The sequence below is a fragment of the Aristolochia californica genome, unplaced genomic scaffold, assembly GCF_029961685.1.
Source record: "Aristolochia californica isolate CCGP_79_NKW_82.1479 unplaced genomic scaffold, dmAriCali1.0.hap1 SCAF_6, whole genome shotgun sequence".
In the NCBI taxonomy this organism is placed as follows: Eukaryota; Viridiplantae; Streptophyta; class Magnoliopsida; order Piperales; family Aristolochiaceae; genus Aristolochia; species Aristolochia californica.
The window spans coordinates 11684147-11756235 of NW_027182257.1; positions in this window are offsets into that span (position 1 = coordinate 11684147).

Genomic DNA, 72089 nt, shown 5'->3' on the forward strand with positions numbered 1-72089 from the left:
AATGCACAATGCACAAATGTAGAGCGAGATATTTCAAAAAACTGTCTGTAATTTTTATGGATTACAAACTCCATTTAGTTTTTATATATTACGTCTTGCAATTGTCGGTTGGTGGGGGATTTTTTAACTGAGTGTTGACTCCCAATCCGTAAGTCATTTATTACAAAAATATAGCCCGTTAGGCATGATAAATCCTTATAAAATCTTCTATGATTGTTAGGTCACATTTTTTTAAGTGGGCAAAATAATGGCTTGTTTGGATCCATAGGTCGTTTTCATCTTTAACATGTTTCAAGCATGCATATCCATTTTAAAACATGTGAAGAAATCTCTTTCTTATTAAATTCCAAGCTATGAGGGTTGAACTATTGGAATTTGCCAAACTTGGATAACAAAAAATTTGTGTTCATTTGTGGTGTGTAAATAAATTTTCTTTCATTACATTTGTTATTGTTTTAAACTTTTTCCATCCATGAACTTTAAAATTTGCATTTTGTGGTGATCTATTTGCATTTTCAAATCTTTTGTTGTTTACCACATGAAGGGGAAGTGGAAACTCAAGTTTTGTTTTAAGAAAAAAGAATACATCTAAAATGGAAATGCACAATGCACAAATGAAGAGGGAGATAATTCCAAAAAGTGTATGTAATTTTTAGTGTTTGTAAACTCTTTTTTAGTTTTTATTTATAAGAAACTCAATTTTTACACTGAGTGTTGACTCCCAATCCATAAGTCATTTCTTACAAACATATTGCCCGTTACGCATGATAAATCACTTTACAATCATCTTCGATTGTTAGGTCAGCTTTTTTAAAGTGGACAAAATAATGGCTTGTTTGACTAGGGTAAATATCCCAACGCACGTTCACTCAAGAATTTTATGAGCGTTTGTTAATCTCTTTAAAGGTTTGGATCCATTGGTCATTTGCATCTTTAACATATTTCAAGCATGCATATCCATTTTTAAAACATGTGTAGAAATCTCTTTCTTCTAAAATTTTAAGCTATTAGGGTTGAACTAGTGGAATTTCCTAAACTTGGATAAGAAAACTTTTGAGTTCATTTGTGGTGTGTGAAAATTTTATTTTCTTACATTTGTTATTTTTTTAAACTTTTTCCATCATAAACTCTTATATTTTCCTTTTCTTGTGATCAATTTGCATTTTCATCTCTTTTCTTGTTTACGAGATGAGGGGAAGTGAAAATCAAATTTTTATTTAAGAAAAAAGTATACATCTAAAATGGAAATGCACATTGGACAAATTTAGAGGGTGATAATTCCAAAAAGTGTCAGTAATTTTTAGGGATTGGAAACTCCTTTCAGTTTATATATATTAGGTTTTGCAATCGTCGACAGGCGGAGGATTTTAAAACTGAGTGTTGACCCCAAATCTGTATGTCAATTCTCACAAAAATATAGCCTGTTACTCTTGATAAATCATTTACAATCATATATGATTGTTAGGTCAGCTTTTTTAAGTGGGCAAAATAATTTTTTGTTGGCCTCGGGTAAATATCACACCATTCGTTCACTTGATAGTTTAAAGAGAGTTTGTTATTCTCTATAAAAGTTTTGGATCAATAAGTCATTTGCATCATTAACATGTTTCAAGTAGGCATATCCATTTTTAAAACATGTGTAGATATCTCTTTCTTTTAAAATTCCAAGCTCTTAGGGTTGCACAAGTAGAATTTCCCAAACTTGGATAACAAAACTTTTGTCTTCATTTGTCACGTGTGAATAAATTTTCTTTACTTACATTTGTAATTATTTTTAAATTTTTCTGTACATAAACTCTAAAATTTTCATTTTTTCGTCATCAATTTGCGTTTTCATCTTTTTTCTTGTTAAAGAGATGAAGGAGAAGTGGAAACTCAAGTTTTGATTTAAGAAAAAAGTATACATCTAAAATGGAAATGCACAATGCACAAATGTAGAGGGAGATAATTCCAAAAAGTGTTAGTAACTTTTAGTGATTGTAAACTCTTTTTAGTTTTAGGTTTTGCAATCATCGGGAAAAGGGGGATTTTTAAACTAAGTGTGGACACCAAATCTATAAGTCATTTCTTACAAAAATATAGCCTGTTACGCAAAAAAAAAAATCCCTTTACAATCATCTATGATTGTAAGGTCAGATTTTTGTAAGTGGGAAAAATAATGGCTTGTTTGACTCAGGTAAATATCCCACTGCACGTTCACTTGAGAATGTAATGACCATTTGATATTCTCTTTAAAAGGTTTGGATCCATAGGTCGTTTGCATCTTCAACATGTTTCGTGCATGCATGTCCATTTTTAAATCATGAGTAGAAATCTCTTTCTTATAAAATTCCAAGTTTTTAGGGTTTAACTAGTGGCATTTCCCAAACATGGATAACAAAACTTTTGGGTTCATTTGTGGTGTGTGAATAAATTTTATTTTCTTACATTTATTGTTGTTTTAAAATTTTTCCATATAAGAACTCTAAAATTTTCATTTTGTTGTGATATATTTGCGTGTTCAACTTTTTTCTTGTTAACAAGATGAAGGAGAAGTGGAAACTCAAGTTTTGATTTAAGAAAAAAGTATGCATCTAAAATGAAAATGCACAATGCACAAATGTAGAGGGAGATAATTCCAAAAGTGTCTGTAACTTTTAGGGATTGTAAACTCTTTTTCGGTTTTATATATTGTGTTTTTCAATCATTGGGAAAAGGGGGATTTTTAAACTGAGTGCTGACACCCAATCCATAAGTCATTTCTTACAAAACTATAGCCCGTTACGCAAGAAATATCAAGATGATTGTAAGGTCAGCTTTTTTTAAGTGGGTAAAATAATGGCTTGTTTGACTCGGGTAAATATCCCACCGTACGTTCACTTGAGAATTTAATTAGCGTTTGTTATTCTCTTTAAAAGGTTTGGATCCATATGTCATTTACATCTTTAACATGTTTCAAGAATGCATATCCATTTTTAAAACATGTGTAGAAATCTCTTTGTTATAAAATTCCAAGCTATTAGGGTTGAACTAGTCGAATTTGTCAAACTTGGATAACGATACTTTTGTGTTCATATGTGGTGTTAGAATAAATTTTCTTTATTTACATTTGTAGTTTTAAACTTTTTCCATTCATAAACTTTGAAATTTTCTTTTTGTTGTGATCTATTTGCGTTTTAATCTCTTTTGTTGTTTACGAGATGAAGCGAAAGTGGAAACACAAGTTTTGATGTAAGAAAAAAGTATAAGGCTAAAATTGAAATGCACTATGCACAAATATTGGGGTAGATAATTCCAAAAAGTGTGTAATTTTTAGGGATTGTTAACGTTTTTTAGTTTTTATATATTAGGTTTTGAAATCATCAGGAAAAGGGGGATTTTTAAATTGAGTGTTGACTCCAAATCCATAAGTCATTTCCTACAAAAATATAGCCCGTTACGCTTGATAAATTGCATTAGTGTCTTCAATAATTGTTAGGTCAGCTTTTTGTATGTGGGCAAAATAATGGCTTGTTTGACTCGGGTAAATATCCCACCATGCGTTCACCTGAGAATTTAATGTGCATTTTTTATTCTCTTTAAAAGGTTTGGATCCATAGGTCATTTGCAAGTGTGCATATCCATCTTTAAAACATGTGTAGCAATCTCTTTCTTATAAAATTCCATCCTATTAGAGTTGAATTAGTGGAATTTCCCAAACTTGGATAACAAAACTTTTGTGTTCATTTTTGTGTGTGAATAAATTTTATTTACTTACATTTTTTATTGTTTTAAACTTTTTCCATGCTTAAACTCTGAAATTTTCATTTTGTTGTGATATATTTGCGTTTCCATGTCTTTTCTTTTTTACTAGAAGAAGGGGAAGTGGAAACTCAAGTTTTGATTTAAGAAAAAGGTATCCATCTAAAATTGAAATGCACAATGCACAAATGAAGGGGGAGAAAATTCCAAAAAGTGTCTATAAGGTATAGGGATTATAAAGGGTTTTTAGTTTATATATATTAGGTTTTGAAATCGTCGGGAAAAAGAAGGATTTTTAAACTGAGTGTTGACTCCAAACCCGTACGCCATTTCTTACAAAAATATAGCCCGTTACGCATGATAAATCACTTTAGTTTCATCTATGATTGATAGGTCAGCTTTTTGTAAGTGGGCAAAATAACGGCTTGTTTAACTCGGGTAAATATCCCACCACACATTCACTTGAGAATTTAATGAGCATTTGTTATTCTCGTTACAAGGTTTGGATCCATAGGTCATTTGCATCTTTAACATATTTCAAGCATGCATATCCATTTTTAAAACATGTGTAGAAATCTCTTTCTTATAAAATTCCAAGATATTAGGGTTGAACATGTGGAATTTCCCAAACTTGGATAACAAAACTTTTGTGTTCATTTGAGGTGTGCGAATAAATTTTCTTTACTTACATTTGTTATTTTTTAACCTTTTTCCAGACATAAACTCTAAAATTTTCAATTTGTTGTAACCTATTTGCATTTTCATCTCTTTTCTTGTTTACGAGATGAAGGGGAAGTGAAAACTCATGTTTTGATTTAAGAAAAAAATATACATCTAAACTGGAAATGCACAATGGACAAATGTACAGGGAGATAATTCCAAAAAGTGTCAGTAATTTTTAGGAATTGGAAACTCTTTTCAGTTTATATATATTAGGTCTTGCAATCGTTAGGAGGCGGGGAATTTTTACACTGAGTGTTGACTCCCAATCCATAAGTCATTTCTTAAAAAAATATAGCCCGTTACACATGATAAATGACTTTACAACCATCTATGATTTTTAGGTCAGCTTTTTGAAAGTGGGCAAAATAATCGCTTGTTTGACTCGGGTAAATATCCCACCGCACGTTCAATTAAGAATTGAATGAGCGTTTTTTATTCTCTTTAAAAATTTTGGATCTGTAGGTCCTTTGCATCGATAACATGTTTCAAGTGTGCATATCCATATTTAAAACATGTGTAGAAATCTCTTTCTTAGAAAATTCCAAGCTATTAAAGTTGAAATAGTGGAATTTCCAAAACTTGGATAACAAAACTTTTGTGTTCATTTTTCGTGTGTGAATAAATTTTCTTTACTTACATTTGTTATTGATTTAAAATTTTTCCATACATAAAATTTAAAATTGTCATTTTGTTGGGATCTATTTGTGTTTTCATCTCTTTTCTTTTTTACGAGATGAAGGGGAAGTGGAAACTCAAGCTTTGATTTAAGAAAAAAGTATACATCTAAAATTGAAATGCACAGTGCACAAATATAGGGGGAGATAATACCAAAACGTGTCTGTAGTTTATAGGGATTGTAAACAGTTTTTTGGTTTTATATATTAGGTGTTCAAATCATCGGGATAAGTGGGATTTTTAAACTAAGTGTTGACTCCAAATCCATAAGTCATTTCTTAAAAAACTATAGCCCATTACACATGATAAATCACATTAGTGTCCTCAATGATTGTTAGGTCAGCTTTTTGTAAGTTGGAAAAATAATGGAATGTTTGACTCGAGTAAATATCCCACCATGCGTTCACCTGAGAATTTAATGAGTGTTTGTTATTCTCTTTGAAAGGTTTGGATCCATAGGTCATTTGCATCTTTAACATGTTTCAAGTGTGCATATCCATCTTTAAAACATGTGTAGCAATCTCTTTCTTATAAAATTCCAAGCTATTAGAGTTGAACTAGTGAAATTTCCCGAACTTAGATAACAAAACTTTTGTGTTCATTTTTCGTGTGTGAATAAATTTTCTTTACATTTATTTTTTATTGTTTAAAACTTTTTCCATACTTAAACTCTAAAATTTTCATTTGGTTGTGATATATTTGTGTTTTCAACTCTCTTCTTGTTTACGAGATGCAGGGGAAGTGGAAACTCAAGTTTTGATTTAAGAAAAAAGAATACATCTAAAATCGAAATGCACAATGCACAAATGTAGGGGGAGCTAATTCCAAAAAGTGTCTGTAAGTTTTAAGGATTGTAGAGGCTTTTTAGTTTTATATATAATGTTTTGAAATCGTCCAAAAAAAAGGGGGATTTTTAAATTGAGTGTGGACTCCAAATCCATAAGTCATTTCTTACAAAAATATAGCCCATTACCCTTGAGAAATCGCTTTAGTTTCATCTATGATTGATAGGTCAGCTTTTTTTAAATGGGCAAAATAATGGCTTGTTTGACTCGGGTTAATATCCCACCTCACGTTCACTTGAGAATTTATTGAGCATTTGTTATTATCTTTAAAAGGTTTGGATTCATAGGTCATTTGCATCTTGAACACGTTTCAAGCATGCATATCCATTTTTAAAATATGTGTAGAAATCTCTTTCTTTTAAAATTCCAAGCTATTAGGGTTGAGCTAGTGGAATTTCCCAAATTTGGATAATAAAACCTTTGCGTTCATTTGTGGTGTGGGAATAAATTTTCTTTACTTACATTTGTTATTGTTTTAAACTTTTTCCATACATAAACTCTAAAATTTTCATTTTGCTGTGACCTATTTGCATTATCATCTCTTTTCTTGTTTACAAGATGATGGGGAAGTGGAAACTCAAGTTTTGATTTAAGAAAAAGTATACATCTAAATTTGAAATGTCAACACACAAATGTAGGGGGAGATAATTTCAAAAAGTGTCTGCAATTTATAAGGATTTTAAATGCCTTTTTAGTTTTTATAAATATGGTTTTGAAATCAACGGTAAAAGAGGGACTTTTAAACTGAGTGTTGACTCCAAATCCAAAAGTTATTTCTTAAAAAAATATAGCACGTTATGCATGATAAATCACATTAGTGTCCTCAATGATTGTTAGGTCAGCTTTTTGTAAGTTGGAAAAATAATGGAATGTTTGAATCGAGTAAATATCCCACCATGCGTTCACCTGAGAATTTAATGAGTGTTTGTTATTCTCTTTAAAAGGTTTGGATCCATAAGTCATTTGCATCTTAAACATGTTTTAAGTGTACATATCCATCTTTAAAACATGTGTAGCAATCTCTTTCTTATAAAATTCCAACCTATTAGAGTTGAACTAGTGGAATTTCTCAAACTTGGATAACAAAAATTTTGTGTTCATTTTTTGTGTGTGAATAAATTTTCTTTTCTTACATTTTTTATTGTTTTAAAATTTTTCCATACTTAACCTCAGAATTTTCATTTTGTTGTGATATATTTGTGTTTTCATCTCTTTTCTTGTTTACGAGATGAAGGGGAAGAGGAAAATCAAGTTTTGATGTATGAAAAAAGTATACATATAAAATGGAAATGCACAATGAACAAATGTAGAGGGAGATAATTCCAAAAAGTGTGTACAACTTTTTGGGATTGTAAAGGCTTTTTAGTTTTTATATATTAGGTTTTGAAATCAATCTGAAAAAGGGGGATTTTTAAACTGAGTGTTGACTCCAAATCCATTAGTGATTTATTAAAAAATAAAGCCCGTTATGCACGATAAATCCCTTTAGTTTCATCTATGATTGATAGGTCAGTTTTCTGTAAGTGGGCAAAATAATTGCTTGTTTGACTCAGGTAATTATCCCACCGCACGTACACTTGAGAATCTAATGAGCATTTGTTATTCTCTTTACAAAGTTTGCATCCATAGGTCATTTACATCTTTAACATTTTGCAAGCATGTATATCCATTTTTAAAACATGTGCAAAAATATCTTTCTTATAAAATTCCAAGCTATTAGGGTTGAACTAGTGGAATTTTCCAAACTTGGATAACAAAACTTTTTTTTTCATTTGATGTGTGCGAATAAATTTTCTTTACCTACATTTGTTATTGTTTTAAACTTTTTCCATACATCACCTCTAAAATTTTCATTTTTTGTGACCTATTTGCATTTTCATCTCTTTTCGTGTTTACGAGATGAAGGGGAAGTGAAAACTCAAGTTTTGATTTAAGAAAAAAGTATATATCTAAAATGGAAATGCACAATGGACAAATATAAAGGAAGATAATTCCAAAAAGTGTTAGTAATTTTTAGGGATTGGAAACTCTTTTCAGTTTATATATTTTAGGTCTTACAATCGTCAGGAGGCGGGGGGTTTTTTCACTAAGTGTTGACTCCAAATCCATAAGTTATTTCTTACAAAAAATATAGCCCATTACGCATGATAAATCACGTTACAATCATCTATGTATGTTGGGTCAGCTTTTTGTAAGTGGGTAAAATAATGGCTTGTTTGACTTGGGTAAATATCCCACCGCACGTTCACTTAATAATTTAATGAGTGTTTGTTATTCTCTTTAAAACGTTTGGATCTATAGGTCCTTTGCATCGATAACATGTTTCAAGTGTGCATATCTATATTTAAAAGATGTGTAAAAATCTCTTTCTTATAAAATTCCAAGCTATTAGAGTTGAACTAGTGGAATTTCCCAAACTTGGATAACAAAACTTTTGTGTTCATTTTTCGTGTGTGAATAAATTTTCTTTACTTACATTTGTTATTGATTAAAACTTTTTCCATACTTAAACTCTAAAATTTTTATTTTGTTGTGATCTTTTTGCGTTTTCATCTCTTTTCTTATTTACGAGATGAAGGGTAAGTGGAAACTCAAGTTTTGATTTAAGAAAAAAGTATAGATCTAAAATTGAAATGCACAATGCACAAATGTAGGGGGAGAAAGTTACAAAAAATGTTTGTAATTTATGGGGATTGTAAACGCTTTTTAGTTTTTATATATTTGGTTTTGAAATCATCGAGAAAAGGGGGATTTTTAAACTAAGTGTTGACTCCAAATCCATAAGTCATTTCTAACGAAAATATAGCCCATTACGCATGATAAATTGCATTATTATCCTCAATGATTGTTAGGTCAGCATTTTTTAAGTGGGCAAAATAATGGCTTGTTTGACTCGGGTAAATATCCCACCATGCGTTCACTTGAGAATTTAATGAGCGTTTTGTTATTCTCTTTAAAAGGTTTGGATCCATAGGTCATTTGCATCTTTAAAATGTTTCAAGTGTTCATATCCATCTTTAAAACATGTGTAGCAATCGCTTTCTTATAAAATTCCAAGCTATTACAGTTGACCTAGTGCAATTTCCGAAACTTGGATAACAAAACTTTTGTGTTCATTTTTTGTGTGTGAATAAATTTTCTTTACATACAATTTTTATTGTTTTAAAATTTTTCCATACTTAAACTCTAAAATTTTCTTTTTGGTGTGACATATTTGCGTTTTCATCTCTTTTCTGGTTTACGAGATGAAGGGGAAGTGGAAACTCAAGTTTTGATTAAAGAAAAAAGATTACATCTAAAATGGAAATGCATAATGCACAAAGGTAGGGGGAGATAATTCCAAAAAGTGTCTGTAATTTTTAGTGATTGTAAACAAATTTGAGTTTTTATATATTGGGTTTTGAAATCATCAGGAAAAGGGGGATTTTTAACTAAGTGTTGACTCCAAATCCAGAAGTCTTTTCTTACAAAAATAAAGCCCGTTAAGCATGACAAATCGCATTAGTATCCTCTATGATTGTTAGGTCAGCTTTTTGTAAGTGGGAAAAATAATGGCTTGTTTGACTCGGGTAAATATCCCACCATGCGTTCACTTGAGAATATAATGAGCGTTTGTTATTCTCGTTAAAAGGTTTGGATCAATAGGTCATTTGCATATTTAACTTGTTTCAAGTGTGCATATCCATCTTTAAAACATGTGTACAAATCTCTTTCTTATAAAATTCCAAGTAATTAGAGTTGAACTAGTAGAATTTCCCAAACTTGGATAACAAAAATTTTTGTGTTCCTTTTTCTTGTGTGAATAAATTTCATTGACTTACATTTTTATTGTTTTAAAATTTTTCGATACTTAAACTCTAAAATTTTCATTTTGTTGTGATATATTTTCGTTTTCATCTCTTTTCTTGTTTACGAGAAGAAGGGGAAGTGGAAACTCAAGTTTTGATTGAAGAAAAAAGTATACATCTAAAATTGAAATGCATAATGTACAAATTTAGGGGGAGATAATTCCAAAAAGAGTCTGTAAGTTTTAGGGATTGTCAAGGCTATTTATTTTTTATATATTAGGTTTTTAAATCGTCCGGAACAAGGTGGGTTTTTAAACCGAGTGTTGACTCCAAATCCGTAAGTCATTTCTTACAAAAAAATATAGCCCGTTATGCTTGATAAATCACTTTAGTATCATCTATAATTGATAGGTCAGCTTTTTGTAAGTGGGCAAAATAATGGCTTGATTGACTCGGGTAAATATCCCACCACACGTTCACTTGAGAATTTAATGAGTATTTTTTATTATTTTTAAATGGTTTGGATCCATAGGTCATTTGCATCTTTAACTTGTTTCAAGAATGCATAAACAATTTTTAAAACATGTGTAGAAATCTCTTTCTTATAAAATTCCAAGCTATTAGGGTTGAACTAGTGGAATTTCCAAAACTTGGATAACAAAACCTTTGTGTTCATTTGTGGTGAGAGAATAAATTTTCTTTACTTACATTTGTTATTGTTTTAAAGTTTTTCCATACATAAACTCTAAAATTTTCATTTTGTTGTGAGCTATTTGCATTTTCATCTCTTTTCTAGTTTACGAGATGAAGGGGAAGTGAAAAAGAAAGTTTTGATTTAAGAAAAAAGTAAACATCTAAAATGGAAATGCACAATGGACAAACGTAGAGGAAGATAAGTCCAAAAAGTTTCAGTAATTTTTAGGGATTAGAAACTCTTTTCAGTTTATATATATTAGGTCTTGCAATCATTAGGAGGCGGGGGATTTTTACACTGAGTATTGACTCCCAATCTATAAGTCATTTCTTACATAAATATAACCCATTATGCATGATAAATCGCTTTACAATCATCTATTACATAAACTCTAAAATTTTCATTTGGTTGTTATCAATTTGCATTTTCATTTCTTTTCTTGTTCACCAGACGAAGGGGAAGTTGAAACTCAAGTTTGGATTTAAGAAAAAAGTATGTATGTAAAATGGAAATGCACAATGCAAAAATGTAGAGGGAGATTATTCCAAAAAAGTGTCTATAATTTTTTAGGATTGTAAACTCTTTTTAGTTTTTATTATTAGGTTTTGCAATCGTCGGGAAAAGGGGGATTTTTAAACTGAGTGTTGACTTCTAATCGATAAGTCATTTCTTACAAAAATATAGCCCGTTACGTATGCTAAATTGCATTACAATCATCTTTGATTGTTAGGTTGCCTTTTTGTAAGTGGGCAAAATAATGGCTTGTTTGACTCTAGTAAATATCCCACCGCACGTTCACTTCAGAATTTAATGAGCATTTGTTATTCTCTTTAAAATGTTTGGATCCATAGGTCATTTGCATCTTTAACATGTTTCAAGCATACACATCCATTTGTAAAACTTGAGTAGAAATATCATGTTTATAAATTTCAAAGCTATTTGCGCTTTAATCTCTTTTCTTCTTTACAAGATGAAGGGGGAGTGGAAATTCAAGTTTTTATGTAAGAAAAAAGTTTACATCTTAATTGGAAATGCACAATGGACAAATGTAAAGGGAGATAATTCCAAATAGTATCTGTAATTTTTAGGGATATTAAACTCTTTTTAGTTTTTATATATTAGGTTTTGCAATCGTCGAGAAATGGGCGATTTCTCCCAATCCATAAGTCATTCGTGGTGTGTGAATAAATTTTATTTACTTACGTTTGCTATTGTTTTAAACTTTTTCCATACATAAACTCTAAAATTTTCATCTTGTTGTGATCTATTTGCGTTTTAATCTCTTTTCTTGTTTACATGTTGAAGGGGGAGTTGAATACATAAAAAATGGAAATGCACAATGAACAAATGTAGCAGGAGATAATTCCAAAAAGTGTTTGTAATTTTTAGGGATTGTAAACTCTTTTTTGTTTTTATATATTAGGTTTTTCAATATTCGAAAAAAGGTGGAGGCGGGGGATTTTTAAACTGAGTGTTGACTCCCAATCCATAAGTCATTTCCACAAAAATAATAGCTCGTTATGTATAATAAATTGCTTTACAATGATATATGATTGTTAGGACAACTTTTTTTAAGTGGGCAAAATAATGGCTTGTTTGACTCAGGTAAATATCCCACCGCACGTTCACTTCAGAATTTAATGAGCATTTGTTATTCTCTTTAAAATGTTTGGATCCATAGGTCATTTGCATCTTTAACATGTTTCAAGCATACACATCCATTTGTAAAACTTGAGTAGAAATATCATGTTTATAAATTTCAAAGCTATTTGCGCTTTAATCTCTTTTCTTCTTTACAAGATGAAGGGGGAGTGGAAATTCAAGTTTTTATGTAAGAAAAAAGTTTACATCTAAATTGGAAATGCACAATGGTCAAATGTAAAGGGAGATAATTCCAAATAGTATCTGTAATTTTTAGGGATATTAAACTCTTTTTAGTTTTTATATATTAGGTTTTGCAATCGTCGAGAAATGGGCGATTTCTCCCAATCCATAAGTCATTTGTGGTGTGTGAATAAATTTTATTTACTTACGTTTGCTATTGTTTTAAACTTTTTCCATACATAAACTCTAAAATTTTCATCTTGTTGTGATCTATTTGCGTTTTAATCTCTTTTCTTGTTTACATGTTGAAGGGGGAGTTGAATACATAAAAAATGGAAATGCACAATGAACAAATGTAGCAGGAGATAATTCCAAAAAGTGTTTGTAATTTTTAGGGATTGTAAACTCTTTTTTGTTTTTATATATTAGGTTTTTCAATATTCGAAAAAAGGTGGAGGCGGGGGATTTTTAAACTGAGTGTTGACTCCCAATCCATAAGTCATTTCCACAAAAATAATAGCTCGTTATGTATAATAAATCGCTTTACAATGATATATGATTGTTAGGACAACTTTTTTTAAGTGGGCAAAATAATGGCTTGTTTGACTCAGGTAAATATCTTACCACACGTTCACTTGAGAATTTAATGAGTGTTTGTTATTTTCTTTAAAAGATTTGGATCCAAAGGTCATTTGCATCTTTAACATGTTTCAAACATGCATATCCATTTTTAAAACATGTGTAGAAATCTCTTTCTTATAAAATTCCAAGCAATTAGGGTTGAACTAGTGGAATTTCCAAAACTTGGATAAGAAAACTTTTGTGTTCATTTTTGGTGTGTAAATAAATTTTCTCTTCTTACATTTGCTATTGTTTTAAAAAATTTCTATACATTAGCTCTAAAATTTTCTTTTTGTTGTGATCTATTTGTGTTTTAATCTCTTTTTTTGTTTACGAGATGAAGGGGAAAGTGGAAGCTCAAGTTTTCATGTAAGAAAAAGTATACATCTAAATTGGAAATTCACGATGCACAAATATAGAGGGAAATAATTCCAAAAAGTGTTTGTAATTTTCAGGGATTGTAAAATCTTTTTAGTTTTTATAAATTAGGTTTCGCAATCGTCGAGAAAAGGGAAAGGCGGGGGATTTTTAAACTGATTGATGATTCCTAATCCATAAGTCATTTTTTACAAAAATATAGCCCGTTACGCAAGATAAATCATTTTACAATCATCTATTGTTGTTTGGTCAGCTTTTTGTAATTATGCAAAATAATGGATTGTTTGACTTAGGTAAATATCCCACTGCACATTTACTTGTGAGTTTAATGAGTGTTTGTTATTCTCTTTAAAAGGTTTTGATCCATAGGTCATTTTCATCTTTAACATGTTTCAAGCATACATATCCATTTTTAAAATGTGTGTAGAAATCTCTTTCTTATAAAATTCCAAGCTATTAGGGTTGAACTATTGGAATTTCCCAAACTTGGATAACAAAACTTTTGTTTACTTACATTTTTTATTGTTTTAAACTTTTTTTATACTTAAACTCTACAATTTTCATTTTGTTGTGATTTATGTCGGTTTTCATCTCTTTTCATTTTTACGAGATGAAGGTGTTGTGGACTCAGTAGCACACCGAGTCACACAACGAAGGAGGCAACAACAACTCACTCAATAAGACTTATTTCTTATATTACTTTGAGTAGGATTTATTTCTTATATTATTTTAAGAAGTTTTTTCTAATTACTTTTATATGTAGGGGTATTATGGGAATTATTGTAACCCTAACCCTAAACTCCATAACGTGATCTATTCAAAGGGAAAGAATGAATGAATGAGGCAAGCTTTGAGATTTTAGAATTACCTAGTGTAAACAAGCTGAGATCACCTCTTGATCTCGAGTTTAGGGTTTACTCCAAAAATCCAACCTATCCTTCACCCTCCATCCTCATCCATATTCGTCCATCTTCATCCTTCATAATCCATAGTTGGAAGAGGAGCTTCCTGCCCCTTTTCTGAGCCCAAAGAGAGGGTCTTCCCTCCTCATCAGCATCAACAACAATCAAGGTTTTCTAACCCTCTTGACGAGCAGAAAAGTAGGGAGCTTTCTGCTTCTTCACGTGAAGAAGGGGTTCTGGTGCTCCTAGCTTGGCGCCAGCAAGGAAGGAGAGAATAATTAATTCATTCATGTGGCCCAAGGCTTCTACGAGCCAGGCTAAGCATTCCAGCACGAGCAGCAATCAAAATCAGGGTTGAAACCCTGATTTTCGTGAGCAACCAAAATGTATCTCTTTAGTCTTTCTCTATGTGAATTATTTCCATTCTAGCTATAACTTTAGCACTAGAGTGGATTCATAAAAAGGGAGACTGATCACGTGTGGAAGATTGGTCAAAGAAGGGATCTTTAACCCTCCTTACCGAGTCCACCAACTTAGTACCAGTGCTGGATTCACAAATCCCATGCCGTGTTACTCGATCCATGACCCGGGAAGGTAACAACGTGCTATCGGAGTAGGGTAACATGGGGGATACTCTCAGCAATGAAGAAATCCAAATCAAGATACAAAAGATAGAAGATAGCCTTGAAATAGCACAACTAGTGTTAGGGAAGGTTTGTGGTTTGGAAAAAGAGATGAGCCGAGTCATCAACATGCTAACTGAGCTGAGGGCAGAGAGACATCAGAGTTCAAAGGCGAGAGAGGTTGCTCAACCATATCACAGAAGAGGGGAACAGTGGCCTGGGCGCACTGCTGTCCAAGGATGCCAGCATAGAGGCACAGTTCGAAGGTACACCAAGTTAGAGTCTCCCTCTTTCAATGGTTTAGTTGATCCCTTAATTTGATTGCATAGATGTGAATTTTTTTTTTAAAACCAAGGGACTACTGAATGGGATAAGGTGCAACTAGTCTCTTTCCATATGACAGATGAAGCCCTATTATGGATTACTCAAGTAGATAAGGAGAGACCAGGGATGAAATGGGGAGAGTTTAAAAATCTATGCACAGTTAGATTTGGCCCTCCCGCCAATAGCAACCCCCAGGGGGAGTTAGACCTATTGCGACAAATTGGTTATGTGGAACAATATCAAAAAATGTTCCAGGAAAAGTTAGTTCATGCTGGTGAGAGGGTATTGGTTGACCAACAGGTCTCCCAATTCACAGCGGGTCTCAGTGAGTATTTACAGCTAGAGGTGGATCTCCTTATGCCTACGGATTTAGCACATGCAATGAATATGGCCCGAGCAATGGAACAGCGACAATAGTTGCAACAATGTAAGCCAGGTTGGTCGGGTGAGAGGAACACTTCCTCCACTTGGAAAGGGCGTCGCTATACTTCATCTCAGGGAGCATCCCCAGCAGCACCATCCTCCAGACACACTCCGACTACGACTCAGGTAGCCAATCCCCGCCCTGGTAATCCCCAACCGAAATTTATCAAAAAATTAACGAGTGCCAAGATGGCAGAACGACGGTCCAAAAATTTATGTTATAACTGTGATGAGTAGTATCGTGTGGGACACCAATGTAAACGATTGTTTTGGCTTGAGGTGGTGGATTCAGAGGATCCAGAGGAGCCAGAGGATATTATCGAGGAGGAGCCACCAAAGATTTCCTTGCATGCTATTACTGGGTAGAAATCGCCTAACACAATGCAAGTCCGAGTTCATGTCATCGATCGAGAATTGGTGGGACTAGTCGACTTGGGGAGTACACACAATTTTTTGAGTTTGATAGCTGCACAACTCCTCCTACTCCAGATACACCCTCATTTGACAGCCACCGTCTCAGTGGCCAATGGCGAGAAGATCCCTAGCTATGGGATTAGTAATGCGGTACTTCATTTAATGCTGAATTTTTTGTTATTTCCCTGGATGGATTTGATACGGTATTAGGCATTATATGGTTACAAACTTTGGGACCCATTCTATGGGACTTTTTGGCTTTAACCATGAGCTTTGAATTGGTCGAGAGTCATGTGCTCTTATCGGGCTGTCAGGTGGACAAGGCCCACTGCATGCCCACTTTGCAGACATAGGAATAGCCTGACAATACTCATAATGGTCTAATTGAGGAGTTCTCTGACCTCTTCCAGGAACCTTCGGGATTGCCTCCCCTGAGGCACTGTGACCATAGGATCTGTCTGAAACCAGGATCTGAGGTAGTGGTCATGCAACCGTACCGTTACCCACACCTTCAGAAGGACGAGATAGAGCGTCAGTGCCCGGAGATGTTGAAACAAGGTCTTATTCGTCCCAGTCGCTCCCAGTTCTCTTCACCTGTCTTACTTGTGAAGAAACATGATGGGACATGAAGATTCTGCAAGGATTATCGGGAGTTGAACGTGCAGATAGTGAAAGACAATTTTTCAATTCCGGTAGTGGAAGAGCTCATGGATGATTTAACATGGGTCGTGGTTGTTCACTAAACTCGACCTCCATTCTGGATACCATCAAGTCAGGATGCACCCCTCTGATATCGAGAAGACGGCGTTCTCCACACATCATGGCCACTTTGAGTTCATCATCATGCCGTTCGGGTTATCCAATGCACCCTCCACTTTCAAGCTTTGATGAACGAGGTATTTAGCCCCAATCTTCGAAAATTCGTTCTTGTGTTTTTCGATGATATTCTTATATATTGTAAGTTGGTTGAGGAGCACTTGGCACACTTGCGGATTATTTTCGATTTGTTACAAGCACATCAACTCTATTTAAAACATTCCAAGTGTTCTTTTGCGGCTTCACATGTGGCTTATTGGGGACACATTATCTCATATGAGGGGGTTACGGTGGATCCCGAGAAGATCTGAGTTATTGATGAGTGGCCGAAGCCACAGTCTTGTTCTGCATTACGGGGTTTTTTGGGTCTTGTGGGCTACTACCGCAAATTTATTCAGAATTATGGTCCGGTGGCAGCACTATTGACCAGTCTGCTTAAGAAAAATTCCTTTATTTAGAATGAGAAGGCCACCCAATCATTTACAGCACTAAAATCTGCTCTCGCATCTGCACCAATATTACAGCTTCCCAACTTTGATGAATTATTTGTGGTCGAGTATGACGCTTCGGGCGTGGGTATTGGGGCCGTTTTACAACAATTGGGCCATCCTATTGCATATTTTAGCAGACAGTTGGCAGTCCGCCATCACATGCTGGCAGCCTATGAGCGAGAATTGATTGGGTTGGCCAAGGTGGTCCAACATTGGAGGCCTTATCTATGGGGCTAGGATTTTCTCATATGCACGAATCACTATAGCCTTAAATTCCAACTGGAACAACATTTGACGATGTCGCCACAGTAGCATTGGATCAGTAAGTTGTTGGGATTTGACTTCTCGGTGGAATATCATGCAGGGAGATTGAATAAGGTGACAAATGCCTTGTTATGGTGTTTTGAGGATCAGCAGTCGGTCTATTCGATCAGCCAGCCGAGATTTCTCATCATGGACATGGTGAGAGATGCACATGTGACTGACCCTGCACTGCATGAACTGCATCAGAAGATTTTAGAAGGGACAATGAATTTGAAGTGGTCCATCCAGGATTCACTTATTTATTACAACCGGCGGTTTTTCCTTCCACCTGAGTCCGAGTTGATTCCAGCTATTCTCTCGGCCTACCATGATAGTATACATGAGGGGATACAGAATACCTTGCACAAAATTCGAGCTGATTTTTATTGGCAAGCCATGAAGCCCTATATTGCGACTTATGAGGGCGACTGTCAAGTCTGCCACCGCAACAAAGCCGAGCACATGAGTCCAGGCAGTCTTCTCTAGCCTTTGGCCCTTTCTACGCAAGTTTGGGCCTACATTTCAATAAATTTTGTTGAAGGTCTACCCCTGTCCTCTAGCAAATCCGTACTTTTCTTGGTGGTTGATGGATTCTCCAAGTACGAGCATTTTATACCGCTGGCTCATCCTTATACAGCAACACGGGTTGCTCAGACTTTCCTGGAGCAGATAGTTCGCTTACATGGCATTCCAAAATCCCTTGTGAGTGACCGAGATGCAGTTTTCATGAGCACCTTTTGGCGGGAACTCTTTCGTTTGAGTGGGACTAAATTGAAGTTCTCCTCCGCCTATCATCCCCAGACAGACGGGCAGATAGAGGTGGTGAACCACACCATCGAGATGTATCTACGGTGCTTGGTGGGTGATCGTCCGCGACAATGGGTTCAATGGCTTCCGTGGGGCGAATACTATTACAACACTTCGTTCCACTTTGCCTTGCAATCAACTCCTTTTCGGGTTATATATGGCCGGGATCCACCTCGACTTCTCTTGTACAACCCAGGGTCCACCCGCGTGGACGCTATTGATCAGGCACTCATGGACCTGGATCTGCTACAACAGAATATCATAGAATAGCTATGACGTGCCCAAGTTCGGGAGGATGTCTATGACAAAGGCCACCGTGAGGTCTCTTTTGAGCTTGGGGATTATGTGTGGCTACTGCTCCAGGCCTACCGTTAGCAGTCTCTTGCGGGACCTCCACGACATAAACTCTCTCCCAGATTTTTTGGGTTGTTCCCCATTCTTGGACGCATGGGACCAGTCGCCTATCAGCTCAAATTACTAGACACGTCCTAACTTCATGATGTGTTTCATGTCCCTCTTTTGAAGCCACATTCTGGGGCGCAGCCTACATCCACTCCATTCCTATCACCGATTAATAATGGAGAGGTTATTCTTACCCCTACTGTGGTGTTACACGCTTGGCTGACCAACGACCATTGGGAGATTCTCCTTCAGTGGACGGACACTGACCCCGACGCTGCAACATGGGAACGTGTGGACATCTTCCAACAAGTCTACCCAACTTTTGAGTTTGAAGACAAGCTCTTTCTCCAGGGGGAGGCAGATGTTGTGGACTCAATAGCACACCGAGTCACACAACGAAGGAGGCAACAACAACTCACTCAATAAGACTTATTTCTTATATTACTTTGAGTAGGATTTATTTCTTATATTACTTTGAGTAGGATTTATTTCTTATATTGTTTTAAGTAGGAGTTATTTCTAATTACTTTTATATGTAGGGGTATTATGGGAATTATCTTAACCCTAACCCTAAACTCCATGATGTGATCTATTTAAAGGGAAAGAATGAATTAATGAGGCAAGCTTTGAGATTTTAGAATAACCTAGTGTAAACAGGCTGAGATCACCTCTTGATCTCGAGTTTAGGGTTTACTTGAGAAATCCAACCTATCTTTCACCCTCCATCCTCATCCATATTCTTCCATCTTCATCCTTCATCATCCATAGTTGGAAGATGAGCTTCCTGCCCCTTTTCTGAGCCCAAGGAGAGGGTCTTCCCTCCTCGTCAGCATCAACAACAATCAAGGGTTTCTAACCCTCTTGACGAGCAAAAACGTAGGGAGCTTTCTGCTTCTTCACGTGAAGAAGGAGTGTTGCTGCTCCTACTTTGGCGCCAACAAGAAAGGAGAGAAGAATTAATTCATTCACGTGGCCCAAGGCTTCTACAAGCCAGGTTGAGCATTCCAGCACGAGCAGCAATCAAAATCAGGGTTGAAACCCTGATTTTCGTGAGCAACCAAAAGGTATCTCTTCCGTCTTTCTCCACATGAATTATTTCCTTTAGTACTAGAGTGGATTCATAAAAAGGGAGACTGATCACGTGTGGAAGATCAGTCAAAGAAGGGATCTTTAACCCTCCTTACCAACTCCAGCAACTCAGTACCAGTGCTAGATTAACATCCCATGCCGTGTTACTCAATCCATGACCCGAGACCGTAACTGAAGGGGGAGTGGAAACTCAGTTTTGATTTAAGAAAAAAATATACATCTAAAATAGAAATTCACAATGCACAAATGTAGAGCAAGATAATTCCAAAAAGTATTTGTACTTTTTAGGGATTGTAAACTCTTTTTAGTTTTTATATATTTGGTTTTGCAATCATCAGGAAAAGGGGGAGGCGGGGGATTTTTAAACTAACTGTCGACTCCCAATCCACAAGTCATTTCTTCCAAAAATATAGCCCGTTACGCATGATCAATCTCTTTACAATCATCTATGATTGTTAGGTCAACTTTTTGCTAGTGGGAAAAATAATGGCTTGTTTGACTCATGTATATATCCCACACCACGTTCACTTGTGAATTTAATGATCGTTTGTTATTCTCTTTAAAAGGTTTGGATCCATAAGTCATATGCATCTTTAACATGTTTCAAGCATGCATATCCATTTGTAAAACATGTGTAGAAATCTCTTTCTGATAAAATTCCAAGCAATTAGGGTTGAACTAGTGGAATTTCCCAAACTTGGATTACAAAACTTTTGTGTTCATTTCTGGTGTGCCAATAAATTTTCTTTACTTACATTTTTTATTTTTTTAAACTTTTTCCATCATAAACTCTAAAATTTTCATTTTGTTGTGATTTATTTGTGTTTTCTACTATTTTCTTGTTTACCAGATGAAGGGGAAATGGAAACTCAAGTTTTGATTTAAGAAAAAAGTATACATCTAAAATGGAAATGCTCAATGCACAAAAGTACAGGGAGATAATTCCAAAAAGTGTCTGTAATTTTTAGGGATTGTAAACACTTTTTAGTTTTTATATATTAGGTTTTACAATCGTGGGGAAAATGGGGAGGCAGGGGATTTTTAAACTAAGTGTTGACTCCCAATCCATAAGTCATTTCTAACAAAAATATAGCCCGTTAGGCATGATAAATTACTTTACAATCATCTAAGATTCTTAGGTCAACTTTTTGTAATTAGGCAAAATAATGGTTTGTTTGACTCGGGTAAATACCCCACCGCATGTTAACTTAAGAATTTGATGAGCATTTGTTATTCTCTTTAAAAGCTTTGGATCCATAGGTCATTTGCATCTTTAACATGTTTAATGCAAGCATATCCATTTTAAAACAAGTGTAGAAAACTTTTTCTTCCAAAATTCTGGGCAATTAGGGTTGAACTTGTGGAACTTCCCAAACTTGAATAAAAAACCTTTTCCATTCATTTGTTGTGTGTGAATAAATTTTTTTACTTATATTTTTTACTGTTTTAAACTCTTTCCATTCATAAACTTGTTGTGGACTCAATAGCACACCGAGTCACACAACGAAGAAGACAACAACAACTCACTCAATAGGATTTAATTCTTATATTTCTTTGAGTAGGATTTATTTCTTATATTGTTTTAAGTAGGAGTTATTTCTAATTACTTTATATGTAAGGGCATTATGGGGAATTATTGTAACCCTAACCCTAAAACTCCCTATTTAAGCTTTGAAATAGGTAAGCTTTGAGATTTTAGAATAACCTAGTCTAAATAGGTTGAGATCACCTCTTGATCTCGAGTTTAGGGTTTACTCCAAAAATCCACCCTATCCTTCACCCTCCATTACCATCCATCTTCACCCAAATTCATCCACCATCATCCCTACTAAGAAAATGAGCTTCCTACCCCTTTTCCAAGCCCAAAGAGGAGGTCTATCCTCCCTCTCGGCAGCAGCAGTAAGAGAAGCCCAAATCCTCCCTTACCAAGCAGCAAAATGAGGATTTTTATCCTCAAATCTTGAGCAAATCCTGGTGCAACGTGGGAGCTGATCACAACATCAAAGAAGAGGTATTAATCTATCCCAAACTTGTGTTTCAAGTTATTTAAGAATGAAAGATTGCATTTTTAGCTTGAGCAGTAACAAAGAGGGCCAAACCCTCTTTGTCGTTACCAAGAAAAGAGAGCACCTTGCTCTAGCAATGTCAGCATTGCTGTGGGGTCTTCTACCTAGCACAACAACTCGGTAGGACCCTCAAAAGAGGATCTTTCCTCCTGGCGAAGCACTGGTTAAGGAGAAATACTCATACACAGACCCTTGATGTGAAGTGACTAAATTCTGAGTGCTGGATTTACAAATCCCACGCCGTGTTACTTGATCCATGACCCGGGACCGTAACAAATTGGTATCAAAGCAGGGTAACATGGGGGATCATATCAGCAATGAAGAAATCCAAATCAGGATACAAAAGATAGAAAATAGCCTTGAAACAGCACAACCAGTGTTGGGAAAGGTTTGTGGTTTGGAAGAAGAGATGAGCCGAATCATTAGCATGCTACAGGAGTTGAGGACAGAGAGACATCAGAGTCCAGAGGTGAGAGAGGTTGCTCAACCATATCACAGAAGAGGGGAGCAGTGGCCTGGGCGCACTGCTGTCCAAGCACCTCAGCATGGAGGCACAATCCCAACGTAGACCAAGTTAGAGTTTCCCTCTTTCAATGGTTCTGTGGATCCCATAATTTGGCTGTGAAATTTTTTTTTTGAACCAAGGGACTACTGAATGGGATGAGGTGCAACTAGCCTCTTTCCATATGACAGATGAAGCCATGTTATGGGTGACTCGAGTAGAGAAAGAGAGACCAGGAATGACTTGAGGCGAATTTAAAAATCTATGCACAGTTAGATTTGGGCCTCCCGCCAACAGCAACCCCTTGGGAGAGTTAGTCCTATTGAGACAAACGGGTTCGGTGGAACACTAACAAAAACTCTTCCAGGAAAAGTTGGCTCAAGCTAGAGAGAGGGTATTGGTTGACCAGCAGGTCTCAATGAGTATTTATGGCTAGAGGTAGAACTCCTTATGCCCACGGAGCTAGCTCATGCCATGAATATGGCCCGAGCAATGGAAGAACTACAACAGTTGCAGCAACGTAAGCCGGGTTGGTCATGTGAGTTATTTCCTCTTATTTGAGTACTGAGCAGGAGGAACAATTGACTGAAGTTTTACAAGCACACAGAGAGGCATTGGGGTGGAATCTTGATGCCTTAAAAGGGATTAGCCCCTCCATATGCATGCATCATATTCATTTGGAGGAGGGGACTAAAGCCTCACGTGAGATGCAACGTAGGTTAAATCCCCATATGCTGGAGGTTGTGAGAGAAGAAGTCATCAGGTTGCTTGTGACAGGAATCATTTACCCTATTTACGATAGCACCTGGGTGAGTCCAATTCAAGTTGTCCCTAAGAAAGGGGGGATAACGATAATGAAAAATGAGAGTGGTGAATTGATTCCCACAAAAACTACCACCAAGTGGCGTGTCTGCATTGACTATAGAAAACTTAATTCCGCCACTAGGAAGGATCACTTCCCACTACCTTTCATTGATCAGGTACTAGAGCGATTGGCCGGCCACAATTTTTATTGCTTCTTAGATGGATACTCCGACTACAATCAAATTCCCATTGCTCCAGAAGACCAGGAAAAGACCACATTCACGTGTCCGTTTGGCACCTATGCTTACAGACGCATGCCTTTTGGTTTATGCAATGCGCCAACCACTTTCCAACGATGCATGATGAGTATCTTTTCTGACATGATTGGTGAATTTTTAGAGGTCTTTATGGATGACTTTTCTGTGTTTGGCTCTAGTTTTGATACATGTCTGCACAATCTTTCACTCGTATTGTCCCGTTGCATTAAGTCCAATTTAGTCTTGAATTGGGAAAATTGCCACTTCATGGTGAAAGAAGGAATTGTTTTAGGACATGTAGTGTCTGAGCGGGGTGTAGAAGTGGACAAAGCCAAGGTTGACCTAATTGCCAATCTGCCACCACCTACTTCTGTGAAGGGGGTGCGTTCTTTCCTTGGCCATGCTGGGTTCTATAGGCGTTTCATTAAAGACTTTAGCAAAATTTCTCGTCCTTTGACGAATTTACTTGCTCAAGATGTTGCTTTCGCCTTTGATGATGCCTGTATTCATGCTTTTGAAACACTGAAGAAATGTTTGTCCACTACACCCATTGTCCAACCCCCTATTTGGTCTTTGCCTTTTGAGTTGATGTGTGATGCCTCTGACTATGCATTGGGGGCTGTTTTGGGGCAAAAGACGGATAAAATGCCTTGTGTCATTCAATATGCTAGCCGAACTCTTCAAGATGCTCAATTGAATTATACTACCACTGAGAAGGAGTTGCTAGCTGTTGTGTTTGCCTTGAACAAATTCAGATCATATCTGTTAGGGTCAAAGGTTATAGTGTTCACTGATCATTCTGCTTTGAAGTACTTATTATCCATCAAGGACACTAAACCTCGCTTGATTAGATGGATCTTGCAATTGCAAGAATTTGACATTGAGATTCGAGATAAGAAGGGTTGTGAGAATGTTGTTGCTGATCATCTATCTAGGATCTGTGTAGTACCTCAGGAAGGATTCCTTCCTTTAAATGATTCCTTCCCTGATGAACAACTTCTCCAAGTATCCCAGTTGCCTTGGTTTGCTGACATAGTCAACTATCTTGTAACTCATAAGATTCCTGATTATTGGAGTAAACAAGATAGGTTGAAATTCTTTTCCCAAGTCAAATATTTTTTTGGGATGACCCTTATTTGTTCAAGGTGTTTTCTGACCAAGTCATTAGGCGTTGTGTACATGAGCAAGACTTTGCCAATATTCTTGAATTTTTTCATTCCCACGCATGTGGTGGACATTTTGGTGCTAGAAAGACCGGGGCTAAAGTCTTGCAATGTGGTTTCTATTGGCCTTCATTATTTAGAGATGCCCATGAGTTTTGTCAGGTGTGTGATAAATGCCAACGAACTGGTTGTTTGTCTAGGAAGAACATGATGCCTCTTAACCCCATTCTTATTGTTGAATTGTTTGATGTGTGGGGCATTGACTTCATGGGTCCTTTTCCTGTCTCGTTCGGCTATCAATACATTCTTGTTGCTGTTGAATATGTCTCTAAATGGATTGAAGCTATATCATGTAAGACAAATGATCACAAAGTGGTGGTAAAGTTTTTAAAAGAAAATATCTTTAATCGGTTTGGTACCCCGAGAGCGATCATCAGTGATGGGGGATCTCATTTTTGTAACAGAGCATTTGAGACCTTATTGAAGAAATATTCCATCACTCATCGGGTGTCCACTCCGTACCACCCACAAACTTGTGGTCAAGTGGAAATCTCTAATAGGGAGATCAAACGGATTTTGGAGAAGTCGGTTCGCTTTGATAGGAAAGATTGGTCCACTCGATTGGACGATGCTTTATGGGCCTATCGAACCGCTTATAAGACTCCGATTGGGATGTCTCCATTTAGCCTAGTGTTCGGCAAGGCATGTCATCTACCTGTTGAGCTTGAGCATAGAGCTTATTGGGCCATTAAGGCTTTAAATTTTGATTTAACTCAAGCGGGTGAGGAGAGAAAGTTGCAATTGAATGAGTTGGAGGAGATACGTCATGATGCTTATGAGAATGCCAAACTGTATAAGGAGCGAACAAAGCTTTTACATGATAAATCTATTTTTCGCAAGTCTTTTACTGTTGGGCAGAATGTTTTACTTTATAACTCACGATTGCATTTGTTTCCAGGGAAGCTAAGATCCAGGTGGTCCGGTCCATTTGAAGTTACACAGGTGTTTCCTCATGGCGCTATTGAGATCCGCAATCACGGAGATGGGTCGAGCTTCAAAGTTAACGGTCAGAGGCTCAAACCGTATCTTGAGAATATCCCCACACCGGAGGAAGTGATGGTGATTTTCTTGGAGGAACCTGTCATTTCATCTTGAATGTGTCAGAGTCTTGCTTACGACTATAAACTTAGCACATTGTGGGCAATCCCCACATTTCTATCCCTTTGTACATTACAGTTTTATTTTTATTTTATTTTTTTTGGTTTATTCATACTCTCTTGCCGGCTGAGAGCATAAATGGTTCCAGTAGTCGATGACCAGACTTTTGGTCCCTAGTTTGAGAGGTCTGTACTCAAACAACCGCTCTGGGATTGACCAGTTCGATCTTGAAGTATTGAATGAAAACCTTATGGTGAGTAACTTAAGGACTTGTGTTCAGCGCGTGATTCCTGCTGCCTTCAGTGGCCAGTCACACGGAGATTTCTTCAAAGTGTGATGTGGGATAGCGGTTTCATCTACGGATGATTACCTACGGGTACGGCTGATACGAGTAAACCTTCTTCGAGGGAGACTATGTATCATTCCTGGGGGTCTTTATTATTCTTTTTTTTTTAGTCGTTATAGTGTTTTAACTTTTCCCCATTGAGGACAATGTCAGGTTTAGGTTTGGGGGGGGGGGGAAACGACTCTTTTATGTCTTAGCAATAATTTTCTTTTGATTTCTGTTACCGGTTTTCAAATTACTCCTCTTAGTATGTGGTTAACATTAGTAGAGTTAAAATAAGTTGTTCAAATGTGTTTCAAAAATTTTCGTAAATTTGTGTAGTATATGCCTATTAGAATTCTAATATCATTTGTTGTGATTCATGAGAATTCAGTGGGATAACTTACTATTGCATTAGACTTGGAACTTAGTTGCAAAAGAGAACATGTAAATCTAGTGTTGATCTATGTTAGTCTGAATAGTCCTGTATGCCTGTTTGAACTCAATCTTTTTTATACCTCAGTGAAATTCCTTGTGTAATGTATGAATGCGAAGGGAAATACTCTTGCTTGCAAAAGACAGATAACTTCAGAAACAGCTTGGGCAAACCCAGGGACATGCACCAGAACAGTTGGTTACTTAAACATAAGTGCATGTGCAGTGAAGACGAATACAAAATGGTGGTAATACCAAAAGTATTCAGTGAAACAAAAATTACGCTGGTAATAGCAAAAGTGCGCTGGTAATAGTGTAAAATGGTTTTCAATCTGGAAGCAATGAGTTTCTTAACTTTGAAGATGAATTGTAATTTGAAAGAAGTTGCAAGTCAATATTTAAATGGGTATATTTCTTCTGTGAGATTGTCAGACAACAAGCTTACTCTACTATTTTTTCTTAATTGTGATGTGACTAGGATTTTATTGTTATTTGTTGCCTCTTTGTTCTGTTGAAGTAATAGCTTATGGGTCACATTGGTTCAAGTGGAGTAACAATGAGTGTATTTGGATTGATAATAGGCTACATTTTACACAGGTTTTAATATTTCGCAAGATCTCATATGAATTTCAGATATTTTACGATACTAAGTATTAGTCATATGCTAATGAGGAGTAAATTTTCTTCAGTTTTTCTTTTTATATTATTGATTTAGATGAATTTTGTGGGTAAATTCCATGCAAACCCTCACGAGACATAACTCGTCCACTACTATAGAGTAGGGGTTTAACGGCTTGTTGCATGCGCTAAATGCAATCGTGCTCCCTACGAAAGTGGCATTTTGTTTTCCTAGGCTTAATTTTGGTTCGGTTGTTGTTTTGCTAGGGACTAGCAAAGATTTAGGTTTGGGGGTGTGATAGATGCCATATTCTGACATGAGAACTAGGTTAATTATAATAGAATAACCTTTATAATTGTGTTATAGGTGGTTACTTATTGGTTTTCAAATGAAATGAGCATTTATTGAATTTGGCATTAATCACTGTCGATATTGCATATTTCTCCCTCCTGAATTATATTTCATTATTTTTTTAGTCTTATTTCTTCCTAAAATGCTTTTTATAGATTCAATTATGGAATTTCAGGAGAATTTGGGTGGAGAAGAAGATATTTACCAAAATGCCCTTAGTGAAATGGAGGTAATTTCTAGGGCAAATCGTTTTAAAAGAAGAAAAATCATATTTAAAGGGGGAGGCGTCGAACGAGAGAGGGGGAGGAGCGTGAAAGGAAAAGAGAGAGTATTGAAAAACAGAGGAGCACCGTCGACCGAAACAGGGGAGGATCCGAGAGGAGTTTCCCACCGCTGTTCGCTGGGCCACCGTCGTCCACCACCATCCGGCAACCGAGAACAGACCCGAGGAGAGCTCGAGAGAGTCTCCGTCGCGGCGAGTTCGACGCTGCCATTCTTTGCTCGCCAGGCTGGGAGGGGATCTGAGAGGGCTTCTCCGGTGCCACTTCTTCTTTCCGACCATCCTCCGGCGTCGTTTACATATTCCGACCAGTCCCGGAGCCATTCCGACTCCAACCGAGACTCGAGAGAGCCGGTTAGAGAACGTCAGCTCTGTTTCGCTCTTCGCCAGATGTTACCTCCGTCCGTCGGCTTCTAACCGTTGTCGCCGGCATCGTCTCTACCTCCGGCCACTCACTATTGCTACCCAACGCCACCAATTTCCGGAAATTGCAGCACCCGTGAGAACGAGTTGCTGCCCGAGCGAGAGGAGGAAGAAGGGGAGTAATTCATCATTATTGAATTTAATTTTTCATATGGTTTGAACTTAGGTTTTGAATGTTAATTGAATCTGATTTGATAATTAAGGTTTATTTAAGATTTGTTTTCTTGATATTTGATTAAATTAGTTAATTAGGGTAAGATTATAATTGAGGTTAGATTTTGGTATTTTAATCCGATTTCTGTCTTTAACTCTAGGCGCCCGAGATGGGCTAGACGCAAGGATTGAGAATTCGGATTCGTGGTTACGTGGCGCTCGAGAGAGGCACAAATCACGGTATAATCCAAAGTTGATAATTTTAGCATCATCACAATAGGAAATTAATTCTCTGCATTCTATTGTAATCCAATCTTTGTCATTAACTCTAGGCGCCCGAGAGGGGCTAGACGCAAGGATTGAGAATCCGGATTCGTGGTTACGTGGCGCTCGAGAGAGGCACAAATCACGGTAAAATCCAGAGTTGACGTTTCCTGTTGTGCAAGTAGTTAACTAAATTATTGCTTGATAATTTAGGATATAATTAGTATTTAGTTCATATTAATTCATCATATTTGGTTAGGCTAGTTGACTGAAGAATACACAAAATTCAATCCTCCCTGTGGATATGACCCTCGCTTACTGCTAGATTACATGAACGATTCGTACGCTTGCGAGGTATAAAAGTCGATGTAACTAAAATTCTACATCACACGTTCACTTGAGAATTTAATGAGCGTTTGTTATTCTCTTTAAAAGGTTTGGATCCATAGGTCATTTGCATCTTTAACATGTTCCATGCCTGCATATCCTTTTTTAAAACATGTGTAGAAATCACTTTCTTATAATATTCCAAGCTATTAGGGTTGAACTACAGGAATTTCCCAAACTTGGATAAGAAAAATTTTGTGTTCATTGGTGGTGTCAGAATAAATTTTCTTTACTTACATTTTTTTATTGTTTTAAACTTTTTTGATACATAAACTCTACAATTTTCATTTTGTTGCAGCTATTTGCGATTTCATCTTATTTCTTATATATGAGATGAAGGGGGAGTGGAAACTCAAGTTTTGATTTAACAAAAAAGTATATCTCTATCATGGAAATGCCCAATGCACAAATGTAGAGGTAGATAATTCAAAAAAGTGTCTGTAATTTATTGGTCTTGTAAACTCATTTTATTTATTATATATTTGGTTTTACAATCGTCGGGAAAAGGGGGAGACGGGGGATTTTTAAACAGAGTGTTGACACCCAATCCATAAGTCATTTCTTTCGAAAATATAGCCCGTTATATAGGATAAATTTCATTACAATCATCTATGATGGTTAGGTCAGCTTTCTGTCACTTGGCAAAATAATGGCTTGTTTGACTTGGGTAAATATCCCACCACACGTTCACTTGAGAATTTAATGAGCGTTTGTTATTCTCTTTAAAAGGTTTGGATCCATACGTCATTTGCATCCTTAACATGTTTCAAGCTTTCATATACATTTTTAAAACATGTGTAGAAATTTCTTTCTTATAAAATTCCAAGCTATTAGGGTTGAACTAGCTAAATTTCCCAAACTTGAATAACCAAACTTTTGGGTTCATTTGTGGTGTGTGAATAAATTTTTCTCACTTTCATTTGTTATTGTTTTAAACATTTTTGATACATAAACTCTACAATTTTATTTTATTTTTATATATTTCCATTTTCTTCTCTTTTCTTGTTTACGAGATTAAAGGGGGACTGGAAACTCAAGTTTTGATATTAGAAAAAAGTATACATCTAAATTGGAAATGCACAATGCACGAATGTAGAGGGAGATAGTTCCAAAAAGTGTTTGTAAATTTTATGGATTTTAAACTCTTTTTAGTTTTTATATATTAGGTTTTGCAATCGTCGGGAAAAGGGGGAGGCGGGGGATTTTTAAACTAAGTGTTGACTCCCAATCCACAGGTCATTTCTTACAAAAATATAGACCGTTACGCATGATAAATCTCTTTACAATCATCTATGATTGTTTGGTCACCTCTTTGCTAGTGGACAAAATAATGGCTTGTTTGACTCGTGTAACTATCCCACCGCACGTTCACTTGAGAATTTAATAAGCGTTTGTTATTCTCTTTAAAAGGTTTGGATCCATAGGTCATTTGCTTCTTTGACATGTTTCAAGCATTCATCTCTATTTTTAAAACATGTGTAGAAATCTCTTTCTTATAAAGTTCCAAGCTATTAGGGGGTTGAACTAGTGGAATTTCCCAAACTTGGATAACAAAACTCTTGTGTTCATTTGTGGTGTGTGAATAAATTTTCTTTACTTACATTTGTTATTGTTTTAAACTTTTTCCATACACAAAGTCTTAAATTTTCATTTTTTTTATCTATTTGCATTTTCATCTCTTTTCTTGTTTACAAGATGAAGGGGAAGTGGAAACTCAAGTTTTGATTTAAGAAAAAAGTATACATCTAAAATTGAAATGCACAATGCACAAATGTAGAGGAAGATAATTCTAAAAAGTGTCTGTAATTTTTAGGGATTGAAAATACTTTTTTGTTTTTATATATTTGGTTTTGCAATCGTCGGGAATGTAAAATTTAGGATCTCATGAAAGGAACTTTACATCAACAAGAAAGAAGAAGAAGAAGAGAGAAGTAGAAGAGAAGAAGAAAGACGTAGAAGGAGAGAGTTTGGATTAATGGAGAAGAGGTTTGCATCAAAATGAAAATAAGGGCTGGACGAATTTGTGGAAAGAGAGGAGAGTGCTTCAATGCTCTACCTCTTAGTCAATGCCTTTATTTATAGTTTTTACAATGCCCTTATGGCTACAACTAGATGAAATAAATAACATAAAATGAACACATATTTACACCTCTATGCCATCTTTAAGTGAAGTATCATAATTCACACATATGCCACTCCTTTGATGTGTGAGTTTCTTGCCTTGAGCTTGTGGGCTTGAGCCTATCTTCCAACACTCCCCCTCAAGCTGGAGGAGAAAATACATCATAAATACTCAGCTTGCCAAAAATAGACGATAGGATTTTAGATGTAACGGGTTTAGTGAGAATATCAGCTGCTTGCTCTTGAGATGACACATGTTTGAGAGAGATTATTCCTGCTTGAAAATTTTTTTGTATAAAATGACATTCCACCTCAATATGTTTAGTTTTTTCATGAAAAACTGGATTTGAAGTGATATGAATGGCTGCTTGATTATCACAATGCAGACCCATTGACCCTTTTTAATAAAAACCGAGTTCGGTAAGAAGGGTTCTCACCCATAAAAGTTCACTAACAGCATGGGACATAGCTCTGTATTCTACTACAGTGCTAAATCTTGCAACAACATTTCCTCCAACCAGAGTACAATATCCTAAGGTAGATTTTCTATCATCAGGAGATCCAGCCCAATCTGCATCTGAGAAGCCTTCTATGTTGAAGTGCCCATGTTTTTTATACAGCAATCCTCTTCCTGGAGCACCTTTTAGATAACATAATATTCTCTCTAAAGCCTGCCAGTGGGCAATTTGTGGTTTGTGCATGAATTGACTCACCACACTTACAACATATGATATGTCTAGCCTAGTTACCGTGAGATAAATCAGTTTTCCCATGAGTCTTTGATATTTGCCCATATACGTATCTTCTTCATTTGTGGCACATAATTTTACATTTGTATCCATAGGTGTGCCTGCTGGTCTACAACCCTTCATTCCTGTTTCTTCAAGGAGATCCAAGATATATTTCCTTTGAGAGAATATTATCCCATGTGTGGATTGAAGAACTTCTATACCCAAAAAATATTTAAGCATACCAAGGTCTTTAGTCTTGAATTCCTGACATATCATCTGCTTCACCTCTTGTATGATCAAAGCATCATCACCAGTTAAGATAATATCATCCACATATAAGGCCAATAATATTTTCCCTTTGACCGTATCTTTATAATATACGGAATGAGCAACTAAGCACCGATGAAAACCAAACCGTAGGAGTGTTTGAAAAAAGTTATCAAACCAAGCCCGAGGGGACTACTTAAGCCCATATAAACAGTTTTTTAACCAGCATATTGACTTCCCCTCAACCACATAACCTGGTGGTTGAACCATATAAATTTTTTCACTTATATCACCATTTAAAAAAGCATTTTTAACGTCCAACTGATAGACGGGCCATGAGGAGTTAGCAGCAATAGATAAGATCATGTGTACCGAATTCAATTTTGCAACATGAGAGAAGGTCTCCTCATAATCTATCCCATAGCACTGTGTATAGCCCTTAGCAACAAGTCAAGCTTTAAGACGAGCAACCGATCCATCCAGATTATGTTTCACCAAAAAAACCCATCGACAACCAACCGGTCTTTTACCATTCGGGAGTGATGTTAAGGACCAGGTTTAGTTGTTGTATAAGGCATGCATTTCTTCATCCATAGCCGCCTTCCATCCTGGATGCCTCAAGGCCTCCTCATATGACTGTGGAACGGAAGTAGAAGAAAGAGATGCAAGAAATTAAAAACACTCGGAAGACAAGCGATGGTGAGACATAAAAATTGAGATAGGATGCGAAGTAGTACAAGAACGACGTTCCTTTCTTAAAGCAATAGGACGAGTATCAAATTCAGGCCCATAGATAGGAGGAGAAGGACTAACCTCTGGTGGATCCGACAAATCCAAAGGTTAAGGTACGGCCGGTGCATCAGGGATGGGTCCACTTCAAGATTGAACGGCACAAGTGGTCAAGGAGTAGTAGAAGGACAAGTCCATTCTGGAGGAGCATCATGGGAGGAGTAGAAGGAGGTGTCCTCAAAGAAAGTTACATCCCTAGAGAAGAGGATCCTTCAAAGGATAGGATTGTAACAAACATAACCTTTCTAGGTGCGAGAATACCCCAAAAAAATGCACCTCATAGACCGAGGATCAAGTTTATTTTTATGTGGGGATGTAATATGAACAAAACACGTACACCCAAACATTTTCAAAGGAAGAGAGAAAGGATCTTCACCATTAAATAACACAGAGTAAGGAGTTTTATGATGAAGGACTAATGAACGTAACCTATTAATAAGAAAGCATGTCGTAAGTATAGCATGAGGCCAATAGAAATAGGGTACCTACATGGAGTAGAGGAGGCCCCGAGAAACTTCAAGAAGATGATGATTCTTCCTTTCTGCAACACCATTTTGTTGAGGAATATAGGCATATGATGTTTGATGAATAAGCCCATTACACTCACAAAATAATTTGAATTCATGAGACATGTATTCCTTAGCATTATTAGATCTAAGGGTTTGAATTTTCTTCCCAAATTGTGTCAAGACCATAGCATGAAAATTTTTAAACAATGGAAGAATTTCTGAACGCTCTTTAAATAGATATAACCGAGTCACTCGAGTAAAATTATCAACGAAAATGACAAAATATTTAACTTGGGAAATATTTGAGACACATAAAGGGCCCCATACATCAGAATGTATTAGCTCAAAAGGAGTAGTACCTGTAGTTGTAAGACGAGGAGAATATGTATTTCTAATATGCTTACTTATTTGACAAACCTCACAACTGAAATTAGAAAGTTCTTTAAAAGACGGAAGCAAAGAACGAAGTGAAGAGGTAGACGGATGACCAAGTCGGTTGTGCCAAAGTTGGGCCTCAGATGTAGTAGATGATAATGCAGCTAATGGTGGAAGAGTGAAGTAGAACAAACCCTCCTTTTCATGGCCACCACCAATCACCCGCTTCATAGTGAGATACTGAAAGACACAAGAAGACGGTGAGAAGGTGATAGAGCAATTTAATTGTTTGGTTAATTGACTAACCGAGAGAAAATTTAAAGGAAATTGAGGAACAAAAAAAACATCTTGAAGGGGAATAGATGAGTTAAGAGAGGAGGAACCTTTGCCAAGGACCTTGGTTTGGGTACCAAATTTTTTTAAGATAACATGGAGATAAGGATTGCAACAAGTATTTGTTACTTGATAGATGTTCGGAGGCCCCGCAGTCGATGATCCAAGAGGAAGAGGAAGAAGATGAAGAAATAATACCTGAGGCAATAGTAGTGGCAGCAGTAGATGTGAGGGAATAGATGATTCCATGAGGGACTTCATTTGCTAAAATGCAGCATAGTCTTCAGCAGTAATAGTCACATTGCTAGACGATGATTTAGCCTTATCTTCATTTTTCTCAATGCTAACAGAGATTGGGTTAGCCGTGGCCCAATCAGGCTTGCCATGAAGTTTCCAGCATGTTGCCACAAGGTGGTTCTGACCGCCACAGTAAGTGAAAAGTTGAGGTTCAGCACGGGAAGAATTCAGAAATGTTCTACCACCTTTATTTTCAGCCCTCTCATATTTCTCCCCTGTCCTCGGTGTGAAGAAGATGTACACTGATTGTCGGAGAACATCGCCGATGGATCATCAATAGGAGGAGGGGATGGATCCGATATCCGAAGTAATGTAGCACTAATGTCATCGAAGGATGGAAGAATGGAAGAACTTAGAAGCTAAGTTTTGGCCACCTCAAGGTATGGTTTAATTTTTGATAAGAAAATGGTTGTTGCCACGGCTTCTCTTTGTCGTTCTTGAATGGCAATATCAGTGGAGAATGGTTGAGCTAGTTTCCATTCTTGAAGAAGGCCTCAAAATCATGCCAAAAATTCGTGAATATTATCTCCATGTTTCGTATGCTGCATATTTTGTAAGACATCATATATTTTTTTGTAATGATGCAGTGCTTGAGTAAAGTTTAGCACAAGTGTTCCATATGTCCTTGGCGGTTTCCAAGTGGACCACATTGTTGACCACTTATTCTTCCATGCAATTGATGAGCCAACTTATCACCATGTTATCATCCTTCACCCACTTGTGGTAGGACACATCTTCTTCATCAATCAGAGGAGGAAAGTTAATAACGTGGCTGAAGAGGTCACGAGTAATAAGAACCCTCCGGATCGATTGTGACCAGCCCATGTGATTGGAGAGACCTCTAAGTGGAATTGTAGTAATAAGAGTATACCACTCTTATTACTGTGGTATCCACTCTCCATGATGAAGCAAGTAAAATGTGGACGTTAAGGGAAGGGGCCTTCTTCAAAGAATAATTACTCAATGTAATTTGAAGAACCCGTGGACCAAATCAGTCATTAAAAAAGGAAAACAAGAACCAATTTCTTTTACGAGGGCAAGCACCAAATTATCAAAAAAATTGTGCCTTTATAAATTGAGAATAACATCCAGCCATCACTCAACTCCCCTTGTATTCATAAGAACAAGGAGAAGACAGTAGATGCAACCGATTAGACCATAATCCAAACTCCAACACAAAAAGCTCAGAGAAGATTTAACAGTAAATCAAGACACTTGGAAAAAATTTATCTTCAGCTCATGGGAGACTTCAACGTAAGAAAAAAATTCAATTATTGAAGTTAAAAAAAGGAACTACAAAGGGTAAATGACTGTTGGAATTTCACCAAACATATAACGGGCATCCAACAACATAACACAAACCCATGAGCAACATTAAGGAGGAGAAGTTACAGTAACATGTGCTGGAATTCTACCACAAATGAGATTGATCCAAATTACATAAAGGTAATTGAATTTCACCCATCAATCTTAATAAGACGCAAACAACAAATGATCTTGATCATGCTTGTAATTGATTTACAAGGAGTCAAGATTATAACATCAATTTAGTCATAAGAATAAATCTTCACAACATATAAAGATTTATCTTGACTTGATGTGATTCAAGAAGTAAAAAAATATTAAAGATGAGTAAATAAGAAGAGCATGAACTTATCTCTTCATGACTGAACTCCTTGTACAACTTCTTGAACAAATTTCATAATAACTTCATCAAGAGAGATCCTAAACTCCTTGCTCTGATACCATGTAGAATTTAGGATCTCTTGAAAGGAACTTTAGATCAACAAGAAAGAAGAAGAAGAAGAGAGGAGGAGAGGCGAAGAAGAAGGACGTGGAAGGAGAGAGTTTGGATTAAGGGAGAAGAAGTTTGCATCAAAATGATAATGAGGGCTGGACAAATTTTTGTGAAGAGAGGAGAGTGATTCAATACTCTACCTCTTAGTCAATGCCTTTATTTATAGTTTTTACAATGCCCTAAGGGCTACAATTGGATGAAATAAAAGACATAAAAAGAAAACATATTTACACTTCTATGCCATCTTTAAGTGAAGTATCATAATTCAAACATATCCCACTCCTTTGACGTGTGAGTTTCTTGATTTGACTTGTGGGCTTTGCCCATCTTCCACCAAGGAAAAAGGCGAGGCGGGGGATTTTTAAACTTAGTGTTGACTCTCAATCCATAAGTCATTTCTTACAAAAATATAACCCGTTACGCATGATAAATCGCTTTACAATCATCTAAGCTAGTTAGGTCATCTTTTTGTAAGTGCGCAAAATTATGGCTTGTTTGACTCAGGTAAATACCCCACCACACGTTCACTGGAGAGTTTGATGAACATTTGTTATTCTCTTTAAAAGGTTTGGATCCATAGGTCATTTGCATCTTTAACATGTTTCAAAAATGCATATCCACTTTTAAAACATGTGTAGAAAACATTTTCTTATAAAATTTTGAGCTATTAGTGTTGAACTTGTGGAATTTCCCAAACTTATATAAAAAAACTTTTGTGTTCATTTGTGGTGTGTGAATAAATTTTCTTACTAACATTTTTTATTGTTTTAAACTTGTTTCATTCATAAACTCTAAAATTTTGATTTTGTTGTGGTCTATTGGCATTTTCATCTCCTTTCTTGTTTACGAGATGAAGGGGGAGTGGAAACTCAAGTTCTGATTTAACAAAAAAACATACATCTAAAATGGAAATTCACAATGCACAAATGTAGAGGGAGATAATTCCTAAAAGTGTCTGTAATTTTCAGGGATTGTAAACTCTTTTTAGATTTTATATATTAGGTTTTGCAATAGTCGAGAAATGGGGGAGGCAAGGGATTTTTAAACTGAGTGTTGATTCCCAATGCATAAGTCATTTCTTACAAAAAATATAGTCTGTTATGCATGATAAATTGCTTTACATACATCTATGATTGTTTGGACATCTTTTTGTAATTGGGCAAAATAATGGCTTGTTTGACTCGGGTAAATATCCCATCTCATGTTCACTTGTGAATTTAATGAGCGTTTCTTATTCTCTTTAAAAGGTTTGGATCCATAGGTCATTTGCATATTTAACATATTTCAAGCATGCATATTCATTTTTCAAACATGTATAGAAATCTCTTTCTTATAAAATTCAAGCTATTAGGGTTGAACTAGTGGAATTTCCCAAACTTGGATAACAAAACTTTTGTGTACATTTGTGGTGTGTGACTATATTTTATTTACTTAAATTTTTTATTGTTTTAAACTTTGTTCCACACATAAACTCTAAAATTTTCATTTTTTTGTGATCTATTTGCGTTTTCAGCTCTTTTCATGTTTACCAGATGAAGGGGGAGTGGAAACTGAAGTTTTATTTAAGAAAAAAGAATAAATCTAAAATGGAAATGCACAATGCACAAATATAGAGGGAGATAATTCCAAAATGTGTTTGTAATTTTTAGGGATTGTAAACTCTTTTTAGTTTTTACATATTAGGTTTTGCAATCGTCGGGAAAAGGGGGACGCGGGGGATTTTAAAACTTAGTGTTGATTCCAAATCCATAAGTCATTACTTACAAAAATATAGCCCGTTACGCATGATAAATCCCTTTACAATCATCTATGATTGTTTGGTCAGCTTTTTGAAAGTGGGCCAAATAATGGCTTATTTGACACAGGTAAATAACCCTCTGCACATTCACTTGAGAACTTAATGAGCGTTTGTTATTCTCTTTAAAATATTTGGATCCATAGGTCATTTACATCTTTAACATGTTTCAATCATGCATATCCATTTTTAAAACAAGTGTAGAAATCACTTTCTTAATAAATTCCAAGCTATTAGGGTTGAACAACTAGAATTTCACAAACTTGGATAACAAAAATTTTGTGTTCATTTGTGGTGTGTGAATAAATTTGCTTTACTTACATTTATTATTGTTGAAAATTTTCCATTCATAAACTCGAAAATTTTCATTTTGTTGTGATCTATTTGCGTTTTCAGCTCTTTTCTTGTTTACGAGATGAAGGGGCAGTGGAAACTCAAGTTTTCATGTAAGAAAAATGTATACTTCTAAAATGAAAATTCGCAATGCAAAAATGTAGAGGGAGATAATTCCAAAAACTATCTATAATTTTTATGGATTGTAAACTCCTTTTGGTTTTTAAATATTAGGTTTTGCAATAGTCGGGAAAAGGGGGAGGCGAGGGATTTTTAAACTGAGTATAGACTCCCAATCCATAAGGGATTTCTTTAAAAAATATAGCCCGTTATGCAAGATAAATCGCTTTACAATCATCTATGATTGTTAGGTCAACTTTTTTCAAGAAGGCAAAATAATGGCTTGTTTGACTCGGGTATATATCCCACCGCACGTTAACTTGAGAATTTAATGAATGTTTGTTATTCTCTTTAAAAGGTTTGGATCCATAGGTCATTTACATCATTAACAAGTTTCAAGCATGAATTTCCAATTTTAAAACAGGTGTAGGAATCACTTTCTTATAAAATTCCAACCTATTAGGGTTGAACTTGTGGAATTTCCCAAACTTGGATAAAAAAACTTTTGTGTTCATTTGAGGTGTGAAAATAATTTTTCTTTACTTACATTTTTTATTGTTTCAAACTTTTTCCATACATAAACTCTAAAATTTTCATTTTATTTTTATCTATTTGCATTTTATCTCTTTTCTTGTTTACGAGATGAAGGGGAAGTGGAAACTCAAGTTTTAATTTAAGAAAAAAGTATCGATCTAAAGTGGAAATGCACAATGCACAAATGTAGAGGGAGATAATTCCAAAAAGTGTTTGTAGTTTTTAGGGATTGTAAACACTTTTTAGTTTTATATATTAGGTTTTGCAATCGTCGGTAAAACGAAGAGGCGGGGGATTTTTAAACTGAGTGTTGAGTCCCAATCCATAAGTCATTTCTTACAAAAATATAACCCCTTCCATATGATAAATTGCTATTCAATCATCTATGATTTTTAGGTCAGCGTTTTGTAAGTGAGCAAAATAATGGCTTGTTTGACTCGGGTATATATCCCATCGCATGTTCACTTGAGAATTTGATGAGCATTTGTTATTTTCTTTAAAAGGTTTGGATCCATAGGTCATTTGAATCTTTAACGTGTTTCAAGCATGCATATCCATTTTTAAAACATATGTAGAAAACGTTTTCTTATAAAATTCTGTGCTATTAGGGTTGAACTTTTGGAATTTCCCAAACTTGGATAAATAAACTTTTGTGTTCATTTGTGGTGTCTGAATAAAATTTCTTACTTACATTTGTTATTGTTTTAAATTTTTTCTACTCATAAACTCTACAATTTTCATTTTGTTGTGGTCTATTTGTGTTTTCATCTATTTTCTTGTTTACAAGATGAAGGGGGAGAGGAAAGTCAAATTTTGATTTAACAAAAAAGTATACATCTAAAATGGAAATTCACAATGCACAAATGTAGAGGGAGATAATTCCAAAATGAGTCGGTAATTTTTAGGGATTGTAAACTTTTTTTAGTTTTTATACATTAGGTTTTTCAATTGTCAGGAAAAGAGGGAGGCGGGGGATTTATAAACTGAGTGTTGACTCCCAATCTATAAGTCATTTCTTACAAAAATATAGCCTGTTATGCATGATAAATCACTTTACAATCATCTATGATGGTTAGGTCAGCTGTTTTCAAGCGGGCAAAATAATGGCTTGTTTTACTTGGGTAAATATCCCTCCGCACGTTAACTTGAGAATTTAATGAGCATTTGTTATTCTCTTTAAAAGGTTTCGATCCATAGGTCATTTCCATCATTAACATGTTTCAAACATGCATTTCCATTTTTAAAACAAGCGTAGAAATCTCATTCTTATAAAATTTCATGCTATTAGGGTTGAAAAAGTGGAATTTCCCAAACTTGGATATCAAAACTTTAGTGTTAATTTGTGGTGTGTGAGGAAAATTTCTTTACTTATATTTATTATTTTTTAAAACTTTTTCCATACATAAACTCTAAAATTTTCATTTTGTTGTGATCTATTTACGTTTTCATCTCTTTTCTTGTTTAAGGGATGAAGGGGAAGTGGAAACTCAAGTTTTGATTTAAGAAAAAAGTACAAACCTAAAAAGGAAATGCACAACAGACAAATGTAGAGGGAGATAATTCAAAAAAGTGTCTGTAATTGTTAGGGATTGTTAACTCATTTTAGTTTTTAGATATTAGGTTTTTGCAATCGTCTGGAAAAGGGGGATTCTTAAACTGAGTGTTGACTCCCAATTCAAAAGTCATTTCTGACAAAAATAATGCCTGTTACGCATGATAAATTGCTTTAGAATTGTCTTTGATAGTTAGGTCAGCTTTTTGTAAGTTGGCAAAATAATGGCTTGTTTGACTCGGGTAAATATCCCACTGCATGTTCACATGAGAATTTGATGAGCATTTGTTAATTTGTCAAAAAGGTTTGGATCCATAGGACATTTGCATCCTTAACATCTTTCAAGCATGCATATCCATTGTAAAACATGCATAGAAATATCTTTCTTATTAAATTCCAAGCTATTAGGGTTGAAAAAATGGAATTTCCCAAACTTGGATAACAAAACTTTTGTGTTCATTTGTGGTATGTGAATATATTTTCTTTAATTACATTTGTTAAAGTTTTAAACTTTTTCCATTCATAAACTCTACAATTTTCATTTTGTTGTGGTCTTTTAGCGTTTTAATCTCTTTTCTTGTTTACGAGATGTTGGGGGAGTGGAAACTGAAGTTTTGATTTAAGAAAAAAGAATACATCTAAAATGGAAATGAACAATGCATAAATGTAGAGTGAGATAATATCAAAAAGTTTTTGTAATTGTTAGGAATTGTAAATTTATTTTAGTTTTTATATATTAGGTTTTGCAATCATAGAGAAAAGGGGAAGGTGGGGGATTTTTAAACTGTGTGTTGACTCCCAATCCATAAGTAATTTCATACAAAAATATATCCCATTACGCATAATAAATCATTATACAATCATCTATGATTGCTAGGTCAGGTTTTTGTAAGTGGGGAAAATAATGGCTTGTTTGACTCAGGTAAATATCCCACCGCACGTTCACTTGAGAATTTAATGAGCGTTTGATATTCTCTTTAAAAGGTTTTGATCCATTGGTCATTTGCATCTTTAAAATGTTCAATGCATGCATATCCATTTTTAAAACATGCGTAGAAATCTCTTTCTTATGGCTTGTTTGACTCGGGTAAATATCCCACCGCCCGTTCACTTGAAAATTTGATGAGAGTTTGTTATTCTCTTTAAAAGGCTTGGATCCATAGGTTATTGACATCTTTCACATGTTTTAAACTTGCATATCCATTTTTCAAATATGTGTAGAAATCTCTTTCATATAAAATTCTTATCTATTAGGGTTGGACTTGTGGAATTTCCCAAACAAGGATAACAAAACTTTTGTTTTCATTTGTAGTGTGTGAATAAATTTTCTTCACTTACATTTGTTATTGTTTTAAACTTTTTCCATACATAAAATCTTAAATTTTCATTTTGTTTCGATCTATTTGTGTTTTCATCTCTTTTCTTGTTTTATAGATGAAGGGGGAGTGGAAACAAAATTTTTGATTTCAGAAAACATTGTACATCTAAAATGGAAATGCAAAATGTACAAATGTAGAGGGAGATAATTCAAAAAATTGTTAGTAATTTTTAGAGATTGTAAACTCTTTGTAGTTTTTATATATTAGGATTGCAATCGCCAGGAAAAGGGAGAGACGGGGGATTTTTAAACTTAGTGTTGACTCCCAATCCTTAAGTCATTTTTTACAAAATTATAGCCCGTTACGCATGATAAATCGCTTTACAATAATCTATGATTGTTAGGTATGCTTTTAAGTTGGCAAAATAATGGCTTGTTTGACTCGGGTAAATATCCCACCGCACGTTCACTTGAGAATTTAAAGTGTGTTTGTTATTCTCTTTAAAAGGTTTGGATTCATAGGTGATTTGCATCTTTAACATGTTTCAAACATGCATATCCATTTTTAAAACTTGTGTAAAAATCTCTTTCTAATAAAATTCCATGCTATTCGGTTTGAACTAGTGGAATTTCCTAAACATGGATAACAAAACTTTTGTGTTCATTTGTGGTCTGTGAATAAATTTTCTTTACTTACTTTTGTTATTGTTTTAAAATTTTTCCATACATAAAATCTAAAATTTTCATTTTGTTGTGATCCATTTGCGTTTTCATCTCTTTCCTTGTTTACGAGATGAAGGGAAAGTGGAAACTCAAGTTTTGATTTAAGAACAACGTAGGCATGTAAAATGGAAATGGACAATGCAAAAAAGTAGAGGGAGATAATTCCAAAAAGTGTCTGTAATTTTTAGGGACTGTAAACTTTTTTTTGTTTTTATATATTAGGTTTTGCAATCCTCTGGAGGCAGGGGATTTTTAAACTGAGTGTAGACTCCCAACCCATAAGTCCTTTCTAACAAAAATATTGCCCATTACACATGATAAATCGCTTTACAATTATCTATGATTTTTAGTTCAGTTTTTGGTAAGTTGGCAAAATAAAGGCTTGTTTTACTCTGGTAAATATCCCATCGCATGTTCACTTGAGAATTTAAAGAGCATTTGTTACTTTCTTTAAAAGGTTTGGATCCATAGGTCATTTGCATCTTTAACATGTTTCAAGCTTGCATATCCATTTTTAAAACTTGTGTAGAAATCTCTTTCTTATAAAATTCCAAGTTATTAGTGTTGATCTAGTGGAATTTCCCAAACTTGGAAAACAAAATTTTTTTGTTCATTTGTGGTGTGTGAATAAATTTTCTTTACTTACATTTGTTATTGTTTTAAATGTTTTCCACACATAAACTCTAAAATTTTCAATTTGTTGTGATCTATTTGTGTTTTCATCTCTTTTCTTATTTATGAGATGAAGGGAGAGTGGAAACTCAAGTTTTTATTTAAGAAAAAATTATACATCTGTAATGGAATTGCACAATGCTAAAATGAAGAGGGAGATAATTCCAAAAAGTGTCTGTAATTTTTAGGGATTGTAAACTCTTTCTTGTTTTTATATATTAGGTTTTGCAATCGTCGAGAAAATGAGAATTTTTAAACTGAGTGCCGACTCCCAATCCATAAGTCATTTCTAACAAAAATATAGCCTGTTACGCATGATAAATCTGTTTACAATCATCTATCATTTCCAGGTACCCTTTTTGTAAATTGGCAAAATAAAGACTTGTTTGACTCGGGTAAATATCCCATTGCACATTCAGTTGAGAATTTAATGAGATTTTCTTATTTGTTTTAAAAGGTATGGATCCATAGGTCATTTCCTTCTTTAACATGTTTTAGGCATCAATATCCATTTTTAAAATAGAAATCTCTTTCTTATAAAATTCCAAGTTATTAGGGTTGAACTAGTGGAATTTCCCAAACTTGGATTACAAAAGTTTTGTGTTCACATGTGGTGTGTGAATAAATTTTCTTTTTCTACATTTGTTATTTTTTAAAACTTTTTCCATACATAAAATTCTAAAATTTTCATTTTGTTGTGATCTATTTGTGTTTTCATCTCTTTACTTATTTACGAGATGAAGGGGGAGTGGAAACTCAAGTTTTGATTTAAGAAAAAAGTATACATCTAAAAATTAAATGCACAATGCTAAAATGATGAGGGTGATAATTCTAAAAAGTGCCTGTAATTGTTAGGAATTGTAAACTATTTTTTTATATTAGGTTTTGCGATCGTTACGCATGATAAATTGCTTTACAATCATCTATGATTGTTAGGTCCGCTTTTTGTAAGTGGGTAAAATAATGGCTTGTTTGACTCAGGTAAATATCCCATCGCACGTCCACTTGAGAATTTAATGAACATTTGTTGTTATCTTTAAAAGGTTTGGGTACATAGCTCATTTGCATCTTTAACATGTTTCAAGCATGCATATCCATTTTAAAAACTTGTGTAGAAATCTCTTTCTTAAAAAATTCCAATCTAAAAGGGTTAAACTAGGGGAATTTCCCATAATTGGATTACAAAATTTTTGCGTTCATTTGTGGTGTGTGCTTAAATTTTCTTCACTTACATTTGTTATTGTTTTAAAATTTTTCCATACATAAACTCTACAACTTTAATTTTATTGTGATCTATTTGCGTTTTCATCTCTTTTCTTGTTTATGAGATGAAGGGAGAGTGGAAACTCAGGTTTTTATTTAAGAAAAAAGTATACATCTAAAATGGAAATGTACAATGCACAAAAGTAGAGGGAGATAATTCCTAAGAGTGTCTGTAATTTTTAGCGTTTATAAACTCTTTTTAATTTTTATATATTAGGTTATGCAATCGTTGGGAAAAGGGGGAGGCAGGGGATTTTTAAACTGAGTGTTGAGTCCCAATCCATAAGTCATTTCTTGCAAAAATATAGCCCGTTACGCATGATAAATCACTCTACAATCATCTATGATTGTTAGGTCAATTTTTCATAGGTGGGCACAATAATGGCTTGTTTGACTCTTGTAAATATCCCAAAGCATGTTCACTTGAGAATTTATTGAGCGTTTGTTCTCTTTAAAAGGTTTGGATCCATAGGTCATTTGAATCTTTAACATGTTTCAAGAATGCATATCCAGTTTTAAGATATGTGTAAAAATCTTCTTCTTATAAAATTTCAAGCTTGAACCAGTGGAATTTTCCAAACTTTGATATCAAAACTTTTGTGTTCATTTGTGGTGTGTGAATAAATTTTCTTAACTTAAGTTTGTTATTGTTTAAAACTTTTTTCATACACGAACTCTACAATTTTCATTTTGTTGTGATCTTTTTGTGTTCCATCTTTTTTCAAGTTTACGAGATGAAGGGGGAATGGAAACTCAAGTTTTTGATTTAAGAAAAAAATGATACATCTAAAATGGAAATGCACAATGCACAAATGTAGAGGGATATTATTCCAAAAAGTGTCTATAATTTTTAGGGATTGTCTTTTAAGTTTTTATATATTAGGTTTTGCAATTGTCGGGAAAACAGGGAGGCAGGGGATTTTTAAACTGAGTGTTGACTCCCAATCCATAAGTCATTTCTGACAAAAATATAGCCCGTTACGCATGGTAAATCACTTTACAATCATCTAGGATTTTTAGGTCATCTTTTTGTAAGTGGGCAAAATAATGGCTAGTTGTACTTGGGTAAATATCCCACCGCACGTTCACTTGAGAATTTAATAAGCGTTTTTTATTCTCTTTAAATGGTTCGAATCCACAGGTCAATTGCATCTTTAACATGTTTCAAGCATGCATATCCATTTTTAAAACATGTGTAGAAATATCTTTCTTATAAAGCTCCTAGCTATTAGGGTTGAACTAGTGGAATTTCGCAAACTTGGATAAGAACACTTGTGTTCATTTGTTGTGTGTGAATAAATTTTCTTTACTTACATTTTTTTTTGTTTATAACTTTTTCCACACAAACTCTAAAATTTTCATTTTGGTGTGATCTATTTGCTTTTTCATCTCTTTTCTTGTTTACAAGATGAAGGGGGAGTGGAAACTGAAGTTTTGATCTCAGAAAAAAGTATACACCTAAAATGGAAATTCACAATGCATAGATGTAGAGGGAGATAATTCCAAAAAATGTCTACAAATTTTGAAATTGTATGGAAAATGGGGAGGCCGGGGGTTTTTTAAACTGAGTGCTGACTCACAATCCATAAGTCATTTCTTACAAAATATAGCCCGTTACGCATGATAAATCGCTTTACAATCATCTATAATTTTTAGGTCAGCTTTTTGTAAGTGGGCAAAATAATGGCTAGTTTGATTAAGGTAAATATCCCACCGCACGTTCACTTGAGAATTTATTGTGTGTTTGTTATTCTCTTTAAAAGCTTTGGATCCTTAGGTCATTTGCATCTTAAAGAAATTTCAACCATGCATATCCATTTTTAAAACTTGTGTACAAATTTGTTTCTTATAAAATTCCAAGCTATTAGGGTTTAACTAGTGGAATTTCCCAAAATTGGATAACAAAACTTTTGTGTTCATTTGTGGGGTGTGAATATATTTTATTTTCTTACATTTTTTATTTTTTAAAACTTTTTCCATACATAAACTCTAAAATTTTCATTTTGTTGTGATCTATTTGCGTTTTCATCTCTTTTCTTGTTTATGAGATGAAGGGGAAGTGGAAACTCAAGTTTTCAATTGAGAAAAAACGTATACATCTAAAATGGAAATGCACAATGCACAAATGTAGAACGAGAAAATTAAAAAAAGTGTCTATAATTTTTAGGGATTGTAAACTCTTTTTAGTTTTTATATATTAGGTTTTGCAATCGTCGGGAAATGGGGGAGGTAGAGGATTTTTAAACTGAGTGTGGACTCCGAAGCCATAAGTTATTTCTTACAAAACTATAGCCCGTTTCGCATGATAAATAGCTTTACAATCATCTATGATTGTTAGGTCAGCATTTTTTAATGGGCAAAATAATGGCTTGTTTGACTTAGGCAAATTTCACACCGCACGTTCAGATGAGAATTTAAACAGCGTTTGTTATTCAATTTAAAAGTTTTTGATCCATAGGTCATTTGTATCTTTAACATGTTTCAAGCATGCATATCAATTTTTAAAATATGTGTTGAAATCTCTTTCTTATAAAATTCCAAGCTGTTAGGGTTGAACTAGTGGAATTTCCCAAACTTGGATAACTAAACATTTGTGTTCATTTTTCGTGTGTGAATAAATTTTCTTTACTTACATTTGTTGTTCTTTTAAACTTTTTCCATACATAAACTCTAAAATTTTTATTTTTTTGTTATCTATTTGAGTTTTCATCTCTTTTCATGTTTACAAGATGAAGGGAAAGTGGAAACTCGAGTTTTGAATTAAGATACTTTTATACATCTATAATGGAAATGCACAATGCAAAAATTTAGAGGGAGACAATTCATAAAAGTGTCTATAATTTTTAGGAATTATAAAATATTTTCAGTTTTTATTTATTAGGTTTTGCAATGGTCAAGAAAAGGGGGAGGCGGGGGATTTTTAACCTGAGTGTTTACTCCCAATCCATTAGTCATTTCTTACAAAAATATAGCCCGTTACGCATGATAAATTATTTTAAAATCATAAAAGATTGTTAGGTCAACTTTTAGTAAGTTGGCAAAATAAAGGCTTGTTTGACTCGGGTAAATATGCCACCACACGTTTACTTGATAATTTAATGAACGTTTGTTATTCTCATTAAAAGGTTTGGATCCATAGGTCATTTGCATCTTTAACATGTTTCAAGCATGCATATCCATTTTTAAAACTTGTGTAGAAATTTCTTTCTTATAAAATTCCTAGCTACAGGGTTGAACTAGTGGAATTTCCAAACCTTGGATAACGAAACTTTTGTGTTCATTAGTGATGTGTGAATAAATTTTCTTTACTTACGTTTTTTATTGTTTTAAACTTTTTCCTCAAATATACTCTAAAATTTTAATCTTGTTGTGATCTATTTGTGTTTTCATCTCTGTACTTATTTACGAGATGAAGGGGGAGTGGAAACTCAAGTTTTGATTTAAGAAAAAAGTATACATGTAAAAATTAAATGCATAATGCTAAAATTATGAGGGTGATAATTCTAAAAAGTGATTGTAAACTATTTTTTTCCGATTGTCTGGAAAAGGGGGATTTTTAAACTGAGTGTTGACTCAAAATCCATAAGTCATTTCTTACAAAAATATAGCTTGTTATCCATGATAAATCACTTTAGAATCATCTATGACTGTTAGGTCAGCTTTTTGTAAGTGGGCAAAATAATTGCTTGTTTGACTCGGGTAAATATCCCACTGCACGTACACTTGAGAATTTAATGAGCGTTTGTTTCTCTGTTAAAAAGGTTTAAATCCATTGGTCATTTACATCTTTAACATGTTTCAAGCATGCATATCCATTTTTAAAATATGTGTAGAAATCTCTTTCTTATAAAATTCCAAGCTATTAGTGTTGAACTAGTGGAATTTCCCAAACTTGGATAAAAAAACTTTTGTTATCATTTGTTGTGGGTGAATAAATTTTCTTTACTTATTGTTATTGTTTTAAAGTTTTTCCATACATAAACTCTTAAATTTTCATTTTTTAGTGAACTAATACGTTTTCATCTCTTTTCTTGTTTATGAGATGAAGGGGAAGTGGAAACTCTAGTTTTGATTTAAGAAAAAAGTATACATCTAAAATGGATATGTAGAATGCAAAAATGTAGAGGGAGAAAATTCTAACAATTGTCTATCTTTTTTAGGAATCGTAAACTCTTTTTAGTTTTTATATATTAGGTTTTGCAATGGTCGGGAAAACGGGGAGGCGGGGGATTGCAAAACTTTTGCGTTCATTTGTGGTGTGTGCAAAAAAGTTCTTTACTTATATTTGTTATTGTTTTAAACGTTTTCCATTCATAAACTCTAAAATTTTAATTTTATTGTGATCAATTTGCATTTTCATCTCTTTTCTTGTTTACGAGATGAAGGGGGAGTGGAAACTCAATTTTTGATTAAGAAAAAAGTATACATTTATAATGGAAATGCTCAATGTGCAAATGTAGAGGGAGATAATTCCTAAAAGTGTCTGTAATTTTTAGGGTTTGTAAACTCTTTTTAATTTTTATATATTAGGTTATGCAATTGTTGGGAAAGGGGGAGGAGGGGGATTTTTAAATTGAGTGTTGAGTCCCAATCCATAAGTCTTTTCTTACAAAAATATACCCCATTACGCCTGGTAAATCGGTTTACAATCATCTATGATTGTTAGGTCAACTTTTTGTTAGTGGCCAAAATAATGGCTTGTTTGACTCTGGTAAATATCCCAAAGCGCGTTCACTTACGAATTTAATGAGCGTTTGTTATTGTCTTTAAAAGGTTTGGACCCATAGGTCATTTGCATCTTCAACATGTTTCAAACATGCATATCCATTTTTAAGACATGTGTAAAAATCTTTTTCTTATAAAATTCCAAGCCATTAGGGTTGAACTAGTGGAATTTCCCAAACTTGGATTACAAAACTTTTGTGTTCATTTGTTGTGTGTAAATAAATTTTATTTACTTACATTTGTTTTTTTTTTAAACTCTTTCCACACATAAACTCTAAAATTTTCATTTTGTTGTGACCTATTTGCGTTTTCATCTCTTTTTTTGTTTACAAGATGAAGGGGGAAAGGAAACTGAAGTTTTGATTTAAGAAAAAAGTATACACCTAAAATGGAAATGCACAATGCACAAATGCAGATGAATATAATTCCAAAAAGTGTCTATAATTTTTAGGGATTGTAAACACTTTTTAGTTTTTATATATTAGAATTTGCAAACATCGGGAAAAGGGGGAGTTGGTGGATTTTTAAACTGAGTGTTGACTCACAATCCATTAGTCATTTCTTAAAAAACTATGACCCGTTACACATGATAAATCACTTTACAATCAACTATGATTGTTAGGTCAGCTTTTTGTAAGTGGACAAAATAATGGCTTGTTTGACTCGGGTAAATATCCCACCGAACGTTCACTTGAGGATTTAATGAGCGTTTCTGTTCTATTAAAAAGATTTTGATCCATAGGTCATTTGCATCTTTAATATGTTTCAAGCATGCATATCTCTTTTTAAAACATGTTTAGAAATAAATCTCTTTCCAGTAAAATTCTAATATATTAGGGTTGAACTAGTGGAATTTCCCAAACTTAGATAACAAAACTTTTGTGTTCATTTCTGGTGTGTGAAAAAAAAAATTTGTCTTACATTTGTTATTGTTTGAAATGTTTTCCATACAGAAACTCTAAAATTTTTATTTTGTTGTGATCGATATGTATTTTCATCTCTTTTCTAGTTTACGACATGAAGGGGGAGTGGAAACTCAAGTTTTGATTTAATAAAAAAGTATTTATCTAAAATGGAAATGCACAATGTAGAAATGTTGAGGGACATAATTCCAAAAAGTGTATGTAACTTTTGGGGATTGTAAACTCTTTTTAATTTTTATATATTAGGTTTTGCAATAGTCGAGAAATGGGGGAGGCAGGTGATTTTTAAATTGACTGTTGACACCATATCCATAAGTCATTTCTTACAAAAATATAGCCAGTTACGCATGATAAATAGCTTTAAAATCATCCATGATTTTCAGCTCAGCTTGTTGTAAGTGGCCAAAACAATGACTTGTTTGACTCGGGTAAATATCCCAACGTACGTTCACTTCAGAATTTAATGAGCGTTTGTTATTCTCTTTAAAAGGTTTGGATCCATAGGTCATTTGCATCTTTGACATGTTTCAAGAATGCATATCCATTTTTAAAACATGTGTAGAAATCTCTTTCTTATAAAATTCCAAGCTATTAGTGTTGAACTAGTGGAATTTCCCAAACTTGGATAACAAAACTTTTGTGTTGATTTCTGGTGTGTGAAAAAAATTTCTTTACTTACATTTGTTGGTGTTTTAACCTTTTTCCATACATAAACTCTTAACTTTTCATTTTTTATGATCTATTTGCGTTTGCATCTCTTTTCTTGTTTATGAGATGAAGGAGGAGTGGAAACTCATGTTTTGATTTAAGAAAAATGTATACATCTAAAATGGAAATGCACAATGCACAAATGTAAAGGGAGACAATTCCAAAAAGTATCTTTAATTTTAAGGGATTGTAAACTCTTTTTACTTTTTATATATTAGGTTTTTCAATCATCGAGAAAGGGTGATGGGGGGATTTTTAAACTGAGTCTTGACTCCCACTCCATAAGTAATTTCTTACAAAAATATAGCCCGTTACGAATGATAAATCAGTTTATAATCATCTATGATTGTTAGGTCGCCTTTTTTTAGGTGGGAAAAATAATGGCTTATTTCGCGCGTGTAAATATCCCGCCTCAAGTTCACTTGAGAATTTAATGAGCGTTGGTTATTATCTTTAAAAGTTTTGGATCCATAGGCCATTTGCTTCATTAAAATGTTTCAAGCAGGCATATTCAATTTATAAAACATGTGTAGAAATCTCTTTCTTATAATATTCCAAGCTATTAGGGTTGAACTAGTGGAATTTCCAAAACTTGGATAACAATACTTTTGTGTTCATTTGTGGTGTGTGAGTAAATTTTCTTTACTTACATTTGTTATTGTTTTTAACTTTTTCTAGTCATAAACTCTAAAATTTTCATTTTTTTGTGATCTATTTGCGTTTTCATCTCTTTTCTGGTTTACGAGATGAAAGGGGAGTAGAAACAATAAAATGGAGTAAGGTCAACCCAAGAACGTCTCAACAACAATCAAGAAGAAAGTCAACATTGATCTCTATTTAAATACAAATGGATTTCGTCCCACCACACTCTTAGAAAAGCTGCAGCGGCTTCTAGACTTACAGAAGAAGAAACTAAAATAAAATGAACAGGGAATAGATATGATTCTAGATGTCCTTCGTTGTTGAAGAACACTTCTATTTATAAGTGTTTTTCAGCACTCAATCGAGGAAGACAGCTGGGAGACAGCTACGAAAATGATGGTAGGAAACTTCTCTTATCTTCCGGGGCCGATGCAGGCCTCTGTCCGCTGCGACGGTCAGTACAGAGTGCGCCTCTAGTTTTCTTTGCGTCCATTAATTCCCATTCACACTTGGGTGTTTTAATTTTTCGTGCATACATGGGTCTCACAATCGTGACTAAGGGCCAGCCCCCTTGGACCCCTGTTGGGGCTGATGCCCCGAACCCTGCCTTCATTTTACAGTTTCTTCACAAATAACCATTGCGATCACAACTTGACCTCATCAGCATCTAAGCCGGACCCACTAACTAATTTACTGACTATCGACATTGGCACTCCTCATAATTGGGGGCCAGTGAATACATTACATTAACACTAACTTGAGAGAGGTGGGCATTGACACACTAACAGAAATTCAAGTTTTGATCTAAGAAAAAATTATACATCTAAAATGGAAATGCACAATTCACAAATGTAGAGGGAGATAATTCCAAAAAGTGTTTCTAATTTTTAGGGATTGTAACCTCTTTTTAGTTTATATAAATTAGGTTTCGCAATCATCGGGAAAAGGGGGAGGCGGGGGATTTTTAAACTGAGTGTTGACTTCCAATCCATTAGTCATTTTCTTACAAAAATATACCCCATTACGCTTGATAAATCGTTTTACAATCATCTATGATTGTTAGGTCACCTTTTTGTATGTGGGCAAAATAATGGCTTGTTTGACACGCGTAAATATTTCACCGCACGTTCACATGAGAATTTAATGAGTGTTTGTTATTCTCTTTAAAAGGTTTGGATCCATAGGTCATTTGCATCTTTAACATGTTTCAAGCATGCATATCTAAAACATGTGTAGAAATCTCTTTCTTATAAAATTCCAAGCTATTAGGGTTGAACTAGTGGAATGTCCCTAACTTGCATAACAAAACTTTTGTCTCCATTTGTGGTGTGTGAATAAATTTTCTTTACTTACATTTTTTATTGTTTTAAACTTTTTCTATACATAAAATCTAAAATTTTCATTTTATTGTGATCTATTTTAGTTTTCACACTTTTCCAGTTTACGAGAAGAAGGGGGAGTGGAAACTCATGTTTTAATTTAAGAAAAAAATATACATCTAAAACTGAAATGCATAGTGCACAAATTTAGAGGGAAATAATTCAAAAAAATTTCTATAATTTTTAGAGATTGTAAACTCTTTCTTGTTTTTATATATTATGTTTTGCTATCGTCGGGAAAAAGGGGGAGGTGGGGAATTTTTAAATCGAGTGTTGACTCCCTATCCATAAGTTATTTCTTAAAAAAGTATAGCCCGTTACACATGATAAATCACTTTATAGTCATCTATGAATGTTAGGTCAGCTTTTTGGAAGTGGGCAAAACAATGGCTTGTTTGACTCAGGTAAATATCCCACCGCACATTCAATTGAGAATTTAATGAGCATTTGTTATTATCTTTAAAATGTTTGGGTCCATAGATCATTTGAATCTTTAACATGTTTCAAGCATGCATATCCATTTTTAAAACATGTGTAGAAATCTCTTTCTTATAAAATTCCAAGCTATTACGGTTGAAACAGTGGAATTTCCCAAACTTGGATAAAAAAAATTTTGAGTTCATTTTTGGTGTGTGAATAAATTTTATTTAATTACATTTGTTATTGTTTTAAACGTTTTCCATACATAAACTATAAAATTTTCTTTTTTTTTTATCTATTTGGGTTTTCATCTATTTTCTTTTTTACAAGATGAAGGGGGAGTGGAAACTCAAGTTCTGATTTAAGGAAAAATTATAGATCTAAAATGGAAATGCACAATGCAAAAATGTAGAGGGAGATAATTTCAAAAAGGTATTGTAAACTCTTTCTAGTTTTTATATCTTAGGTTTTGCAATCATCGGCAAAAGGGGGAGGCAAGGGATTTTTAAACTAAGTGGTTACTCCCAATCCATAAGTCATTTCTTACAAAAATATAGCCAGTTACGCATGATAAATCACTTTACAATCTTCTATGATTGTTGGGATAGCTTTTAGTATGTGGGCAAAATAAGGGCTTGTTTGACTCAGGTAAATATCCCACCGCACGTTCACTTGAGAATTTAATGAGCGTTTGTTATTCTCTTTAAAAGGTTTGGGTCCATAGGTCATTTGAATCTTTACCATGTTTCATGCATGCATATCCATTTTTAAAACATGTGTAGAAATCTCTTTCTTATAAAATTCCAAGTTGTTACGGTCGAACTAGTGGAATTTCCAAAATTTGGATAAAAAAAATTGTGTTCATTTGTTGTGTGTGAAGAAATTTTATTTAATTACATTTGTTATTATTTTCAACGTTTTTCTATACATAAACTTTAAAATTTTCATTTTGTTGTGATCTATTTGTGTTTTCATCTCTTTTCTTGTTTATAAGAAAAATTTTCAATTTGTTGTGATCTATTTGTGTTTTCATCTCTTTTCTTGTTTACAAGATGAAGGGAGAGTGGAAACTCAAGTTCTGATTTAAGAAAAAATTATACATCTAAAATGGAAATGCACAATGCACAAATGTAGAGCGTGATAATTCCAAAACGTGTTTGTAATTTTTAGGGATTGTAAAATCATTCTAGTTTTTATCTATTAGATTTTGCAATCATCAGGAAAAGGGCGAAGCGGGGGATTTTTGAACTGAGTGTTCACTACCAATCCATATGTCATTTTGTAAAAAAATATAGACGGTTACACATGATAAATCACTTTACAATCATCTATGATTGTTAGGACAACTTTTAGTAAGTGGGCAAAATAATGGCTTGTTTGACTCGGGTAAATATCCCACCACACGTTCACTTGAGAATTAAATGAGTGTTTGTGCTCTCTTTCTTATAAAATTCCTAACTATTAAACTTTAACTAGTGGAATTTACCTAACTTTCAGAACAATAATTTTGTGTTCATTTGTGGTGTGTTAATAAATATTCTTAACTTACATTTGTTTTTGTTTGAAACATTTTCCATACATAAACTCTAAAATTTTCATTTTGCTGTGATCTCTTTGCATTTTCACCTCTTGTCTTGTTTACGAGATGAAGGGGGAGTGGAAACCCAAGTTTGACTTAAGCAAAAATTATACATCTAAAATGGAAATGCACAATACACAAATGTACAGGGAGATAATTCAAAAAAGTGTCTATAATGTTTAGGGATTGTAAACTCTTTCTAGTTTTTATATATTAGGTATTAAAATCATCGGGAAAAGGGGGAGGCGGGTGCTTTTTAAACTGAGTGTTGACTCCCAATCCATAAGTCATTTCGTACAAAAATATAGCCCATTATGCACGATAAATCGTTTTACAATCATCTATGATTGTTAGTCAGCTTTTTGTAAGTGGGCAAATTAATGGCTTGTTTGACTCGGGTAAATATCCCACCACACGTTCACTTGAGAATTAAATGAGTGTTTATTATTATCTTTAAAAGGTTTTGGTCCATAGGTCATTTTCATCTTTAACATATTTCAAGCATGCATTTCCATTTTTATAACATATGTAGAAATCTCTTTGTCATAAAATTCCAAGCTATTACGGTTGAACTAGTGGAATTTCCCAAACTTGGAAAAAAAAAATTTGTGTTCATTTGTGATGTGTGAATAAATTTATTTTAATTATATTTTTTATTGTTTTCAACTTTTTCCATTTATAAACTTTAAAATTTTCATTTTGTTGTGAACTATTTACATTTTCATCTCTTTTCTTGTTTACAAGATGAAGGGGGAGTGGAAACTCAAGTTCTAATTTAAGAAAAAATTACACATCTAAAATGGAATTGGAGAATGGACGAATGTAGAGGGAGATAATTCCAAAAAGTGTGTAATTTTTAGGGTTTGTAAACTCTTTCTAGTTTTTAAATATTAGGTTTTGCAATCATCGGGAAATGGGGGAGGCAGGGGATTTTTTAACTGAGTGTTGACTCCCAATCCATAAGTCATTTCGTACAAAAATATAGCCCATTACACAAGATAAATTGCTTTACAATCATCTATTTTTGTTAGGACAACTTTTAGTATGTGGGCAAAATAATGGCTTGTTTGACTCGGGTAAATATCCCACCGCACGTTCACTTGAAAATTTAATGAGTGTTAGTTATTCTCTTTAAAAGGTTTGGATCCATAGGTCATTTGCATCTTTAACATGTTTCAAGCATGCATATCCATTTTTAAAACATGTGCAGAAATCTCTTTCATGTAAAATTCCAAGTTGTTAGGGTTGAACTAGGGAATTCCAAAACTTGGATAACAAAACTTTTGGGTTCATTTGTGGTGAGTAAATAAATTTTCTTTACTTACATTTCATTTTTTTTATCTTTTACCATACTTAAACTCTAAAATTTTAAATTTTTTTGTGATCTATTTGTGTTTTCATCTTTTTTCTTGTTTACTAGATGAAGGAGGAGTTGAAACTCAAGATTTGATTTAAGAAAAAAGTATACATCTCAAATGGCAAAGCACAATGCACAAATATAGAGAGAGATAATTCCAAAAAGTGTATGAAGTGTTTAGGGATTGTAAACTCTTTTTAGGTTTTATATATTAAGTTTTGCAATCGTCGAGAAAAGAGGGGGGGGGGGGGGGGGGGGGGGGGGGGGGGGGGGGTTGTGGGGAGGAGAGGTTTTTAAACTGAGTGTTGCCTCCCAATTCATAAGTCATTTTTTACAAAAATATAGCCCATTTTGCATGATAAATCGCATTCCAATCATCTACGATTGTTAGGTCAGTTTTTTCTAAGTGGGCAAAATAATGGCTTGTTTCACACGGGTAAATATCCCACCGCACGTTCACTTGAAAATTTAATGAGTGCTTGTTATTCTCCTTAAAATTTTTGGATCCATAGGTCATTCGCATCTTTAACAAGTTTCAAGCATGCATATCCATTTTTAAAACATGTGAAGAAATCTCTTTCTTATAAAATTCCAAGCTATTAGAATTGAACTAGTGGAATTTACCAAACTTGGATAACAAAACTTTTGTGTTTATTTGTGGTGTGTTAATAAATTTTCCTTACTTACATTTGTTATTGTTTTAAACTTTTTCCATACATAAGCTCTTAAATTTTAATTTTTTGTTGTGATCTATTTGTGTTTTAATAACTTTTCTTGATTACCAGATGAAGGGGAAGAGGATACTCAAGTTTTGATTTAACAAAAAAGTATATGTCTAAAATGGAAATGCACAATGCACAAATGTAGAGGGAGATAATTCCAAAAAGTGTCTATAATTTTTAGGGATTTTAAACTCTTTTTAGTTTTGCTATATTAGGTTTTGCAATCGTCGAGAAAAGGGGGAGGTGGGAGATTTTTAAACTGAGCATTGACACCCAATCCATAAGTCATTTCTTACAAAAATATAGCCTGTTACACATGGTAAATAGCTTTACAATCATCTATGATAGTTAGGTCAACTTTTTGTAAGTGGGCCAAATAATGGCTTGTTTGACTCGGGTAAATATCACATCGCAATTTCACTTAAAACATGTGTGTTTGTTTTTATCTTTAAAAGGTTTGGATCCAAAGTTCCCTTACATCTTCAACATGTTTCAGGCATGCATATCCATTTTTAAAACACGTGTAGAAATCTCTTTCTTTTAAAATTCCAAGCTATTAGGGTAGAACTTGTGGAATTTCCAAAACTTGGATAACAAAAATTTTGTGTTTATTTGTTGTGTGTGAATAAATTTTGTTTATTTATATTTTGTATTGTTTTAAACTTTTTCCATACATAAACTCTAAAATTTTAATTTTTTTGTGATCTATTTGCATTTTCATCACTTTTCTTGTTTACGAGATGAAGGGGAAGTGGAAACACAAGTTTTGATTTAAGAAAAAAGGGTACATCTGAAAAGGAAATGCACAATGCACAAATGTAGAGGGTGATAATTCCAAAAAGTGTCTGTAATTTTTTTGGGATTGTAAACTCTTTTTAATTTTTATATATTAGGTTTTGCAATTGTCGGGATGCGGGGGATTTTTAAACTTAGAGTTGACGCCCAATCCATTAGTCATTTCTTACAAAAATATAGTCCGTTACGTATATTAAATCACTTTACAATCCTCTATGATTGTTAGGTCAGGTTTTTGGAAGTGAGCAAAATCATGGCTTGTTTGACTCCGGTAAGTATCCCACCGCACTTTCATTTGAAAATTAAAGGAGCGTTAGTTATTCTCTTTAAAAGGTTTGGATCCATAGGTCATTTGCATCTTTAACATATTTCAAGTATGCATATCCATTTTTAAAACATGTGTAGAAATCTCCTTCTTATATAATTACAAGCTGTTAGGGTTGAATAAGTGGAATTTCCCAAACTAATATAAAAAAACTTTTGTTTTTCCTTGGTGATGTGTGAATAAATTTTCTTTAATTACATTTATTATTTTTTTCAACATTTTCGATACATAAACTCTAAACTTTTCATTTTGTTGTGAACTATTTGTGTTTTCATCTCTTTTCTTGTTTACATGATGAAGGGAGAGTGGAAACACAAGTTCTGATTTAAGAAAAAATTACACATCTAAAATGGAAATGCACAATGGACAAATGCAGAGCGTGATAATTCCAACAAGTGTTAGTAACTTTAAGGGAGTGTAAACTCTTTCTAGTTTTTATATATTAGGTTTTGTAATCATCAGGAAATGAGGGAGGCGGGAGATTTTTAAACTGAGTGTTGACACCCAATCCATAAGTCATTTCTTAAAAAAATATAGCCAGTTACTCCTGATAAATTGATTTACAATCATCTATGATTGTAAGGTAAGCTTTTAGTAAGTGGGTAAAACAATGGCTTGTTTGACTCGGGTAAATATCCCACCGCACGTTCACTTGAAAATTTAATGAGCGTTTGTTATTCTCTTTAAAAAGTCTGGAACCATAGGTCATTTGCATCTTTAACATGTTTCATGCATGCATATTCATTTTTAAAACATGTGTAGAAATCTCTTTTTTATAAAATTCCAAGCTATTAAAGTTTAACTAGTGGAATTTCCAAAACTTGGATAAAATTACTTTTGTGTTCATTTGTGGTGTGTGAATAAATTTTCTTTACTTACATTGGTTATTGTTGTAATCTTTTTCCATACATAAACTCTAAAATTTTCATTTTTTTGTGAACTATTTTCTTTTTCATCTCTTTTCTTGTTTATGAGTTAAAGGGGGAGTTGAAACGCAAGTTTTGATTTAAGAAAAAAATATACATCTAAAATGGAAATGCACAATGCACAAATGTAGAGGGAGATAATTCCAAAAAGTGTTTGTATTTTTAGGGATTGTTAACTCTTTTCTAGTTTTTATATATTAGGTTTTGCAATCGTCGGGAAAAGGGTGAGGCGGGGGATTTTTAAACTGAGTGTTGACTCCCAATTTATAAGTCATTTCTTACAAAAATATAGCCTTTTACGCATGATAAGTCTCTTTACAATCATCTATGATTGTTAGGTCAGCTTTTTATTACTCGGGTAAATATCCCAAAGCACGTTCACTTGATTCTTTAATGAGCGTTTGTTATTCTCTTTAAAATATTTGCATCCATAGGTCATTTGCATCTTTAACATGTTTCAAGCAAGCGTATGCATTTTTAAAACATGTGTAGAAATCTCTTTCTTATAAAATTCCAAGCCATTAGGTTGAAATAGTGGAATTTCCCAAACTTGGCTAACTAAACTTTTATGTTCATTTGTGTTATATGAATAAATTTTTTTAACTTACATTTGTTATTGTTTTAAATGTTTTTCATACATAAACTCTACAATTTTCATTTTTTTATGATCTATTTGCATTTTCATCTCTTTTCTTGTTTACGAGATGAAGGGGGAGTGGAAACGGATGTTTTGATTTAAGAAAAAAATTATACATCTAAAATGGAAATGTACAATGCACAAATTTAGTGGGAGATAATTCCAAAAAGTGTCTATAATTTTTAGGGATCATAAACTCTTTTTATTTTTAATATATTAGGTTTTGTAATCATCGGGAAAACGTGGAGGCAGGGGATTTTTAAACCAAGTGTTGACTCCCAATCAATAAGTCATTTCTAACAAAAATAAAGCCCGTTACGCATGATATATTGGTTTACAATCATCTATGATTGTTAGGTCAGCTTTTCGCAAGTGGGCAAGCATCTATCGACTTAGGTAGATATCCCACTGCACGATCACTTGAGAATTTAATGACCGTTTGTTTTTCTCTTTAAAAGGTTTGGATCCATAGGTCATTTGCATCTTTAACATGTTTCACGCATGCATATCCATTTTTAAAACTTGTGTAGAAATCTCTTTCTTATAAAATTACAAGCTATTAGGGTTGAACTAGTGGAATTTCCAAACTTGGATAACAAAACTTCGGTGTTCATTTGTGGTATATAAATAAATTTTCTTTTCTTACATTTGTTTTTGTTTTAAACTTTTTCCACACATAAACTTTAAAATTTTCATTTTGTTGTGATCTATTTTCCTTTTTCACCTCTTTTTTTTTACGAGATGAAGGGGGAGTGGAGACAAACATCTATAATGGAAATGCACAATGCACATATATATAGGAAGATAATTCGAAAAAATGTCTGTAATTTTTAGGGATTGTAAACTCTTTTTGGTTTTTATATATTAGGTTTTAAAATCTTCGGGAGAAGGGGGAGGCGGGGGATTTTTAAACTTAGTGTTGACTCCCAAACCATAAGTTATTTCTCAAAAAAATATAGCCGTTACGCATGATAAATCATTTTACAATCATCAATGAATGTTTGGCTAGCTTTTCGTAAGTCGGCAAAATAATTGCATGTTTGACTCATGTAAATATCGCACCATATGTTCACTTGAGAATTTAATGGGTGTTTGTTGTTCTCTTTAAAATGTTTGGATCCATAGGTCTTATGCATCTTTAACAAGTTTCAGGCATGCATATCCATTTTTAAGACATGTGTAGAAATCTCTTTCTTATAAAATTCCAAGCTCTGAGGGTTGAACTAGACGAATTTCAAAAACATGGATAAGAAAACATTTGTGTTCATTTGTGGTGTGTGAATAAATTTTATTTACTTAAATGTTTTATTGTTTTAAACATTTTATATTCATAAACTCTAAAATTTTCATTTTGTTGTGATCTATTTGTGTTTTCATCTCTTTTCTTGTTTACGGCATGAAGGGGAAATGGAAATTAGAGTTTTGATTTTAGAAAAAAATATTCATCTAAAATGGAAATGCACAATGCACAAATGTCGAGGGAGATAATTCCAAAAAGTGTCTGTAATTTTTAGGGATTGTAAACTCTTTTTAGTTTTTATATTTTAGGTTTTCAATCGACGGGAAAAGGAGGATGTGGGGGATTTTTAAAATTATTGTTGACTCCCAATCCGTAAGTCATTTCTTACCAAAAAATAGCCTGTGACGCATGATAAATCACTTTACAATCATCTATGATCGGTAGGTCAGCTTTTTGTAAGTGGGCAAAATAACGGCTTGTTTAACTTGGGTAAATTTTCCACCGCACGTTCATTTGAGAATTTAATGAGCATTTGTTATCATCTTTAAAAGGTTTGGGTCCATAGGTCAATTGCAACTTTAACTTGTTTCAACCATGCATATCCATTTTTAAAACATGTTTAGAAATCTCTTTCTTATAAATTTCCAAGGTATAATGGTTGGACCTATGGAATTTCCAAAACTTGGATAAAAATCCTTTTGTGGTCATATGTGGTGTGTCAATAATTTTTCTTTAATTACATTGGCTATTGTTTTATACTTTTTCCATACATAAACTATAAAATTTTCATTTTGTTTTCATCTATTTGGGTTTTCATCTCTTTTCTTATTTACAAGATGAAGGGGGAGTGGAAAGCCATGTTTTGATTTAAGAAAAAAGTATACAAGTAAAATGGAAATGCACAACGCACAAATGTAGAGGGAGATAATCCAGAAAAGTATTTGTAATTTTAAGGGATGGTAAACTCTTTCTAGTTTTTATATGTTAGGTTTTGCAGTCGTCGGGAAAAGGGGGAGGCATGGGATTTTTAAACTGAGTGTTGACTCCCAATCCATAAGTCATTTCATACAAAAATACCTTTTATGTATGATTAATAGCTTTACAATCATCTATGATAGTTAGGTCAGCCTTTTGTAACTGGGAAAATAATGGCCCTTTTGACTCGGGTAAAAATTCCACCGAACGTTCACTTGAGAATTTAATGAGCGTTTGTTATTATCTTTAAAAGGTTTGGATCCATATGTCATTTGCATCTTTAACATGTTTCAGGCATGAATATCCATTTTTAAAACATGTCTAGAAATCTCTTTCTTATAAAATTCCAAGGTGTTAGGGTTGAACAAGTGGAATTTCCCAAACTTGGATAAGAAAACTTTTGTGTTCATTTGTGGTGAGTGAATAAATATTCTTTACTCACATTTTTTATTTTTTGAAACTTTTTCCATACATAAACTCTAAAATTCTCATTTTGTTGTGATCGATTTTTTTTTCATCTCTTTTCTTGTTTACGAGATGAAGGGGAAGTGGAAACTCAAGTTTTGATTTAAGAAAAAAGTATCGGTCTAAAATGGAAATGCACAATGCACAAATGTAGAGGGAGATAATTCCAAAAAGTGTCTGTAATATTTAGATATTGTAAACTCTTTTCAGGTTTTGAATTAGGTTTTTCAATCGTAAGGAAAAGGGGGAAGCGGTGGATTTTTGAATTGAGTGTTGACTCCCAATCCATAAGTCTTTTCTTAAAAAAATATTTCCCATTACGCATGATAAATAGGTTTACAATCATCTATGATAGTTAGGTCTACTTTTTCTAAGTGGGAAAAATAATGGCTTGTTTCACTCGGGTAAATATCCCACTGCACATTCACTTAAGAATTTAATGAGTGTTTGTTATTATCTTTTAGAGGTTTGGATCCAGAGGTAACTTACATCTTTAACATGATTCACGCATGCATATCCATTTTTAAAACTTGTCTAGAAATCTCTTTTTTATAAAATTCCATGCTATGAGGGTTGAACTTGTGGAAGTTCCCAAACTTGGATAACAAAACTTTTGTGTTTATTTTTGGTGTGTGAATAAATTTTTTTATTTAAATTTTTTATTTTTTAGAACATTTTCCATACATAATATCTAAAATTTTAATTTTGTTGTGAACTATTTGCGTTTTCATCTCTTTTTTTGTTTACGAGATAAAGGGGGAGTGGAAACGCAAGTTTTGATTTAAGAAAAAATTATACATCTAAAATGGAAATGCACAGTGCACAAATGTAGATGGAGATAATTCCAAAAAGTGTCTATAATTTTTAGGGATTGTAAACTCTTTCTAGTTTTTGTATATTAGGTTTTGCAATCATTGGTAAAATGGGGAGGTAAGGGGTTTTTAAACTGAGTGTTGACGCCCAATCCATAAGTTATTTCTTACAAAAATATAGCCCATTACGCATGATAAATCGCTATACAATCATCTATGATTGTTAGGTCAGCTTTTAGTAAGTGGGCAAAATAATGACTTGTTTGACTCGGGTAAATATCCCATCGCACGTTCACTTTAGAATTTAATCCATGTTTGTAAATCTCTTTAAAAGGTTTGGAACCATAGGTCATTTGCATCTATAACATGTTTCAAGCACGCATATCCATTTTTAAAACATGTGTAGAAATCTCTTTCTTATAAAATTCCAAGCTATTTCGGTTGAACTAGTGGAGTTTCCCAAACTTGGATTAAAAAACTTTTGTGTTCATTTGTGGTGTGTGAATAAATTTTTGTTTCTTTACATTTGTTATTGTATTAAACTTTTTCCATACATATACTCTAAAATTTTAATATTGTTGTGATCTATTTGTGTTTTCATCTCTTTTCTTCTTTACAGGATGAAGGGGAACTGGAAACTAGAGTTTTGATTTAAGAAAAAAGTATACATAAAAAATGGAAATGCACAATGCACAAATGTGGAGGGAGATAATTCCAAAAATTGTCTGTAATTTTTAGGGATTGTAAACTCTTTGTAGTTTTTATATATTAGGTACTACAATTGTCGGGAAAAGGGGGAGGCAGGGGATTTTTAAACTAAGTGTTGACTCCCCATCCATAAGTCATTTCGTACAAAAATGTTGCCCCTTATGCATAATAAGTCGCTTTACAATCATCTATGATTGTTAGGTCAGCTTTTTGTAAGTGGGAAAAATAATGGCTTGTGGACTCGGGTAAATATCCCATCACTCATTCACATGATAATTTAATGAGCGTTTGTTATTATCTTTAATAAGTTTGGGTCCTTAGGTAATTTGCCTCTTTAACATGTTTCATGCTTGCATATCCATTTTTAAAACATGTGTAGAAATTTCTTTCTTATAAAATTCCAAGCAATTAATGTTGAACTAGTGGAATATCCCTAACTGGGATAAAAAAAAATTGTGTTCATTTGTGGTGTGTGAATAAATTTTCTTTAATTACATTTGTTATTGTTTTCAACTTTTTTCCATACATCAACTTTAAAATTTTCATTTTGTTGTGATCTATTTGCGTTTTCATCTCTTTTCTTGTTTACAAGATGAAGGGAGAATGGAAACTCAAGTTCATATTTAAGAAAAAATTATACATATAAAATGGAAATTCACAATGCACAAATTTAGAGGGAGATAATTCCAAAAAGGGTTTGTAATTTTTTGGGATTGAAACTCTTTCTATTTTTTATATATTTGGTTTTGCAATCGTCGGGAAAAATGGGAGGCATGGGATTTTTAAACTGAGTGTTCACTCCCAATCCATAAGTCATTTCGTACAAAAATATAGCCCATTACTCATGATAAATCGCTTTATAATCATCTATGATTGTTAGGTCAGCTTTTAGTAAGTGGGTAAAATAATGGCTTGTTTGACTCGGGTAAATCCCACCGCACGTTCACTTAAAAATATAATGAGTGTTTGTTATTCTCTTTAAAAGGTTTGGAACCATAGGTCATTCGCATCTTTAACAAGTTTCAAGCATGCATATACATTTTTAAAACATCTGTAGAAACCTCTTTCTTTTAAAATTCCAAACTATTAGGGTTTAACTAGTGGAATTTCCCAAACTTGGATAACAATACTTTTGTGTTCATTTTTGGAGTGTGAATAAATATTTTTTATTTACATTTATTATTTTTTAAAACTTTTTCATACATAAACTCTAAAATTTTTATTTTGTTGTGATCAATTTGCGTTTTCATCTCTTTTCTTGTTTACCAGATGAAGGGGGAGTGGAAACGCAAGTTTTAATTTAAGAAAAAATTATACATCTAAAATGGAAATGCACAATGCACAAATGAAGAAGGAGATAATTCCAAAAAAGTGTCTATAATTTTTAGGGATTGTAAACTCTTTCTAGTTTTTATATATTAGCTATTGCATAAGTCGGGAAAAGGGGGAGGTGGGGGATTTTAAAACTGAGTGTTAACTCCAAAACCATAAGTCAAATCGTACAAAAATATATTCCATTATTCATGATAAATTGCTTGACAATCATCTATGATTGTTAGATCAGCTTTTTTTATGTGGGCAAAATAATGGTGTGTTTGACTCGGGTAAATATCCCACAGTACGTTCACTTGAGAATTTAATGAGTGTTTTTTATTATGTTTAAAAGGTTTGGATCCATAGGTCATTTGCAACTTTAAAATGATTCAACCTTGCCTATCCATTTTTAAAACATGTGTAGAAATCTCTTTCTTATAAAATTCCAAGCTATAACGGTTGAATTAGTGGAATTTCCCAAACTTGGAGAAAAAAAATTTTGTGTTCATTGTGATCTGTGAATAAATTTTCTCAAAAGACATTTGTCATTTTTTTAACTTTTTCCATAGATAAACTTTAAAATTTTCATTTCGTTGTGATCTATTTGCGTTTTCATCTCTTTTCTTGTTTACAAGATGAAGGTGGAGTGGAAACTCTCGTTCTGATTTAAGGAAAAATTATACATCTATAATGGAAATGTACAATGAACAAATGTAGAGGGAGATAATTCAAAAAAGTGTTTGTAATTTTAAGGATTTTAAACTCTTTCTAGTTTTTATATATTAGGTTTTTGTAATCGTCGGGAAAAGGGGGAGGCGAGGGATTTTTAAACTGAGTGTTGAATCCCAATCCATAAGTCATTTCTTGCAAAAATATAGCCCGTTACACATCATAAATAGCTTTACAGTCATCTCTGATTGTTAGGTAAGCTATTAGTAAGTGGGCAAAATAATGGCTTGAGTGACTCGGGTAAATATCCCACCGCACATTCACTTGAGAATTTAATGAGAGTTTGTTATTCTCTTTAAAAGGTTTGGAACTGTAGGTCATTTGCATCTTTAACATGTTTCAACCATGCATATCCATTTTAAAAAAATGTGTACTAATGTCTTTCTTATAAAATTCCAAGCTATTAGGTTGAACTAGTGGAATTTCCAAAACTTGGATAACAAAACTTTTGTGTTCATTTGTGGTGTTTGAATAAATTTTGTTTATTTAAATTTGTTATGGTTTTAAACTTTTTCCATACATAAACTATTAATTTTTAACTTTTTTGTGATCTATTTGCTTTTTCATCTCTTTTCCTGATTACGAAATGAAGGGGAACTGGAAACTGTAGTTTTGATTTAAGAAAAAAGTACACATCTAAAATGGAAATGCTCAATGCACAAATGTAGAGGGAGATAATTCCAAAAAGTGTCAATAATTTTTAGGGATTGTAAACTCTTCTTAGTTTTTATATATTAGGTTTTGCAATCGTCTGGAAAAAGGGGATTTTTAAACTGAGACTTGATTCCCAATCCATAAGTCATTTCTTACAAAAGTATAAACTGTTACACATGATAAAACGCTTTATAATCATCTATGATTGTTAGGTCAGATTTTAGTAAGTGTGCAAAATAATGGCTTGTTTGATGTGAGTGTTGACTCCCAATCCCATCGCACGTTTACTTGAGAATTTAATGAGCATTTGTTATTATCTTTAAAAGGTTTGGGTTCATAGGCCATTTGCCTCTTTAATATGTTGCAAGCATGTATATCCATTTTTATAACTTGTGTAGAAATCTCTTTCTTATAAAATTCCAAGGTATTACAATTGAACTAGTGGAATTTCCCAAACTTAGATAAAAAAATGTTTGTGTTCATTTGTGGTGTGTGAATAAATTTTCTTTAATTACACTTTTTGTTGTTTTCAACGTTTTCCATACATAAACTTTAAAAGTTTCATTTTGTTGTGATCTATTTGCTGTTTCATCTCTTTTCTTCTTTACAACAAGAAGGGGGAGTGGAAACTCAAGTTCAGATTTAAGAAACATTTATACATCTAAAATGGAAATGCACAATGCATAAATGTAGAGGGAGATAATTCCAAAAAGTGTTTGTAATTTTTATGGATTATAAATTCTTTCTAGTTTTTATATATTAGGTTTTTCCATCGACTAGAAAAGGGGGAAGCAGGGGATTTTTAAACTGAGTGCTGACTCCCAATCTATAAGTCATTTTGTACAAAAATATAGCCCGTTATGCATGATAAATCGCTTTACAATCATCTATGATTGTTAGGTCAATTTTTAGTAAGTGGGAAAAATGGCTTGTTTGACTCTGGTAATTATCCCACCGCATGTTCACTTAAGAATTTTATGAGTGTTTGGTATTCCCTTTAAAAGGTTTGGAACCATAGGTCATTTACATCTTTAACATGTTTCAAGCATCCATATCCATTTTTAAAACTTGTGTAGAAATCTTTTTCTTATAAAATTCCAAGCTATTAGGGTTTAGCTAGCGGAATTTCCCAAACTTCGATAACAAAAATTTTGTGTTCATTTGTGGTGTGTGAATAAATCTTCTTTACTAACATTTTTTATTGTTTTAAAAATTTTAAAACATAAACTCTAAAAATTTCATGTTGTTGTGATCTATTTACGTTTTCATCTCTTTTCTTTTTTACGAGATGAAGGGGGAGTGGATACGCAAGTTTTTATTTAAGAAAAAAGTATACATCTAAAATGGAAATGCATAATGCACAAATGTGGAGGGACATAATTCCAAAAAGTGTTTGTAATTTTTATGGACTGTAAACTTTTTGTAGTTTTTATATATTAGCTATTGCAATCGTCGGGAAAAGGGGGAGGTAGGGGATTTTTAAACTGAATGTTAACTCCCAAACCATAAGTCATTTCATAAAAAAATATAGCCCATTACGCATGATAAATGTCTTTACAATCATCTATGATTGTTTGATCAGCTTTTTGTAAGTGGGCAAAATAATGGCTTGTTTGACTCGGGTAAATATGCCACAGCACGTTCACTTGAGAATTTAATGAGTGTTTGTTTTATCTGTAAAAGGTTTGGATCCATAAGTCATTTGCATCTTTAACATGATTCAAGCTTTCATATCCATTTTTAAAACAAGTGTAGAAATCTCTTTCTTATAAAATTCCAAGCTATTACGGTTAAACTATTAGAATTTGCCAAACTTGGATAAAAAACTTTTGTGTTCATTGTGATGTGTGAATAAATTTTATTTAATTAAAATTTTTATATTTTTAAACTTTTTCATATATAAACTTTAAAATTTTCATTTTTTAGTGTTCTATTTGTGTTTTCATCTCTTTTCTTGTTTACAAGATGAAGAGGGAGTGGAAACTCAGAACTATACATCTAAAATGAAAATGCACAATGCACAAATGTAGAGGAAGCTAATTCCAAAAAGTGTTTCTAATTTTTTGGGATTTTAAACTCTTTCTAGTTTTTATATGTTAGGTTTTGCAATCGTCGGGAAAAGGGGGAGGCAGAGGATTTTTAAACTGAGAGTTTATTCCCAATCCATAACTCATTTCTTACAAAAATATAGACCGTTACGCATGATAAATCACTTTACAATCATCTATGATTGTTAGGTCAGCTTTTTGTGAGAGGGCAAAATAATGGCTTGTTTGACTCGGCCAAATATCCCACCACATTGTCACTTGAAAATTAATGATCATTTGTTATTCTCTTTAAAAGGTTTGGATCAATAGGTCATTTGCATCTTTAACATGCTTCAAGCATGCATATCCATTTCTAAAACATGTCTAGAAATCTGTTTGTTATAAAATTCCAAGCTGTTAGGGTTGAACTAGAGGAATTTCCCAAACTTGGATAACAAAACTTTTGTGTTTATTTGTGGTGAGAAAATAAATTTTCTTTACTTACATTTGTTATTTTTTAAAAAAATTTCGCCACTTAAACTCTAATTTTTTTAGTTTTTTGTGATCTATTTGTGTTTTCATCTCTTTTCTTGTTTACAAGATGAAGGGGGAGTTGACACTCAAGTTTTGATTTAAGAAAAAAGTATACAACTTAAATGGTAAAGCACTATGCACAAATGTAGAAGGAGATAATTCCAAAAACTTTCTGTAGTGTTTAGGGATTGTAAAATCTTTCAAGTTTTTATATATTAAGTTTTTCAATCGTCGGGAAAAGGGGGAGGGGGGGTTTAAACTGAGTCTTGACTCCACATGGATAAGTCATTTCTTACAAATATATAGCTCGTTTTGCATGATAAATTGCATTACAATCATCAATGATTGTTAGGTGAGCTTTTTGTAAGTGGGCAAAAAAATGGCGTGTTTGACTCGGGTAAATATCCCACCACATGTTCACTTGAGAATTTAATGAGCGTTTATTATTTTATTTAAAAGGGTTGGAACCATAGGTCATTTGCATCTTTAACATGTTTCAAGCATGCATATCCATTTTTAATACATGTGTGGAAATCTCTTTCTTATAAATTCCAAGCTATTAGGGTTTAACTAGTGGAATTTCCCAAACTTGGATAACAATACTTTTGTATTCATTTGTGGTGTGAATAAATTTTATTTACTTACATTTGTTATTATTTTAATCTTTTTCCATACATAAACTCTAAAATTTTTAATTTTTTGTGATCTATTTGCGTTTTCATCTTTTTCTTGTTTACAAGATAAAGGGGTAGTGGAAACACAAGTTTTGATTTAAGAAAAAAGTATACATCTAAAATGGAAATGGACAATGCACAAATGTAGAAGGAGATAATTCCAAAACGTGTCTATAATTTTTAGGGATTGTAAACTCTTTCTAGTTTTTATATTCTAGGTTTTAAACTAAGTGTTGACTCTTAATCCATAAGTCATTTCTTACAAAAAAAATAGCCCGTTACGCATGATAAATCTCTTTACAATAATCTATGATTGTTAGGTCAACTTTTTATTAGTTGACAAAATAATGGCTTGTTTGACTTGGGTAAATATCCCAAAGCACGTTCACTAGATAATTTAATGAGCGTTCATTATTCTCTTTTAAATGTTTGGATACATAGGTCATTTGCATCTTTAAAATGTGAAGAAAAGTCTTTCTTATAAAATTCCAAGCCATTAGGGTTGAACTAGCGGAATTTCCCAAACTTGGATAACTAAACTTTTGCATTCATTTGTGGTGTGTGATTAAATTTTCTTAACTTGCATTTGTTACTGTTTTAAATGTTTTGCATACATCAACTCTACAATTTTCATTTTGTTGTGATCAATTTACGTTTTCATCTCTTTTCTTGTTTATGATATGAAACTTATGTTTTGATTTAAGACAAAAATTATACATCTAAAATTGAAAGGCTCAATGCAAAATAATTCCAAAAAGTGTCTATAATTTTTAGGGATCGTAAACTCTTTTTGTTTTTTATATATTAGGTTTTGCAATCGTCGAGAAATGGGGGAGGCGGAGGATGTTTAAACTGAGCGTTGACTCGCAATCCATAAGTCATTTTCTTACAAAAATATAGACCTTTACACATGATATATCGCTTTACAATCATCTATGATTGTTAAGTCAGCTTTTCATAAGTGCGCAAAATAATGGCTTATTTGACTCAGGTAAATATCCCACCGCACGTTCACTTGAGAATTTAATGAGCGTTTGTTATTCTCTTTAAAAGTTGTTGATCCATAGGTTATTTGCATCTTTAACTCTTTTCTGGCGTGCATATCCATTTTTAAAACATGTGTAGAAATCTCTTTCTTATAAAATTCCAAGCTATTAGGGTTGATCTAGTTGAATTTCCAAAACATGGATAACAATATTTTGTATTCATTTGTGGTGTGTGAATAAATTTTATTTACTTGCATTTTTTATTGTTTTAATCTTTTTCCATACATAAACTCTAAATTTCATTTTGTATTGATCTATTTGCGTTTTCATCTCTTTTCTCGTTTACGAGATAAAGGGATAGCGGAAACGCAAGTTTTGATTTAAGTAAAAAGTATACATCTAAAATGGAAATGCACAATGCACAAATGTAGAGGGAGATAATTCCAAAAGGTGTTTGTAATTTTTAGGGATTGTAAACTCTTTCTAGTTTTTATATATTAGGTTTTGGAATTGCCTGGAAAAGGGTGAGGCGGGGGATTTTTAAACTGAGTGTGGACTCCTAATCCATAAGTCATTTTTTACAAAAATATAGACCGTTATGCATGATAAATCTCTTTACAATCATCTATGATTGTTAGGTCAACTTTTTATTAGTGGGAAAAATAATGGCTTGTTTGACTCGGGTAAATATCCCAAAGCACATTCACTTGATAATTTAAGGAGAATTTGTTATTCTCTTTAAAATGTATGGATACCTAGGTCTTTTGCATCTTTAACAGGTTTCGAACAGCATAAGAATTTTTAAAACATGTGAAGAAAAGTCTTTCTTATAAAATTCCAAGCCATAAGGGTTGGACTAGCGGAATTTCCCAAACTTGGATAACTAAACTTTTGTGTGCATTTGTGGTGTGTGACTAAATTTTCTTAACTTACATTTTTTACTGTTTTAAATGTTTTGCATACATCAACTCTACAATTTTCATTTTGTTTTGATCTATTTCCGTTTTCATCCCTTTTAATTTTTTACCTGATGAAGGGGAACTGGAAACTTATGTTTTGATTTAAGAAAAAAATTATACATCTAAAATGGAAATGCTCAATGCACAAATGTAGTGTTATATAATTCCAAAAAGTTTCTATAATTTTTAGGGATCGTAAAGTCTTTTTATTTTTTATATATTAGATTTTGCAATCGTTGAGAAATGGGGGAGGCAGGGGATGTTTTAACTGAGCGTTGACTCGCAATCCATAAGT